The sequence below is a fragment of the Perognathus longimembris genome, chromosome 1, assembly GCF_023159225.1.
Source record: "Perognathus longimembris pacificus isolate PPM17 chromosome 1, ASM2315922v1, whole genome shotgun sequence".
NCBI lineage: Eukaryota > Metazoa > Chordata > Mammalia > Rodentia > Heteromyidae > Perognathus > Perognathus longimembris.
In genome coordinates this window covers 151,069,879-151,141,317 of record NC_063161.1, presented here as the reverse complement: position 1 = coordinate 151,141,317, position 71,439 = coordinate 151,069,879, and the positions used below count along the sequence as shown (strand labels likewise).

Below are 71,439 nucleotides of genomic sequence, written 5' to 3'. Positions count from 1 at the left end.
CAGCCCAAACCGGGTGGATCTGAGCTATTGCCAGAGTGACTACCACATAGCTTAACTCCACTGTAATTCCATCCAAATGAGAAATGACACTGACCGGCTGCGTGATAGTAACTGTTTGGTGACTGTTAGGACTGCCCAGGAGAACAGCCCCTCCCCCCCCTTTCCTTCACCTGCTTGAAACCAGTAATCACCTGACTGTCAATCTCCTGACTGTGAGTCAGCAAAGGACCCCACTCTGAGGTCACTTCCTTGCCCGCTGAGGTCATTTCCTGAACGGCCATGGTCATGCCTTCCTTGGACTGTGAGAGGTTTCCTAAGCTCTGAGATCACTTCCGTATTCACTATGGTCCCGCCTCCCATCTTTCCCTAAATAATCCGCTGAATGTGAGTCCTTTCCTTTTCTCTTCTTCCTTCTCTTCTCTCTCCCCATGCCTCTATCTTGCGTGGGCCAGCAGTTTGCTCTCCTCCCTCCCCCCAATAAACTCTTCTCTGCTTGAACCATGTGGCAGGTTTCCTTTTCGGCAAAACTTACAGTGACCAGAAAGAATCACAATAGGGTTCAAAAGAAGAGTACAGTTGGTACCAGTGGCTCATGCTCATAATCCAACTACTCAGGAGATGAAATCTAAGGGCTGAGTTTCAAAGTCAGTCCAGGCAGGAAAATGAGACTCTGATCTCCAAGTAAACTGTGGTTCAAGTGATAGAGGGTTAGCCTTAAGGGGTAAGAGCAAAGGGACAGTACTGAGGCTTTGAGTACAAGTGCCAATACCTACACAGAGGAAGAAAAAGAAAAAAGGGGGTGCCCAAATTCCTACGAATTTTCTTCCTGTTCCCGGTAGATATAAATATTACACTCCTCCTCTTGATTAGGCTATTTCTCCCTAGAATTTCTTTTACACTGTATTTACAATCTCTAGACTATTATAAGTTATGAAGTTGGTTTGTGAGTTTATCTCTCACTTCTCCTATTTTCTTTTCCTGTCAGTACTAGAACTTAAACTCAGGGCCAAGGCGCTGACTTTTAGCTTTTTCTGCTTAAGGCTGGTGCTCCACTATTGGAGCTAAACCTCTACTTCCTGTTTTCCCCCCAAGATACTTGGAGATTAAGAGTCTGATACACTTTTCTGCCTAGGGTTGTCTTTGAACTGACATCTTCATGATCTTCATATCTCAGCCTCCTGAGTAGTAGCTAGGATTAAAAGTGTAAGCCACCAACATCCAGCTTCACTTCTACAATTCTTGGCTAAGAATAAAATTCCCCTTTACTGCTCCATTGGTGGTTGTTATTGGTCTTGATCTGGTTCTGAAGCAGAATAGATAGGACACAATAATATAAAACAACAATAAAAAAGAAAGCATTTTAATGCAAGCCAAAGTCAAGAGCAAAAATTAGAGATAAGTCATTGGAGCAGTAAAAGTTGTGTCAAGTCATTTAAAAACTGCATTCTTTCTAACACAACTGTTTCTTTTAGGTGTTAAGTGAGTTATACTTTATATATATATATATATATATCAGTAATTGGGTCCCAGATTAGAAGGTTAATTCTTTGCCGAGGAATATTCAAGGTCACAAGTTCCTTTGATTGCAAAGCCACTCTAAGTGTATTGTCTTCATGCTAGAGAGACAGGAAAGCCACCCTAGACAGATCACCTCCAAGTTTGGATGATAACATCTAAACAGGAACTTAGCAAAAGAATTGAAGATCCCCAGGTAACCATACATCTAGCTAAAAGTTCAAAGCAGAACTGTTTAGCTTAGCTACAGTTCTGGACAGAGAAAGAACCTCCTGCGTCTCTAATGCCCTTCCATCCTCTGAATATCAGGAGATACTCTTTCCCCTCTCCTCCTTTCCCCCACTTTCCCTTGCTGACCTAAATAGACCTTAGGTGGTCTTTATGGTGTGAACCTTCTTTGTGAATCTCTTCAAAATTCTTTGGATCATGGAGTTTGAGAGCCTAGAACCTGGAGGGAATTGGAGATTGAGTCAAAGATCATCTTTCTGATACTTCTTGCTCCCTAGATCTATCTCTAGTGACCATACCACAATTCCAAGAGGAAAAGAAGACCCAGTTTGACTTAAAACAAAATTTAAAAAACCTGGAAAGAGATAGAATAAAGAGTCCAGAACAAGTGGAATTTGCTATGACAGTAAGAAAGGGGGGTGGGAATGAACCTAATGGGTGACTCTGCCATAGTGATTAGTTTGGGAATCAGATAAACCTCTGTTCCATTTAGTAGTGCATTGACTCTGGACCATGTTTACCCCCTGGTCTCAGGTTCCTTGCGCCTATGAAATGGAGACAGTAATTATAATATTCTGGCATTGATGCCATGAAGACTAACCTGTGATGTCATAGCCCTTGCTTCGAGCTCCAGCTCTGATTTACAGAAGCAAGTGATCTAGGCTTCACCTCTTCAATACTCAGGATCTTTTGGATGAGATTGGGTACGTGTGCCCAGTGCCCTGCAGACTGAGCCACACCAGAGATGCCAACCTGCTTTTCTAAAGGCTGATGGGAAACTCTCAGTTGTTACTTGGGAAAGGTTGGGGTTGCTGAGGCTGAGATTAGGATTCTTCATGTCTGTCCCAGAATCCTAGGGGCACCAGTGAGGGACATCCGCAAGTCCTTTCACTTTCGGTGTCCTGAAGTGAAATGGGGCACCAGTTTCCACTCCTCCTAGAACCCCAGATCATTCTGAGTGTTGGGGAATATCTTAGCCTGTTGCTCTTACCTTCTCTCCATTCTTGCTCAAAATGACCAGCCTCTTACCATATGGCAAAATTGTTTTTGGCAAAGTCAGGCTTTTGAAAACACAAACCAGGTACAATATCGGTGTGGCATTCAGATAACTTCTATTATGGCTGTGACCTGAAGGGCCTTGAGGGCCTGGCTGACCTTAGCGACTGATTACCAGGAATCAGCTCCAAGGAAGTGTCCAGATATTGGGAGCTGCTGGCTAACCTTGCTGGGCAAATAACCACAGAAGCTGCCAGAACTCAGGTCCAAGGCTCTCACTTGGAAGCCCTATTTCTGGACAGAACAAAGGTTCATTTATGGTACTTCATCCAAAGACCCAAAGACCTAACTCCAAATGGCTTCAACATGTAGGAGGGCTGCTGCCAGAGATGGCCAGTTATGTGATTGGCATCACTCAGGGGCCCAAAGGTTTTCATCTTTCTTCTCTGTCATCTTCACTGTTATAGGAAGGCTACTCTTGCTTCAAACCTCACCTTTTCCCTTCATTCACTCATTCATTCCCTCGTTCCCTCATTCATTCTCTCATGGATAGCTAAAGGCATACAGGAAGAAGATCTGAACATATCAGGAAAGTTATTTACCGAACACCTTGGCTGAGCATGGAGGTAAGGGTTCATTCATCCAGTCATGACCTTCACAGCGATGCCTGGGGTGCCAATCATTGCAGGTGTAACTGAGAACAGTAGGAAGTCCCTGCCCTAAAGGGCAGCCACATAATAGACATCTGAATGGATGGCAGGATGGCAAGTCAGTGATCCTGTTGTTGAGAACAATAAAGCCAGATAGGTAAAGGAATAAAGAATGCAATAGTGTAGATTGGGCATGTCACTGAAATGGGGTGGTGAGATGCTCCAGGCTGGTCTTTGTCCTGGCCCTGAAGAAAGGGAGAAAGTCACGTGACCACGGGAAGGAGACAGAGGATCCCAGGCAAGGGAAATGGCAGGTGGGAAGCCCGGAGTGTGAATGGTGCTTGACTTGTTTGAGGAAGAGGTGTCTGGAATCCAGGAGGCAGGAAAGAGAGGTAGAGGTGAGAAACCAGAAAGCTGGGGGTAGGGATGGTTTTGCTGATGTCTGCAGGAGAGAGTAATTTGGTGAAGAGCAGGGACCCCCATCCTTGCTTGGTTTGGTGACTGAAAAATTCAAAGCATCTGCTTATATAATCAGTGAGAGGGGCTCCCATCTATTTAGTAGCTTATTGTATTTAGAGTTTTATAAGAACACAGATTATGCCATTTTAAAGGTTTACATGTCTCTAAGAGAAAGAGGCAGCTACTTTCATTTTAAAGATTACATACTTGAGAATTACAGGGGTTAAGTGACAGCCCCCTCCCCTCGGGTTGCATAGCTCATAGACTTGCATGGGCAAAACTTGAACCTATGCTGATCCCAGTCTTGTCCTACTAGATTTAAATTTCGAATCCTAAGCCAGGCACCAGTGACTCAAGCCTGTAATCATAGCTACTTAGGGTGCCAGTCTGGAGGGGAAAAGCTAAAAGATGGCTCCCAGGCCCTGATTTCAAACCCCAATGCCAACGTCTACTTCCCAGAACACAGTATTTTAAGTCTTCAGAAGAGTCAGAATATTTACTGTATATATTTGGGCTTTTAAATTTTGTTTATAAACTTAATTATAAAAGATTAGGCATCCCTATGGCCCAACAATTCATATTTGTTAAAGGGTTTATAGCAAAAGGTTCTCTACACTCAAGTAGATGAGTTACTTGTCTGCCTTTTATTTATTTTTTAAGGTTGAAAGAAGAATACTTAAAAAACTAATGGAATGTAACTTTACGAATTTTGGTTACGTAGGTAAAATTTTTATTTCAACTGGTAGAATTCTTTGGCCTCAGAAACCCTGACAGCTTTTAAAAAATGAACCCAAGAGCATAAAAATACTTGGCTTTCTCTTTCTCCTTAAAAAAAACAAAAACAAAAACCCATCACTTTGACAATAAAGAAATGAAAAAAAACCCCACAAAACCACACACACACACACACACACACACACACACACACACAAATGCCAGAGGTGGAATTTACTACCATTAGAAAACACAGGACTTCTGAGTACCTAACTAAGTAAAAAGAGTATTTTATGTCCTGGAAATAATGATTTTGACAGCATTTTCCTGGGGTCAATAAAGGACAGAGATGTTGATGGACAACTCAGTTCTTCACGTCTTATTTAGTGTCAAGGGGAGGACAAGCAATTGATTTGATGTCAGGGCTGTCAGAAAGCCTTTCTTGCTTGCTGCCATGGTCTGAATATGAAAGCTTTCTTGTAGGCTCGCGTGTGGATCACTGTGTCTCCAGTGGGGGTGCTATTTTGGGAGGCTGTTGAACCCTTAGCAGGTGGCGCCTGGCTGAAGGAAGTAGGTGACTGGAAGGGGAGGGATTAGAAGGTTATACCTGGTCTCCAGCCGCCTCTGCCCTCTCAGCCTCCTGTGAGCCCGGAAATGAGCAGTGTTCTCCTCCCCTCACTCCTACCATCATGATGCTCTGCCTCACACCCTCCAGGAACAAATGGAGCCAAGGTCTATGGGCTGAGATCTTCCCTGAACTCAAATAAATTCCTCCTCCTTTAAGTTATTCTCTCAGGTGCTTGCTTTGTTGAGACCCACAGCTAACATGCTTGTCATCTTCTTCCTCCTCCTCCTCCTTCCTCTTCCTCCTTCTTCTTTGCTTAATTTCCTGTTTTCAAAATGCCCTCCCCCTCTTTCCTTCCCTCCTTTCTCTCTTCTCCCTCCCTTTTTCCTTCTCTTTCTTTCCTTCTTTCATGCCTGCACTGGGGGCCATGGGTGCTATCCCTGAGTTCTTTCACTCAAGGCTGGCACTCTACTACTTGAGCCACAGCTCTTTCTAGCTTTTCATTGGTTAATTGGCAATAAGACTCTCAGGGAAATTCCTGTCCAGACTAGCCTACAATCTGGAGCCTCAGATTTCAGCCTCCTGAGGAGCTAGGATGACAGGCGTGAGCCGCTGGTATCCAACGCTCCCTTCTTTCCTTCCCCATGGCAACTTTCCAGCAATGACTTTGATGGCCAGGGTGGGAGTATCTCCTTCAAACACAGAGTTCAATCATATCACCCTCCCTTCTCAGGGAGGCTCCTTTCTAAGGACAGGATGACATGTGTATCCTTGAGATTCTCTGGCAACCTCTCTGCTGTGGCCCCACCACTGTGCCCCTCTAGCAAGTCATGCTGCTTTTCAGTACCTCCCCCTACAAGAACTTGCCTGAGACTTCACCTGTGCTCCTCACTGGCCTGGTGCTCTCCTCAGACCCTGGCCTTTTATTTACTTTGAGCTTCTCCAGTCTAATCCTACCCCACCCAAGTCAATAGGACAGCTTCTCCTCCAGACTGGGGAGTGTCTCCTCCTGCTTGCAGCTGAGGAAGCCTTCAGGAAGGAAGCTAGCTCTGAAAATTCCAAGCCTAAGTTCCCAAAGAAGCGACTTCCCCATCTGGACTTCATTTCCTCATCTGTAAATCAACACCAGGACTCTCGATGTCTGGGGGTCCCAGGGTTGTGTGTTCTTCCGGTTCTCCATGGAAGTTTTAAGATTCCCTCCAACCAATTTCTGCAAGAAAATGGCTTTTTCTTTATGTGTGGTACTGAGGAATCGAACCCAGGGCTTCATGTATGCGAGGCAAGCACTTTGCCAGTAGGCCACATTCCCAGCCCCTAGCTTCAGTGTTCTTGACATGGAGAGTCCAAGGAAGAAAAAGACTTTTTTTTTCTTCAAAGAGTGGAGGACAGGGTGAGGGGACGTGGAGGCTGGCTGGTGACAAATGTACTGTGAGGTAGACATGGACAAGATGGCTAGCAAGCCCATGGGGCCAAGAGAAAGAACCAGAAACAAACCTGCCCTCAAGTAGCTCACCATCTAAATGAGGCTAGTATATAAAAATCTCACTCTGGGGCTGGGAATATGGCCTAGTGGTAAAGTGCTCATCTTGTATATATGAAGCCCTGGGTTCAATTCCCCAGCAACACATATACAGAAAATGGCCAGAAGTGGTGCTGTGGCTCAAGTGGCAGAGTGCTAACCTTAAGCAAAAAGAAGCCAGGGACAGTGCTCAGTCCTTGGGTCCAAGCCCCAGGACTGGACAAAAAAAATCTCACTCTGTGTTTTGCACTTGTTCAAGTGCCGTCTCTCTATCCAGTCAGTTTCATGTTTATGTCACAGCTGTGTGCCAAGGATACATAGTGCCGCCCCCCCCCCCCAAAGGATATGTCCCGGCCATCCCAGAGGACCATGCAGAGATAACCACAAACAGGAGAAGAAGGTTCATAAAGAGGTTTATTAGTGGGGCCATAGTTCCCACGGGAGAGGGAGCTATATGGCATCTGCACCTTATCCAGGTGGCAGCTTCTCTCTCTGGGGGTAAAGGGGAAGTAGGTAGGTAGTGAGGAGTGGCTCATTAGGTATGGGTGGATCTGGGGGCTAGTGGGAGGAGCTGAGGACCTGAGGCTAGGGAAATACTAACCCTTCCCCCCCCCTCCCCCCCGCAGATGGTTAAGTCATTCTAAGGGATGCAGTTGAGTGGCATTTATACAACCACGATGTGGTGTAAGGGTCACCATTATCTGGTTCCAGATCATTGTCCATCCTCTCAAAATGGACACTGTGCCTATTAAGCAGCCTCAGCTGTTGGCAACCATGTATCTGCCTTCTGTCTCCATGAATTTGCCTAACCATTTGCTTAGCAGAATGGTTTCGAAGTTTTCCTAGTTGTGTGCCATTCCTTTCAATGCTGAGTAATATTCCAGTGAAAGCTGGGTCACGTCCTGTTGATCTGTTTCTCAGGTGACAGACATCTGAGTTGATTCCACGTCTGGGCCATTCTGAAGAGTGACACTGTGCACATTCCTTTACTAGTTTTTGTTTGCACATCTGTTTCTGATTCTTTCTGGTGCCAACAACACTTTCTGAATGATCTGATCTTTCCCCCACCTCTGTCTCACCCCGAGTTGCCACACATGTGAGGCTCTTTCTAGGCTTGTTAATCTGATCCTTTGGTCTAATAATCCACCCTGACACCAACGCTGTACAATAGGCTCCGCTTATCCCTAGTTTCATTTCCTGAGGTTTAAATTATCCCTGCTCAACCTCAGGCTGAATATATTACATGGGAAAAGTAAATAAGTCACAAGTTTTGATGGGTGTGTGATCATTGTCTCATTATGTAGCCCAGGCTACCCTGGCATGTGCTGTGTACTCTAAGCTGCTCCTGAACTTGCAATTATGCCTCTGCCTCTCAAGGTGTGAACCACTATGCCCAGCAACCTTATTCATTTGTTTTGGGTATTTCTGGAGGTACAAGCTTGAGGCCTTGTGCTTATTTTTTTTTTTCAAAGACAGGGTCTTAACTTGTGATTATTTTGCCTGTACTTTCTGAGTTCTGAGATTACAGATGTGTACTGGCTTTTAATAACTTTATCACAATATGTTGTCTTAACTGTTCTACTTATTACTAGTTGTTGTTATCTCTTGTTAACTCCTAAATTGAATTCTATCATAGCATGGATCTATATGTATAGGTAAAACCATATACAGAGGGTTATTTTCTTATGATCAGCCTATGCCCCATTTCAGTTGTTAATATTCTAAGGTGAAATGTATTTATTTGTACATCATAACTGTTGAACATCATGATTTAGCCTAGCGTAACTTAAATGCATTCACTACACTTACATTAGCCAACAGGTGAGTAAAATCACGTAACACAAAGTATATTTAAGTTAATTTGAGGCCAGTACCAAGGTTTGAACTCAGAGTCCTGTGCTCTTACTTAAGCTTTTTTTCCCTCAAGGTGAGCACTTACTTGAGCCACACCTCCATCTCTGGCCTTTGGTGGCTGGGTAATTGGAGGTAAGAGTCAGAAGAGATAGAACCAGTTGGCCTTTTCTGTCCAGGTTGGCTTTTAACTTCGATCCTCAGACCTCTGCCCCTTGAGTAGCTAGGATTATAGGAGTGAGCCACCAGTGCTTGACTGACAGTATTTTTATCATATAGTGTTGAATATGGCATGCAATTTGTGGAACATTATACCACAAGTGAACATCAGATTGATTGTATGGATATGTTTCCACACCATTGTGAAGTCAAAAGATTGAACATGGTAAGTTGGAGGCTCTTCATGGTTTCCAGAATCCACTGGAGGTCTTGGAACTTACTCTTCTCCATTAAGGGGGCCCGTGTTTCTGCCTTAGCTGTTACAGCTTTGTGGCACATCTTGGTAAACTGGTTGAGCTAATAATGCCTCTGTGTCCTCTCCCTGCATTGTCAAAACTACGTTGGATAAATCTGGACATTTACTCTTCCTTATGGATGTTTAGCAGCTCATTAAATTCCCCTCACAAACTTTACTGGGATTAGTTTTGAATTTATGGTTGCTTTGAGCAAAAGTTATCTTCTTGGGGCTGGGGATATAGCCTAGTGGCAAGAGTGCCTGCCTCGGATACACGAGGCCCTAGGTTCGATTCCCCAGCACCACATATACAGAAAACGGCCAGAAGCGGCGCTGTGGCTCAAGTGGCAGAGTGCTAGCCTTGAGCGGGAAGAAGCCAGGGACAGTGCTCAGGCCCTGAGTCCAAGGCCCAGGACTGGCCAAAATAAATAAATAAATAAATAAAGTTATCTTCCTGATGTTTGAATTTTCTAGCATAAATTTGAGCCTTTTCTTTTCTCCCATTCCCAAGACTTTTGCTTACCAATTGGCTGGGGCTATTGTTTCCCCAACTCTCCTGGTGGCTGTTCTGGCGGATCCCTCCTCCTAGAGCAATTCCTAATAGCAACTGCCTTTACTGGTACTGTCTACCTTGTTCTTCTGGTCTCTTCAGCTTCCAAAGATGTAGGGCTTCACTATTTATTTGTGGAAGAAATGATGGGCGTAGAAGAAGAAGGTCTTTTTCCTCAGGTATTTGGCCATACCTAAGAAATGGCAAATGAAAGAAGTTGACCTCAGTGTTCCCTTCCTTTCTCTCAGGGAAAAGGGGTATGTGGTTAATACCTAAATGTTTGCCTGGTTTACCGTCCTCTCCTCTCACCTGCCTGGGACGCTTGGGCCTTGTCCTAAAGTGAGTTCATTTTTATTTCACTTCTTTTCTCTCTCTCTCTCTTCTCTATTGTCAAAATGAAGTACTGAGGGGTTACAGTTTCATATGTAAGGCAGTGAGTACATTTCTTATCCAACTTGTTACCTCCTCTCTCATTTGCCCCTTCCCCTCCCCCTCTTTTTTTAACCACTAGTTTGCATAGAAGGGAGATGAGTCTCAGAAGAACAAAATGACTCATTTAAGGCTGTCCACCTAGAATTCCTGTCTCCTAATCCAGTATATAGCCTGGTATATAACCCAGAACATATTCTGGTATTTAAACTGGCATATAATTTGGTATATAACCTGGTATATAATCTTTAAGATTATTTTCTAATGCAGACATTCATTCAGCAGAATTGAGAGTCTGACTTTGAGAACTACATGGGGAAGCAAAAACAAAAAAAAAATCTAACTCACAGTGTTGAGTAACACTACTAAAGTAGGTGTAAGTTGTCTACGGCCATACTACCCTGAATGCGCCTGATCTCGTCTAAAATAGGTGTAAGTCTAAAAATTAAGCATGGAATTCCCATGTCCATGGTCCTTTGAACCAACCACAAAACTAAAGCTAAATCTGCAAGCAAAAGAGACAGAATCAGTCAGGCACTGGAGGCTCACACCTGTAATCCTAGCTACTCTGGAGGCTTAGATGTGAGGATTGTGGTTCAAAGCCAGCACAGTCAGATGGATCTGAGACTCTTATCTCCATCTAGCCAGTAAAAAGCTGGAAGTAGAGGCACAACTCAAATGGTACCAAATCAGCCTTGAATGGAAAAACTAAGGAAGAGTGGGAGGCTCTGAGTTTAAGACCTAGTACACACACACACACACACACACACACACACACACACTTCTAAACAAATTTAAAAATTGAAATCGGTATTAGATTAACTGATTAGACCTGGGTGTGACAGACTAACAGCATAGTGTTTTCTGTGTCATCTTTTGATTTTAATCACTATGGGCCATTGTATTCACTATCATTGTTTTCATTTTCAAAAATGTTTATAATCCAGCTTGATGGGCTGAGCAACTTGAACAATGTACTCTCCAACGCAATAATGGAAGGCAGGAAATAATGCACGTATCCTCGTCATTCACTGTGTATTTACTGTGGTGTTCATTGCCAATGAACTACGGCAAGTGTGTTCAGAGAAGACAATAACGACACAATTTATCATCTAGTAAAGGGCCCATTGTGCTGGCTGTATGGAGCTTCTTGTTTCTGGCCACTAGTGAGGGGCTGGTGATTGGCTTCTCCCACCACTTTACCGCCCATTAGGATACTTGGTTCTCCTAAATTGCATGCAGAGGTCAGCTGGTGTAGGCTCTGTACGCCTTCAAGTACTCACCCAGCCCTCTGTTCCTTCTTCATTAGTAGGAGACAATGAATTTTGCACATCAGACCTACGCTGCCTCTATGATGTCCATCCAATCCCAGTGTATTTTGTTATTTCAAAAGTTAATTTCTTAGTCTATGGAAATGGCATTCAGAGGCCACATGATGCTGGTTCTGAAACTCAGAGCCTAAGCACACTGTCCCTTAGCTTTTTCACTCAAGGTTAGCTCTCTACCATTTGAGCCACAGTTCTGCTTCTGGGTTTTTGCTGGTTGACTGGGAAAAAAAGTATCCTTTTCCAGCTGAACCTCAACTCTCAGACGTCAGCCTCCTGAGCAGCTGGGATGACAGGACCAGCACAGGGCTGGCAAAGCAAGTTTTTGGAAAAATAGATCTGTTAGGTTTTTAAAGTAGGTAGCCGGTAAAGGAGAACGCCACGCGGTATTCAGGCAGGAGAGAAAGTTTATTACCGAACTGCTGGCCTGTGGCCAAGATGGCCAGAGAGAAGGGAGAGAGAGAGAGAGAGAGCAGGACCCCCACCCAGCCCTGCCTTCTGTCTAGGGCAGGGGCAAGGGGTGTGGCCAGGTGGATTAGGATGTGACCTCAGGGTAAGGGGAGGTAACTGCCTCCAGGTCTGCAGGTTACCCAGGTAACTGGGTGGAGACTTAATGAGGTGGGGGCATCTGCATGGAGCCCTCAGGGAGAGGACCTTACAAGATCCATCTGAACCCAAGCAGCAGGAAACTAGTTAAATGCATGTGGAGCCCGAGGGGCCTACAGTTTTACTCTGGGCACAGAAGGGAAACACAACTCATATTGATTCTCTCATAAATAATTCCAGAACAGGACCTCTGGGGTTCTGGGGCATCTTACCTGAGCCACAGTGAGCTCCAAGACCACCAAGTCTGCGAACCAACACCTGCAGGTCCTTTGCTAGGTGCCTGGTGACCAAGACTTGGGGGAACTTCCACCTCAACACCCCAACAAGGGTCATCGAAGGGGTTCTCCGGCAAGGTGCACTTCCTTTCCTGGGAAAGAAGTGGTGGGCTAAGTCGCAGGCTCTCAGGCAAGGCCACGTGTGTTTGGCTGTGCGCCAGGGCTCCAGTACCTGCCTGTAGTACAGGGTGACACCCCCACCACCCTCCCCCCCCCCCGGCCCCCTTCCCCGGGCCACCACCACCACTATGGCCATGTGCAGATCACAGAAAGGCCCCAGTGGCTTTCACCAGGGAGCTGACTTTTTTCTTTTTTTTTTTTTTTTTTTTTGCTGGTTTCAGGATTTTTTCTGCTTGAGTGAAAATGAAACAAACAGCATCCTTGCCCACCGGCCAGCCCCACGGGTACCAAGCTCACGCACCACCCGCCGGGGGGTGGGGGGGGGGCGGCCTCCCAGTTGCCGTCTGTGTCCGGGGCGGGGACAGCCCCGATCGGCGGGGCGGGGAGCTTGCAGTCTGCTGTCCAGCAAGCGCGCTGCTCGCTCGCCCACCGCGGCCCCTCTGCGCGCTGCCTGGAGTAGGCGGCCCGACCCCCGCCCAGCTCTGGCCCGGGTCCCCGCCCTGGCCCTCGCGGGAGGAAGGAGCGCATCCCGCCCGTCCGCCACGCCCGGCCTGGCTCCACCGAGACAGCTCGCCTACTGCCCGGGGTCCCCGGAGCCGCTGGCTGCGCCAGCCCTGGCGTCTGGGTCCTGCGGATCAGGTGGGTCCGGGGGAGGGGGGGAGGTCCTGGCCGAGTCACCCGAGGCCGTGGGGCACGCGCGAGGGGGTTCGGATGCGGGGTGCCGTGTCCCCCGGTTCCGCGAGTGGGTAGCGAGGAGAGCGGAGGCGGGCCACTGCTCCCTCCCTGGCTCTGCCCTGTCTTGTTGGTCCCTGCTTTTGTTCTGGCCATTTCCTTGATGTCCAGCTTAGACTCAGTCTCCATCCCCCACCCTATGCTGATCCAGCCGTCCAGACTGGGGGTCTGCGGCCCGGGTCAGCCCTCACCCTTTTCCCCCCGCTCACAGAGCCTGGCAGGGACGGGGAGGGCGGAGCGCTCGGAGCCAGAGCTGGGAAGCCTGGGGAGGCTGGGGGATCTACCCGGTGTGTGGCTTCTGCCCAGGACAAGATGGGAGGGGAGAGCCTGGGGTGGGGGTTGGGGTGGGGGGAGTTTCAGACACTAGAGCTCTGGTAGGCACCGTGCTGGCTGCGTGGAGAGATGTGACCGACCCGGTCGGTCCCCTTGGCGAACTTGGCGAACCACCTTGTATCTTAGTCCAGAGGGGACGCCTTTCGCTGTGCGCTTGAAAATAGCAGAAACCCAGCCAAACTGAACGATCGCCCAAACTCTTGAAAAACATCCAGGAGGCAATAAAAGGGGTTCAATAGGGCAGGGGTCCGGAGCGGGGCGTCTCAGGATTCCCTGGGCGCCGGGGGAGGGGGTGATCAGAAGGACGTGGGGAGGAGGAATGTCGGCACCGAGGGGTTTGAGTGCCCTCCTCCCCCACGCCTCAAGAAAGGGACCTATACTGGTTTTTGTGTTTTTTGTTGTTGTTGTTTTTGTGGCTTTGCTCTTTTTTTTTTTTTTTGTGCTCCTGCATTCTCCCCTCCACCCCCGCCACCCCCCCCAAGCCTGGTTGTCTCTTTCATTTACCTGGGGATGGGTTTGTTTCCAGAGGCAAGGATGCAGGTGGGAGCACTGGTTTGGCCTCTTCCCAGCAGGGAGGCCACGCAGCCCCCTGGGCTCACAGGTTCCTGGAAGTGAGCAAAGAAGGACGGGGCTGGAGAATCCTTGCCCCCAGGCTCTTAGTAAGCAAACAATGGGAAGGCCTGGGCCTTCAGGGGTTGGGATAACTTCTCTGGTTGGCTACTTGGAGCACTTTCTACTTTCTTCATTTATTTCTGGGAGAGCCTTGCCTCCTGTCCAGATGGGGACCGGACCCAGGCCCAAGGTCTTACCCTTGCCAGTAACAGGTACTCAATCACCGAATAAGGCAGGACTGAAAGCATCCCCAGGGGATGCCATGTCCAGGAGGCCTTGCATCCTGGAGCAAGGGCCCTACTGCCTGAAGCGCTTAGAAGAAGGCAGGGCTCTGGCACTTCTATACTGATTGTAGATCAAGTCACTTCTGCCTTGCTGTTTTGGGAAAGCACAGAGGATATTTTGGACTTTCCTCCTAACTAATCTAATCTAGTCATTTTCCCTGGAGTGTCTGAGATCAAAAAGTGTGCAAAGTGATTAGCTTCAGGTCCTCCAGTGGCTAAACCTGGTCATTGGTCTAGAAATGGCCTTTGCCTGGCCATAGTGGCCCCGAGCAGCCATTTCCAGGTTTTCCTACCAGCCTACCTAGTCAGGTGCTCTACCCCTTGAGCCACACCTCTACTTCTAGCTTTTAGGTGGTTAATTACACATTAAAATCTGCCCAGGCTGTCTTTGGCCTCCGAGTAGTCAGGATTACAGGCGTGAGCCACAGGTGCCAGGCTTTTAGTGCGACTTTTAAGTGTAGGTTGATCTCCCATGGTCCCCCAGCCTAGCAGGCTAAAGAGAGATGTCACTTGTTGTTGAGGAAATGAAGGTTCACAGAGTCTAAGTAAGTCACTCTTGGGCACTCAGCAATTACATTTCTGACTGGCTCTGAGGTTTGTGTTCTTTCCAGTCAGCGTCTCTCCTCAAGGTTAGAAACTGGCTAATGGACAGAGGTCATCAGATGCAGCAAGGCTGAAAGAGATTGGTTGAAGGGAGGACATATTAACTTGAGAGGCTGGGCATTTGTACATGTGCATTAGTAGTATAAACATTATTTTGTTTGAAATGAATGAACTTTCTGCCCTGTGGTTTCTGTTTACTTTGCAGTTCATAGATACTGACAATTTTAAAAAATATTATTTTAGGTATTACTAGGGATTGAGCTCGAGCTTGCTAGGCTAGTACTCTACCTTTCTTGTTTTTATTTTTACATATAGCTGTATACTTTGCCTTGGATTTTGAGCCTCCTATCTTTGCTTCCCATTAGCTGGGATTATAGATGTGAGCCACCATATTGGCCCTTCTGATTTTTAAAGTATAATCTATATAACACTAAAATCCACAATGCTTAAGTGCTTGGCTTAGTAAGATCTGACAATTGTTTATACCTGTGTAACTACTATAAAAGAAATGAGACAGTAGTTGTTTGCATCAGCCAAAGATTTCTTATTTGTTTGTTTGTTTTTTTGTTGCCAGTCCTGGGGCGTGGACTCAGGGCCTGAGCACTGTCCCTGGCTTCTTTTTGCTCAAGGCTAGCACTCTACCACTTGAGCCACAGCGCCACTTCTGGCTTTTTTCTATATATGTGGTGCTGAGGAATAGAACCCAGGGCTTCATGTATATGAGGTAAGTACCTTACCACTAGGCCATATTCTAAGTTTGCTTCCTATCCTCCAAAGCAATTTTATCACCCACTGATTTAAGTTTCCCTCTTGCTGAATTTCATGTACATGAAATCTTACCATATGTATTTTTTCATGTCCTTATTCCTATTGTTATTTTGGGGTGGTCGTTTGAGTTAACTGTCATTATATAGCCCAGGCTGGCTTTGAACTTGCTTCAGCTCTCAAGCACTGGGATTATAGAACATGATGCTTGGAGATTTATCTGTATTGTGTGTGCATATGAATTTCTTCTTATTATTGCTGCTTTGTATTCCATTGCATGGCTATGGCACAGCTTATCTCTTCATTTGATAAGCATTTTGGTTATTACCAGTTCAAGACTATTGTGTGAACAGTCTTATTCTTTTTGACCATTTGCTTTGAATCAGCAGTGAAATTACTGGGTCATTCAGTTATACACCATCATGTAGGCCTACAGCAATATATGAGAATTAGGATTGGTCCATGCTCAGGACAAGAGATGTTGATTATATTTTTACTTTTAGTAATTTTAGTGACTGGTATGTAGTAACTCATTGTGGCTTTGACCTTCTGTTTTTAATGATTTTCTTTTGTTTTATGGGGAAAACAACACAAACAGGAACAGACTATGAAATAAGATGGCGGGGTGCAGGCACAGTGGGCCATGATTTAGGCGGGAAGGAACCAAGTGGTAGTCATTTTTGAACTTTCATACTTGGAAGTTGCCCTGGGAGATTAGATTACTGAAATGCACTGAGAGCAGTTTTGCTGGAGAGGAGGACAAGCATGCTAGATTGCTGATGGGTGAGAAGGGAAACAGTGGAGACAGTGAGCATAGCTGGCTTTTAAGAAGTTGACTCAAGGGCTGGGAATACGGCCTAGTGGTGAGAGCTTGCTTTGCCTACCTGAAGCCCTGGGTTTGATTCCTCAGTACCACATATATAGAAAAAAAGTCAGCAGTCACTCAAGTGGTAGAGTGCTAGCCTTGAGCAAAAAGAAGCCTGGGACAGTACTTAGGCCCTGAGTTCAAGCCCCAGAACTGGCCAAAAAAAAAAAAAAAAAACAAACACCAAAAACCCACAACAGAAAAAGAAGTTTGACTTAAAGCCGGGCACTTGTGCCTCATGTTTGTAATTCTAGCTACTCAGGAGGCTGGGATTAGAGGATTGTGGTTTGAAGCTAGCCCAGGCAGGAAAGTTTGAGAGACTCTAATAAAACACCAAAATCTCAGAAATGGAGCTGTAGCTTAAGTGGTGGAGCTCTCTAGCCTTAAGCAAAAACAAAACAAAAAACAAAAAGCTCAGGGACAACACCCAGGCCTTGACTTCAAGCCCCAAGATTGGCACAAAAAAAAGAAAAGAAAAAACGTTGACCTAGTTTGGGTTCCTGTAACTCATGTTTATAATCCTAACTACTCAGGAGGCTGATCCCTGAGGACTGAGTTTAGATGCCAGCTCAAGGCATCTAAAGAGATGGATTGGATATGAGATTGGGTATGAGGGAATGAAGGTGAAGAGAGTCATCAATAAAACCATTCTCTGTTGATTCTCTATTGCTCTCACCTTATCATGGCATGTGTGGGTCTTCATGATCTATACTTCTCATCTCATGAATGCAGCTTCAGTTAGCTTTTGCTGTAGTTTTACTGCACAGCAAAAATACCTCATGCTTGGTCTTTAAGCTACTTATGCATTGCTGACATAATATATTACCTACAGAGCTAATATTGTGTGGCTCATGATTTTCGGCTCTGCCCTAGGTGAAGCCAGGCGGAAGTTTTGCTCTGTCTTCTCATTCTGGGATGTGTGTGTGTATTGCATGTGTGCTGATATATATTTATATATATGTATACATATATCAGCACACACACATACATATATACTAATTTCAAGGTGAACACTAGAGCATGAAGTGATGGCGTGATGTCTTTGAAATCCTTCATTCCGTACTGACATATTGTCACTTTTACCCACTTTCCATTGCCACTACTAGTCATATGACAAATTTCAGAGTCAACTAGGAAGAGATAACTACTTTGCTTATTTGCAGGAAATAAATACTTGGAAATAAGAATCCAATTGAGCGGATATATGTTTGTTAGTTCAGTAATCCTTCCTTATCTAGGGAAGATACCTGTGATACTTCCAGTGGATTCCTGAAATCTCAGCACTATGTTTTTATTTTATTTTGGTCTCTACTGTTTTTCATTGACTAAGGACAGGTGACATATATGGTGGGCAAGCACTAGGGAGAAAGATGATTCAGGTCCTAGGCTTGGACAAAGTAGCATGGTGTGAGATTTCATCAAACTATTTAGAGTGGCACTCAACTTACGACTTGTGGAAATTTCCATCTAATATTTTCATATTACAGCTGATTGGGGGGTAACAAAGTTCGAAAGGCAAAACCACAGAAAAGGTGACACTACTATGACCCACATGAAACAAGTCTCTACCTCAATCTCTGTCCCTCCTACTCAATCCCCATTGCACGACTTACTCTCTGGGATAATTGTCCAAACATGGCAATGTTCTTTTGGGTGTCTCTATCTTTACAAGTATGTCCCTCTGGGAGTCATCTCCTATTCCCTCCCTCGTCCCCCCTCTATGTCAAGTTAGATTTTGATTACTGACGTTAAAATATATGGGATAATCATCTTAAGAAGAGAGTAAAGATTTATTCCAGTTTGTGTTTTTAGAGGTGTCATTCCATGGCTGGTTGATTGTCTCCACTGATTTGGGGCCTGCCTTTAGGTGGAATGTTACAGCAGAGGTACGCAGTAGAGCAAAGCTGCTCACCACAGGTGCTAAGAAGCATAAAAGAGAAACCCAGTTCCTTAGCCCAAGACCTAGTACCCCTTTTCAGGCTATGCCCCTGGTGACCTAACTTCCTCCTGCTAGGCCCTACCTCTGAAAGGTTGTATCATTTCCCAACAGCACCACAGCTTTGAAACCAAGTCTGTGGCCTAGTATAATCATTTCTATATCTCCAGTAGCACTCCAGATAGTCCTTTTAGTCTCAGCCCCACTCCCCTCCTTGTTGCTGATTCAGGGCCATCCCTTTCTAGGGGGTCCCCAACTACTATCTTCTCCCCACTCTTATCTTCTCCAGTATATTCTGTCATTGCATCTGAAGTCTTCTTGGCAGACAAGTTAGCCTGTGTCAAGGTACCCTGAAATTTCCCCTTGCCCGCCTTACCTTGTTCCTCACAACTTCTGCTTCAGCCTTAGGGATTTGAGGTTTCTGGAACTCTTTGTTGTATGCTGCTCCTTCTGCTTGGGATACTCAGATCCACCTGCAGACTCCTTGTGATCCTTCAAGACTCAGTTTAGGGGCCACCTTCTCAGTGAAGGCAGTCTCTTCATCCTGTTCCTAATGAGTTAGCCATTCCCTCCCTCGCCACCAGCACAATAAGCCTCTTGTAGGTCACAGCCCAGCTACATTTCTGTCACTTTTATCTTCCTTCCTTGGCTGTGTGCTGCTAGATCCAGAGGATAACTGTTCATGTGACCATAGTACTCTGTAGCTGACATACTCTGATTGCCACTTTGGCCTCAGAGGGCCACTGACTAAGTCCTTGATGACTGTTAGGCCTAAGACAGGCATCTCGCTGCTCTGCCTGTGCCCAAAGTTGGCTGCTAGGAGCACTGCTATTGCTCCTGTGCGGGAAGTTGGTTGGGGTCATTTGGAGAGTCCAGAGTAATGTGATTTGGTCCGTGGATTGTAGGTCAAGTGATCATTAATTAACACCATCAAGCAAGAATTATATCTGAAAGTCCTTCCAGTTCTAAAAAGAGGGAGTAAAAATCAAGTTTTTTTCAGTCTCCAGCCAAAAGTTGTCCCCAAATCGGGGTGGTGGCTATAAAGCGCAGTGACGTACAGAGCAGATGGGCTGGGAAGTTTCCTAGACCTAGGTTCCAGAGACCTTTATGTTATATTTTATTACCAAATACAACCTTCTAAGGTAGAGGCAAGAGAGGCGGGGGTGGAAACCCAGCGCCTTATCCTTGTGTTTCAGTGCCCTGGAGAATTGCCACACAAGCCGTCACAAGGGACTTAGGTGGCAGGCATATACTTCTCATGGTTCCTTTCCAAAGCCATGTGTGGTTGGAAGATGTACATGGCAGGCAAAAGCATGGAGCAAAACCTAGCTGAGAGAGAGGAATTATATATAGAGAGTGCATAAGTCAAAGGACAGAAGGAAGAAAAGGCTTCTGGGAAGTGTGGTTAAGAGGGCTGTATAAGAGAAGGGCCACTGGGAGGGGTCTGCTGACTATGGGTTGACAGAAGATCCTGGGGAAAGTAGACAAATACAGAACTGTTAGAACTAGAATTCTCTACATTAGTTGGCATTTTGAGACGTGAGATCAGATCCTTACCTCATCGGAGCCTCAAAAGCCCTATGAGATCTGTAGCGTAGGAATTATTTCCTTATCTTACACATGGGGAAACTGAGGCGAAGAGTGCTAAGGGCTTGGCCAGTGCCAAGTGGGAATAAGGTGGCAGAGCTCCACATCCGCACTCTCAGCAGGGTGGCTTGGATCCCCTGGTGGCTCCAAGAAAGGGAGGTAGTTGCAGAGACCTTCAGTGGGGTCATGGGGTGTGGGAAAGGGCTCCTGCTTGATGCCACTCAGATGGAGACCAACCTGGGAGAGAGCAAGGCTGTCACGGGGAAGAGGCTGGGGAGAGGGGAGGGCTGGTCTTGGGATTAGTTCTGAGTTTTCATTCCATTTCAGACTGAATGCACCCCCCACCTCGGTCCTGAACTGGGGTATCCTTCTGGGTGGGACACTAGAAAGAGATCTGGGCTAGAAATGAGGTGACCATGTAGCACCCAGTCCTGGGGCTGCCAGCTGAGGTGCTGTGGAAGCCTCAATTTCCCTGTTAGTCAAATGGCACAGAACACAAGTGCAGCAAACTGCTTTGAGCAACACCTAACAGCTAAACAGAAAGCAATACAGAAGTCCAAACACACAGGAAATGGATTCTCAAAGTAAAACCTATGTAGAAGAAGCAGTTGTTCTCAAAGGGATCTCGGGTTTGTTGTTTTTCTAGCTCTCTGCTGATAATTTGGGCACCAGGAATTGAGGTTCTAGAAGATGTACCTTCTCTGGAAAATGGAGCTGTGAGTTGATAGTCATGAATATTCACGGAGCCATTCCTAAATGTATTCATCCACCCAGAATCAATGGAGAACCTCTTAGACACTGGGCTACATACCTAGCCATGAATGAGACAGATACAGCACCTGCCTAGGTCAGGGGAAATCTAGCTTGGGAGACGGCAGGTAAATGACTAATGATTGGTGAGAACCATCTAAAAGTTTGGGGGTTGTTTGTGTGTGCTACTGGGCCTTGATGCTGCCTGGAGTGGGGGCAGGGAAGGCTGCCCTGAAGTCCTGACCTTTACACTGAAGACAAAGAAAGAACACAGAGGAAGAAGTCATGGGAACCACCCACCCACTATGGCTGCTTGGTACCAGAGGAACACAAAGGAGGGAACAAACTTGGGGCAAAGGGCAGCTGTGACGCTGGGGTGGGCCATGTCAGAGAAGCAGCTGCTCGCCTTCCTCTCGCCTCCAGGAGACAAGTCCTCCTGTAATTGGGCCAGCTGGCCCCAGCAGGAACTTGTGTGTGGGAAAAGCCAATCAACTTGCAAAATCAGGGCTTGGGTTCCTTTGTGGGGTGGGGGTGGGGTGGCTCTTTGCCATTATGCCAAGGCAGGAAACAGGGTCTGTTTAGGTGGCTTGAAGTGCAGATGTATTTTTGATCCTCTTGCTTCTGCTTTCCCAGTGCTGGGAATATAGGCATGTGCCATCCTGTGATGACAAGAATGAGTATTTCTCAGGGCCAACTGAATGAAGTGCTTAAGAACCTTGTCTGTGGTCTGTATGGAAATCTGCCATGGAGGTAGGTGCCCAGGGTCCACATAGTGAATACACCACCATGTAGCTCAGTTAAAGATCATGGTTTGAAGCAACCAAGGGAGACTCTAGCTCCCAGAGGCAGAAAGAACATGCCTTCAGAGGAGTTTTGATGGTGGCTCACTGCATCTCTGGGAAGGCTGAAAAAAACCAGCCAGCCAGAACCAGCATAAGCTAAGTGGAACTCTGTGATGGTCTTGCCAGGGAGCTAGTTCTGTCATTTGCTACCATAAGGGCTGCTGCGAATAACCCTTGACCAGCACCTGCCTCCCCATAGCTTCCTTAGCACGCAGAGCCGCTAAGTGGCCAGTGCCCCGGTCCCTCTCTATTCCAGGTGTACGTGGATGAACAGGGGAGCACTTGTCTTGTTTTGTTCAGGTGGGGGATGGAGACCTCAGGACACCAACTGGGCAGCCACCAATCTATAAATGGCAATGGACATGGGAACCTTATAGTGCTACTGAGTTCTGTAGGTCTAAAGAGGGTCACAGGGTGGCCCCTGAGAGAGGGAGGAAGTCTTGTGGTGAACTTTCAGAAGTAAAGCCTAGCCTTGAGCAAGTCACCAAACCACTGGGCCTTGGCATGCTCCTGTGGAGTTAGAGGTGACTGTCAAGTACTTGGCACGTGGTGCTGGCAAGTGTTGGTTGCTGCCATTGTTACCGCTAGTGGATTGATTATGTTATCACTCCCCACTTACACCCTCAGAGGAAGGAAACCCAAGATCTGACAACCTAGAGAAACCCCAAGAGCAGACATATGTGCCTATGTGCAGAGAGATTGTCTGCAAGGCTCCTTTTCAGGTTTTGTTTTTTTTCTTTCCCAAGATACTTCAAAATAGGATTTAGCTTGGCAAAAGTAAACCAATACTCAAGGGAGTCCTCATCTTTGCTATATTTTGTTGAAGAGAACCTTTCCTTGGCAGACAGACAGACAGATCTACTTAGGTAGTCCGGTTTTGCAGTCCCAGGGCCTAAGCTTAATAGCCAGAGGAGGAAAAGTCCACAACCACGTGACTGACCCCCCCCACCCCCCGCAAGCCATGTTCACCCACCTCCCTCCTCTCCTATTTCCTTGCGCTAACAGAGGTTTTGGTGGCTAACTCTTCATCAAAGGCCTTGATGGTGTCACCTGCCAATTTCCATAGTGTAAATATCTCCACAGAGGCCCCAGTAGGATTCTGAGGAGCTGGGCAGGCTAGCATCCTTCTATGATATTTTCTACACTGCCTAGATATAACAGACTAACAGTAACCTCAGCAGGACATCATGTAACATGCTCATTAGGAAATAATGAGCTTTTACTAGCTTTGTTTCGAAGTATAGCTCATTGAATCGTAAAATTATTGCATTGAATTTTTAATAATGGCTGGGTTTAACAACTGGGTTTGCCCAACTCCGTGGGCTGAGTCCTCTGCTCTATCCCAAGTCATTTTCCACAAGTCCACCACGTCCTTTGTTTGCTTTATATTTTTTCATTTATTCATTCATTTATGGCTATATCCAGTGCTTAGTCTAATACTTGCCCGCACACAGTAGGTCCTCAACAAGTATGGGTTGGTTGATTGAATGGACAAATGGAGATAGGGCAAGGAACCTTCAAGGGTTCTCACCCTGCCTCTGCTACCAGCTACCTCTTTCCTTGAGGCTTGGTTTCTTTTTCTGTAAATGACAAGGATTTAAACAGAGAGCCCTTTCAGCTATAAAAAGTCTCTAACGATGAAGACATGGCTTCTACGTAGCCGGGGCTACAGAAATCCACAGCTGAGCAGCTTGGATGGAGGCTGGGAGCTCGGACAGGAGCTCTTAGGCTGTCCGGTTTCTTCCTCTGCAGGCCGCTATTTCACATGGAGTGCCAAATGACTTCCCCCTGGTCTCTGTGGTTGGTCCTGCCCCTTCCCTTCAGGGTTGTGCTGGCCCTCTAAAGCTCTCAAAGGCTCCATTTTTCAGCACCCCAGATGTTTTGTGGCCCATTGCCTTTGCCTCTGGGTAAGGTATGTGAGGGTCAAGGACAGCATTTGGCTTGGACACATGGCTCAAGCAAGGTAGACTCACAAGTCCATCTTGAACAGGCAGAACATGGTCCTACTTCTCCCTTGCATCCTGCTTTAAATATCTCTCCCTCCTTCCCTCCTTCCCTCCTTCCCTCCCTCCCTCCCTCATTGCTGATATTGCAGTCAGAACTCACATTCTTCCTTAGCTTTCTCACTCAAGGCTGGCACTCTACCACTTGAGACATACTTCTACTTCCAGCTTTTTTGCAAGTTATTTGGAGATAAGCACTCAGACCTGTCTGCCTGGATTGGTTTTGAACTGAAATCCTTAGATCTTAGTCTCCTGAGCAGCTAGGATTACAAGTGTGAGCCACAGCACCTGGCCTGTTTTGTTTTAACATGTTAACACAGTTCTTCCTTTATTTTTAATACTCTATGCACGGGTGTTTTGGTCAAATACAGCAAAAATGCATGACTCTCCATTTCTGTGCTTCCTTATGGAGGAACCAACAGCCATCTGTCTGCAGGCTTTCCCAGGAAGGACTCCCCTGAGAAATATTACTCATAGCCCTTAGCTTTCATTCTCCCAGCTTCTGTAAAAGCAGACATAGATGATCCTCTACTTACTGCGGGGCTACACCCAGGTAAATCCATTGTAGGTTGAAAGCGTCATATGTGGAAAATGCACTGAATGCTCCTAAGCCATGGAACATCCTGGGGCAGGAGCACAGCCCACCGCAGTGTCCCCTGTGTCCTCTCAGGACTGCAGGGCCGTTGCTGCCCAATGTAACATGGCAGAGGCGCTTACCAGGGATGGTTAGCCCAGAAAAATGATCCAAATTAGAGCTTTAAAGAGTGGTTTTCATGGCACGCACCAAATGGTTTTTGTACCATTAGAAAGTGGAAAATGTTAGCTGGGTGTCAGTGGCTCACGCCTGTGATCTTAGCTACCCAGGGGGCTAAGATCTGAGGGTGTTGGTTTACCAGCTCAAGCAGACAAACCCTGAGACTCTTATCTCCAATTAGCCAGCAGATAGCTAGAAGTGGAGATATGGCTCAAGTGGTAGAGTGCCAGCCTTGAGTGAAAAAAGCTAAGGGACAATGCTCAGGTCCTGAGTTCAAGCCCCAGTACTGGCACACATAAAAGAAAGTTAAAAAAAAAAATCCAATTACTCTAAGTGGAGAGTCAGCAACTTTGCAGGTGAGAATGCAGCACCCAGTAGGGCTCATGGAGATATCTGGGAGCTGAGATGATGAGTCCAGCTTCCTTTGGTCCCATGCAGCTCAGAGCAGAGGTAGGATCAGAGCCATCGCCTTCTGCAGCCTCTGATTGCTCATCTCTCCAGGCCCCCACACAAAATGGGCCAGACACTCCTCCACTACTGAATTGGGGAGCAGCTGATGGCTTTCTCTGGTGCCCAGAAACTGGGGCAGCAGCCAATCCCCTAATCCATGTGCTTTGGGCAGCATCAGGAGATTTCCTGCCTTTCCCCCTCCAGTTTCCTTTTCCTGCTCTGCTTGGCTCAGCCTGGTGTTCAGATTTGCTTTCCCAGAGGGCTGGGGTTGGGAGACGTTCTGCTGGGCCAACAGAACTGTCTGAGTTCTGTTCGCCCCCTTCACAGATGGGCAAACGGGGAAAGGGAAGTATTTGAAGACCAGATTAAGCAAATCATAAAACAGTAATAGCTCATGCTTACTGGACACTTCTTGCTCTCTTGAAGATATTGTGCTGGGCTGGGTTGCTGCGGCTCACACTTGTAATCCTAGCCACTCAGGAGGGTAAGATCCTGAGGACAGAAGTTCGAAGCTATCCTAGGAAGAAAAGTCCTCAGGACTGTAATTCCACTTAACCGGCAAAAAGGCCAGATGGGAGATATGGCTCAAATGGTAGATCCCTAGTTGTCAGTGGAAAAAGCTAAATAAGAGTGTAAGTCCCCTAGGTTCAAGTCCTGGTACTAGTGTGTATATGTGTGCGCGTAAAAGAAAAGACAAGAAAGATACTATGCTGGGTACTTTTATTTTTTATTTTTTGTCAGTTGTGGGGCTTGAACTCAGGGTCTGGGTGCTGTCCCTGAGCTCTTTCACTCAAGGCTAGTGTTCTACCACTTTGAGCCACAGTGCCTCTTCTGGTTTTTGAGTGGTTAATTAGAGATATGAGCCTCCCAGCGACTTTTCTGCCTGGGCTGGCTTTGAATAGTGATCCTCAGATCTCAATCTCCTGCGTAGCTAGGATTACAGTGAGCCACCAGGCTTATGCTGGGAACTTTTTTTTTTTTTTGCCAGTCCTGGGGCTTGAACTCAGGGCCTGAGCACTGTCCTTGACTTCTTTTTTCCTCAAGGCTAGCACTCTACCACATGAGCCACAGAGCACTTCCGGCTTTTTCTGTCTATGTGGTACTGAGGAATGGAACACAGGGCTTCATGCATGCTAAGCAAGCACTCTACCACTAGGTCACATTCCCAGCACCATGTTGGGCCCTTTTAAGGACCCTGCCTTACTAACCAGAAAGCCAGAGGTAGGGATTCTTACCACTCATTTTACAAATGGGGAATCTGAATTCCCAGGACATTAAGAAATGTCCAGGGGGCCATGTAGGGAGAAATCTGGGGGCTGAGATACAGGCAATAAAATGATACCCTTTTACCATAGCACTCTGCAGAAAGATCTCCAAGCCAGCAAGAAGGGGAAAAGCCAGGTCTAGAGAGTGGCAGGAGCTTCCCTGAGCTCCTACAGAGCCAGGCTGGAGCCAGGAGTCCTGAGCCTCCTACCTCCTACAGCACCCAGCATCCATCGCCGTCAGTCACTGTGCAAAACCTGAGCCTGTTCATCTGCCCATTCGGTGCTGCAGGCCACCTCTGAACAGATGGGGTGTGATGACCCAGGAGACCCAGCAGAGGTGAACAATGGCCTTGGGGTTGGAGGACCAGGCTTTAGCTAGAAAATGAAGTAAGAAACTCTTTGTACACTTGGGGGCTGTCCATGCCAGGCATGGAGCGACAAGCTGCACATTCGCTGGCTTCACAGGTCACATTTCCTGTTTGTGTGCTGGGAGGACCCAAATGGAGCTTTGGGTGAAGGGGGAGGGGAGGGTGGAACCTTCCTTACCAGAATCACATTGATGGGCGGTAGAGCCTAGAATATGGCGCCTCAACTTTCCTTTTGTGGTTGGGGAAACTGAAGCCCAGAGAACGTGTGACAGCCTGTCTTAGTTACAGAGCTTACTGGAATCATAAGTGCTATTTCTTTAGCTTTTTTTTTTTTTAAATCGAGATTGTAAAGTCATAGGATGTGGGAAATGGCAGAAAGTTAAACATTCCCAGTTCATCTCTGCATGTTGCACAGAAAAGAAACTGAGGTAGGAAGTAGAGATGGGTGAGGAACAGGTTGGTTTTGCTTACAATCACAGTATTGACTGCTGGCTGTGCCCTGAGAACAACTCATTGCTTCTCATACAATCAACACACAACATGGCCCCTCTCTATTGGGGGCTGACTAAGGAGTTTATGCCTAGTGTAGGTACTGTGGGGTGTATATCAATCAAATAATCAAAATGAATAAGATAACCATTCATGTCCAAAGAATCATGAAGGCCATCTACCCACTCACTTTACAGGTGAGAACACAGGGCTAAGGACTGTGTAATGTACTGCCTAAGACTCATGCCTCTCCCCTTAAAATTTTTTTTTGATGTGTGTGTGTGTGTGTGTGTGTGTGTTTTCTCTCTCTCTTTTTCATCATCTTTTTTTTTTCTTTTGCCAGTCCTGGGCCTTGGACTCAGGGCCTGAGCACTGTCCCTGGCTTCGTTTTGCTCTACCACTTGAACCACAGCGCCACTCCTGGCCATTTTCTGTATATGTGGTGCTGGGGAATTGAACCCAGGGCTTCATGTATTTGAGGCAAGCACTCTTGCCACTGGGCCATATCCCTTGCCGCCCCCCCCCCCGTCTCTCTCTCTCTGTCTCTGCCTCTGTCTCTCTCTCTCTTTCCTTCTGTCTTTGGAAAGAGGCAGGAGATAATTGAGTAACAGCACAACCCTTCTCCCTCATATCAAGCCAACTCCAGAAAACCCTCAAACTGGCTATTTCTTAACTGTGACCTTAAATAAGGTCTTACAATATAATTTTCTTGAACCTTGATAAATTCTTTATCTGGGAATCAGAACCCATGTCCTGCCCTCCTAATTTCAACATGGCCTCTATGAAGGTGGCTGTGTGCTTAATAGTGGAGGTAGAGTAGGGAATCACAGGGCTCCCCTCCTCGAGCTAGATTTGGGGGAGATCTTATCCCCACTCTTGGTTTTAGTGTCATCCTGTAATCTGATACGCAGCATGGACTACAATTTGGGCAACCTCCCCTCTCCCTAATCACCCCATGCAGATGTGTATTTCAAAAGAATAGGGCATTTTACTTCTGTGACCACACTTACCCATTCCTTCTCCCAGACAGCCTACGAACGGCCTTCTTCCCACTGGTTAGACGGGGACATCAGAGCCCTGAAGGACAGAGCCTACGAACACTGTGTAGTGGAGCGAGAGACTTAGGGGGTTTGTTTCAGCTCTCCCAAACCTTCCTGGAGGTGAATTCTGCTGTCTGTCCTTGAGCCAGCCCAGTAGAGAGCAGGCAGCCCAGGAGCCAGGCAAGGTGAACCCCTGTGTCTGTGAACCGAGGGCACGCTGGCAGACAGACCCACTGGCTGTCCTTCAAGTCAATATGCTTTAAATGTTTATTCAACATTTACCTTGAGTGGAAGGTGTTGGAGGAAACTTTGCAATGAATACAAATGGCGAGGCTCTTCTGGCTTCTGAATTCCAGGCAGAAGCAAGAAGGGACAGAAATTCACTGACAAAGTCACTTTTTCAGCTGCAGTGAGTTAATGTCCTGGAAAAAAAAGAAAAGAAAAGAAAACAAACATCACCCTGACCATTCCCCACTCGTCTGTAACTTCTCTTTTTCTCTTTGGTTTGTGGTTGAACTTTTCCAGGCCAGACAGCTTCTGGGATGGCTCATGAGAAGATTTCTTGGGTTCTGTTTTTATTCAAGATTTATTTAAATATAGACGAGAATGACAAGACTTTGGAAAAGAAGATCACTCTGCCTGTCACTTGTTTTGACTAAGCAGCTTGGAGCATACTTTAGTTAGCATCCTTGAACTTGGCTTTTTTCTCTTAAGAACAGAAATATTAGTTGCATTTATGTAGGATCAACAATGGGTTTGGAGTATGTCGGGGGAATGAGCAGATTTATTTAATTAAAGACAATTCTGTCTGGTTATGAAAGTAAGAAATTCTTATTGAAAAATGTTTGCAAATTTAGAGGAGACAGGATGAACTGATCCTTTTTCTATCATCTCCTTGCATGTTATTCACCACTAATAGTAGTATGTGAATCCAGTTTGGGCCAAGATTTTTTAAAGTATAACAAAAATTACATAACACAATTAAAAAGTTATGTTGATACTAGGGCCTAAACTCAGGGCCTCGTCCTCTCTCACTTAGCAATCTTACTCAAGGATGATGTTCTACCACTTCAGCTGCTCTCCCACTTCTGCATTTAAAAAATAATTTTTAATTGTTATTACAAGGGTGATGTAAGAGGGGTTACAGTTACATAAGTCAGGTCATAAGTACATTTCTTTTGGGGCAGTGTCACCCCTTCCCTTGCTGTCTCCCAGTTTCTCCCTTTCATCCCCACCCACAAGTTGTATAATTCATTTTCCATATAGTGTCTAGTGAGTACCACCTCTGAATTTATTCACATTTGTCCCCCCATTTCGGTGTCCTGCTCTTTTCCTCCCAAAGACCGATAAACGAACAAACAAGACAAAAAGAGAATGAACAATCAAGACAGAAACAGCAACAAAGCTTTATTTTTTGTGTATTTTATTATTATTATTATTATTGTTTTTATTATTATCATTTTTTGCCAGTCCTGGGCCTTGGACTCAGGGCCTGAGCACCGTCCCTGGCTTCCTTTTGCTCAAGGCTAGCACTCTGCCACTTGAGCCACAGCGTCACTCCTGGTCATTTTCTGTATATGTGGTGCTGGGGAATTGAACCCAGGGCCTCATGTATAAGAGGCAAGCACTCTTTGCCACTAGGCCATATCCCCAGCCCCTGCAACAAAGCTTTAAAACAAACTCTTGTTTTCATTTCATTTCCTGGAGTTTATTTCAGTAAGTATTATTTTATAGAATCAGATGTGGCACATAGGCACTGCACCTTTGTGTTGCTCTCCTAAGAACATCCTCCTTTGGTCTCACTGGGTATGAATGTCTATTATCCTGTATAATTTCCATGTCCCTCCTTTCTGGCATTTTTTTGCTAGTTAATTGAAGATAAATGTCTCAGATTTGTGTGCCCAGGCTAGCTTTGAACCAGGATCCTCAGATCTCAGCCTCCTGAATTGCTAGGATTATAGACAGCTGCATAACTCAAAATTTACCATCTTACGTTTACAGTTCAGTGGTATTAAGTATACTCATCATATCACCAATATCCATCTCCAGAATGTTCCTGTCATCCCAAAGAGAAACTCTGTCAATACAGCAATAACTTCCTGTTCTTCCCCCTTCTTTTCCCTCCCCGCAGGTCACCTTTCTGTTTTGTGACTGTATGAGGTTGTCCACTCTGGGCACCTCATATAAGTGGAATCACACAAAAGGGGCCCTTTTATGTCTGGTGTATTTCTCTTAATGTAATGACTTCCAGGTTTTGTTTTGTTTTTGCCAGTCCTGGGGTTTGGACTCAGGGCCTGAGCACTGTCCCTGGCTTCTCTTTGCTCAAGGCTAGCACTCTGCCACTTGGACCACAGCGCCACTTCTGGCCATTTTCTGTATATGTGGTGCTGGGGAATCGAACCCAGGGCTTCATGTATGGAAGGTGAGTACTATTGCCACTAGGCCTTATTCCCAGCCCCGACTTCCAGATTTATTCATATTGTAGCATGCATCAGAATTTCCCAAGAATATTTCCCTGCATGTGTATGCCACATTGTGTTTATGCATTTATCTATCCCAAGGATATTTTTGAGTTGGTTTCACCTTTCTGTTGCTATGAGCATGGGTGTACAAATATCTCCTTGAATCTTTGCCTTCATTTCTTTTGGGTATATAAGGAAAACGTTGCATTGCTGAAACACATGGCAATCCTATGTTTATTTTATTTTTTAGTTACTGAAGATTGAACTCAGGGCCTCCAGCTTTATGCTTAAGTTTTGAGGAATTATCATACTTTTTTTTTGGGGGGGGGGCAGTAGGCCTTGGACTCAGGGCCTGAGCACTGTCCCTGGCTTCCTTTTGCTTAAGGCTAGCACTCTGCCAGTTGAGCCACAGCGCCACTTCTGGCCGTTTTCTGTATATGTGGTGCTGGGGAATCGAACCCAGGGCCTCATGTATACGAGGCAAGCTCTCTTGCCACTAGGCAATATCCCCAGCCCCGAATTATCGTACTTGACCAGTATTTTCGATGTATCAGTTCCATATACAATTTAACATTTTCCTTAATAACATTTTTGCCTAATATCTTGCTTAATAATATTCTTGCTTATTTTTTCACTAGACTATTCTTAAAACATATTGTGAATTACTGGGTGCAAGTGGCTCAAGCCTAAAATTCTTGCTACTTAAGAGGCTGAGAACTGAGGATCACTATTCAAAGCCAGACAGAGCAGAAAAGTCTGTAAGACTTCATCTCCAATTGGCTAGCAAAATATCAAAATGAAGGCATGGCTTGAGCAGTAGAACACAAGAAGACTGAGAAAACTGAGTGGAAGTCTGAGGCCCTGAGTTCAAGCCCTAGTACTGGCATAACACACACACACACACACACACACACGCACACACACACAGACATACAAACACACAAACACACAGTACTGTGTATCAAAAAGTACACAATATTCTACTATATTGCTAAACTATATTTTTTAATCTATGTGTTGATTTTGGGGCCAGAGCAAAATATATTAACTTATGGCAATAAAACAAACAGCTTCTGATAATAGCCTCATACTCTGTACATACTTGTTCAAGAAAACCTAACAAATTGAAGTCATTGACTTCAAGGAGTTCTTTCAATTTCTCCTTGACGATTCTTGGGGCTCATCCAATTCAGTGTTTTAAAACTATTTTTTAAGCCAAGAAACCCTTATTGCCAACACGGAAACATGATGCATGGTAGCAGACAAGGTAAACAGGACAATGGTGTAAAGGATGGATGGTATTAGAGTCCTAATCCCTGAGTCTCCTACTTCCTCTCTCCAAGGTCTCTGAGGGATGTCAGGAAGATTTGGGGGAGTCTTGGAAACACAGTTCAAAAAACACCAGGGTTTTGTTTTAAAGAAAGGGTGCATAACTTCAGAGAGACTTGTCTGAGGACAAGTTCATTCATTCATTTATGATTTTGAACCCATAGACCCCACTACTTGCACATTAGATTTGCTTAGACAGTATGTTCAATGCAAACTAGCAGTGTAGTAGTGGTGCATACCCATAGTCCTAGCACTTGGGAGGCTAGGCTGAGGCAGGATGATCAGGTGTTTGAGGTTACTGTTGGCATACTCCTGGGGAAGGAGCCCTAAAAACTGCTCTGGCCTTGGCCTTGGGAGTTGGAGGAGGCATGATAGGTGGTCTCAGTCAATACACTTACGGACCTTGTATATGTAGAACCCCACTGGCATGCTGTGTGTACCCTCAATAGAGTTTCATGTGCTGTAGCTATTGCTATTACAATGATTATTGTGATGATCATTTAAAATTCAGATCCTTGCTCAGAAGGAGTTACAATTGGTTAACTTTCTTTTTTGCTTTTTGGTGGTACCAAGGTTTGAACTCAATGTTTGCTAGGCAGGTGCTCTACTGCTAAGCTGTATCTCCGGTCCCCAGTCTGGAATTGCTTTTAGTTGTCAGAAGGATCAGCGATAACATCTGTGAGGTTCCTAGGACTGGATAATGGAATCTGCTTTGTAGGAATGGGTAGGCTCCACCCCTGATTCCGAGGCTTGAACTCATGGCCTGGGAGCTGTCCCCGAACACTTTTGCTCAAGGCTAGCACTCTACCACTTGTGCTGCAGCTCCACTTCCAGCTTTTTGGTTGTTAATTGGAGATAAGTATCTCATGGACTTTCTTGCCCGGGCTGGCTTTGAACCATTGATCCTCAGATCTCAGCCTATTCAGTAGCTAGGCTTATAGGAGTCAGCCGTCAGCGCACAGCTTCTCTTTTCTTTCTTTTAAGTTATTTGTCATGGGTATTTTGCACCAGTGACACAAATGACTAATCTTTTTTTGTGTGTGTGGACCCAAGGGGACGAAGCGGAAGCAGGAGAAGGAGGGGAAAATTAACTGGTCTTCCAACTTTTGTCCGCCTCATTCTAAAATTTACACAGTAGACCATTTGTCATCCATGCTGTCCCACAAATAGTTTTTTGTTTACGATTTATGACAGGTTTATGTTACTTCTATTTAAATTTCTATATTTCCCATGTGGTTTTTATGTTTAATATTAGGGGAGTAGAGCCAGTTAACATTTAGGGAGTTATCTGTTTTCATCTTGAGGTGGCCAATATGAGGATGTGGAATTTTTATACAAGTTATAAATGTTTGGCAAATGACTAATCTTACTTTCTAGGGAAGGGAAGCCAGAGAAAACACATTGAACTGTTCGAACTCCTTTCCATTTTAGTCCAATGTTATCTTCCCTTGTTTACTTTACATTAGAAAAATGTCCTTACCTCAATTTTTCTTAGTGACAGAGTTTTCACCAAACAGGAGAATAGTTTCATTGGGAAGAAGGTAATTAATATGTAAACCCCCTCCTGCTCTCTTGAGGTGGGCAATGTAGCAATCAGGGTGAGTCATGTTAGGCTTCAGTAACAAACAACCCTGAGATCTTTGAGCCTAAGACAAAGGATTAGTTTATCATTCCAGTTAATACCAGCACTTTGGGTCATGTGGGGGCTGTGCTCCTTGTTCAAGGAGCCAGAATGATAGAGCAGTCACCCTTTGCAGTATACTCCATGGTGCAAAGATTGAGAGCTATAGGCAGTCTTAGACAACTTTGTGCTTAGAACCACTTCCATCTTCTCAATCAGACTAGACATGTGGCCATCCCCAAGCAACCACAAGGGGTCGGGAAATCCCATCACGTGCGAGAGCTGGAACTATCTGGTTGAACAATACTAAAACTTGTGTTCCCTTTTGTGCCTAGCTTGCTGACGTCAACTCCAGACAGCCAAGGTACCTGCTGGGGTCCCAAAGACAAAGCAGCAGCTTGTGAGCTTTCCATTGTGAATGCTGGGAAAACCACACCCAGAGAAGTAAAACCCCAAACCGCTTTTCAGCCCTGAGCGCCAAGCATAGGAACAGAAAGACACCATAGGGCTGTCTGCTGGCATCTCCAGAGGAACAAAAGGCCAAAGCTCAGTGAAGGAGGGAACTAGGAAGGGGACACATAGTCCCTGCTCAGAACTTGAGGAGTCATTCATGGGAGAGGGCAGAGCATTGGGATAGAGTTGGGGTCTCATGAGTGGAGCATCTCTGAGATGGCCTTGCTTTGTTTCTGAGCGGTTTTGTATCCTCCAGGGAGATGATGTTCTTTCTGAACACAACCTTGCCTCCACCCTCTGTCCCTGTGTCACTGAAGGCGATGCTCACCTTTTCATGGTGGCTTTCTGTGCCTTCAACAGTAAGCCCCAAACCATTCAGGAATGGCAATGTGGTTCATTCTGGCCCAGGTTGCCAGGGCTTTCACAGGCATAATGGAGAAGGCTCGGGAAAGAGTTTTAACTTGGACTCTACGTGGCTTACCACCCTCTTACTCGCAGATCTTCAACTTGTGAGATATTTTGACTGCACCTGGCATCTTCTTCTGGCCTTTGTGTTGCTCTGATCCTGGCTCTCTTGCCTCTTTGTTGTGCCCAGTGAGGATTCCCCACCTACTCCCTCTTCCTTCCAATCCTCCTCACACCTGCTCATTCTGTCCCACCTCAGCTTCCCCTTTGCCTACACCCTGTAATTCCCAAATCAGGCTCTGGCTGGCCACATTCACTGCCCATTCTCCAATGACTCCCTCAGACTGGACACATACAGAACAGAACTCCCCAACTCCCCAACCCCTGACCTTCACTTTCTTTTCTCAGTCAGTGGGCAACACCATCTGTTGCCTACTGCAACTAGAAATCAGGGGACCAGCTTAGAGGGGTGCTTTGCAGATTGAAGTAGATGCCCACATCTTCTGGGGACCTGGTTCACATGTAGGTTCTGGGGCCCAGCTGACACACTTTTGTTTGGGGGTGCTTAGGTGGTGCCCAAGGATCTATGTCATTTCAGATGCTGGTTATTTTCTCCTCAGCCCACTGTTCACCCAGTACCAACACTGTTGCCACCCTTTCTCAAAAGAGTCTGTGTGCTTTGAATGCTCCAAGTCCAGGCCCTGAGCTGGACATGTTTCTACAAATTCTGAACAAGTCCTGGGTGCCTTCACATGAGTACAAACTACAGAAGTATCTGTCCACAGACTTATTGCCATTCTGGTAAAGGAAGAAATGTATAAGACACATCAATAAGCTACCAAAAGTTAAAATGTAAAGTTAAAATGTAAATTGGTGACTGTCTCACCAAGAAGGGGACCTTCATGCAAAGCTTGTGAGGAAATTTATTTCACACCATCCAAGGGTCACAGGGTACCACTTCTTTCTTCCTTCTCTCAGACTACTGCTCTCGTTTATCTTCCAGCTCCTTCCATTGATTTCATTCAGTTTTTCACCTGAACCTCAGCCTGTGCCTCCTGGGTAGCTAGCCTTCATGGGGAGATTGTTTTTTTCCTCTCTTCCACTCATTCTTTCACTCTACAGGATGGATGACATTCTATGATCCCCTTCACTTTTGAAGAGAATCAGGATCAGATTCTGAGGGGCTCTTCCCTTCATCATCTGCCTCCTGTGTCCCACTATGCCCTTCCACTTATGGCTGTAGGCCACAACCCCTTCACTTCCTGTTCTCATCTGTCCCCTGAGATCATCAACGCACCCATCCTGTCCCCTTCCCCTTTGTGCAGAAGAGCATCAACCTCTGCCCTTGCTTGGTGCCTAGATTGACCCCACCTGGACCTGTGTGGGAGGCTTCAGCACTGCCTTCTCCCTCTGAGTCTGGTTTTGTATTTGCATTGATTTCCATGGGCACTGGATACCGTAGGAGTCGTTTTCTTTTCCTCTAGTCTCCTTTAGCTAACATCCTCGTTCCAGCCCTTCCCAGACAAACATCTTGAGAGAGGTCCTTCAGCTACTTGATGTCACTTCCTCATCTGATGCTTGTTCCTGGACCTAGGGTTTGGTGCCAGCTGCCCCTAGGAGCCCTTGCCCAGGCTGCTGGGGCCAAGCCTGTCCTGGGGAGGAGCTTCATTTCTCCCTCCTTAGCTGTCTACTCCTTCATCCTTCTTCAGAAAAATCATGGTCAAACAGATGTACTATAAGGATTCATCTACTTTCCTCCTTCTCAGGAACACCTCCTTCTTGCCCTGGGCTTTGAACTCTTGTCATTGTACTTAGGGCTCAGCCTCACAGTTGGTACCCACAGAGGTTGCAGGCTTTCAGACAATGGCTGCTTGGGTAACTGTCACTAGTGACGGTTCCCCCAAAGCATCTGTTCAGGTGCTAAGCCCTGGTGCCTATAAAGGCAGCTATTTGGGATGTCCTCAAGGTCATACTGACTTGTGGTGACTCACCTCTTCAGGAGGGGAGGGAAATTGGAACTCAGACATAGAAGACATGGCCAAGAGTGACAGGTGACAACAGAGGGAGTTTTGACTTTGGATGCCACAAAAAAACCCCCAAAGATTTCCAGCCACCACCAGAAGGCATGAAAAGAAGCATAAAAGAGATGTTTCCTCTGCCAATAACATAAAGGAACCAATCCTTTCCAGTACTGTGATAAATGTGTCAAGTTACCTAGAATAATTTAGGGAATGGATGCATTATGGGTACCTTTGTCTGCCTGACCACCATTCCTCATCTCTATTCTATATATTAGGCCCTGTGTGAACACCACTAACCAGGGACTTTGTGGTAGATCAGGTGCCCACTACTTCCCTTGAAGATCTTGGGGTAGAGGTGGAGGACAAGATGGAAACCTGCAAGCTCCAGGTACAGAGAGATGAGCAACCTCTCAGGGCATGTGGAAATTCAGGGGAGAACTCAGCCAGAAAGTAGGTCTCTGAGTTTTGAAGGCTGCTCGTTTATCAGCCAGGTTTGCACAGTAAGTAAGACCAGGCCCTTTACAACCACCGAATCTGTGCATCCCTGCCAAGCCCCCACCACTCAGAAAACAACAAATCAAAGAGCCACTAGGGACCTAGGTCACCCTGGGAATACTTTGCTTCAACTCTGATGGTGTCTTGGTGCTGAGATGGGAGTTGGGACTCCCACAGGGAAAAGAACCTACCTAAGGCCACATGGCATGTAGAATGGTGTCACCGGCCTTGTCAGTACTTGGTGAGACTCTTTTTCTCTTCTAGTTATATTCTTACTATTGATTTGAACTTTTTCTAAAATTCTCTCCCCCCCCCCCCCCCAACGAGCTACCTTCACAGGCTCTGTAGTGTCTTCCTAGCTATCCTAGGTAGGTGGGAGAACCCAGCAGGACTGCTTGTCCTCAGCCGCCCTCTCGGTGTTCACATCTTGCCCTGCCCCTTGCTGCATTCTAGAGTGGGAGAAAAGTTCCCCATAAACCACACCAGTCTCTGTCTCAAGAAGCTGTGTTTCCTCCCCTCTTAGCTTTGCTATTGAGGCACCTCGAGGAGTTCTTTGTTGTACCTGCAGTCAGAACTGCCTAAGAGGCAGAGCTGGAACTCATATATAGCCAAGCAGCCATGTTCCAGCATCTGTGCTCACTACCAGCCTGCTTAGCAGCCCTCAGCCCACCTGAGAGGCAGATGGGGGGTTGTTAGTATCCCATTACCCAGGGGAGGAAACCAAGCATATTGCGTTATCACTGGCAAGCAGTGGCAGGCATGTCTCTTTTGACGTCCCTACACCTATTCAGGATTAAACAAGTGATGATAATTTGCAAGCTTTGTGTCAGAAGCATTCTTTGCCAAGGACACTTAATCCTCTTTTTTTTTTTTCCAAAGAAGTGAGCAGGGTGGCACTCTTGACCTTCTTGTTTCTCACGGGAGTGACCTGGGATGCGAAGCCAGCATTTGCCACACTAGTGCTACAGTGGACCCCACCCAGATGCAGGGGGACCTTGGACCTCTGTCTATTCAGGATGTGGAAGGTGGGATGCACAGAATGCAGGCTGCCACTAGATAGATCCACAGGTGCCACGGGCTGGCATGATGAGCTTCCTCATTCCAGCCCTGGCAGAGTCCTCACTTTGATCTGCAGCTGAGTTCTGTAGCCCAGGGCTATTTGTTATGGCTCCCTGCCTCTCTATGAAGGAATGACCACAACACCTGCTCCTTTGAGAGCTTCAGAATGAAGTGTGTCTGGGATGGAGGAATCCTCTAGATTCTAGTATTTCTAGAAATTATAGCTTTTGGCCAGGAGCTGGTGGTTCACTCCTGTGATCCTAGCTACTCAGGAGGCTGAGATCTGAGGACTGTGGTTCAAAGCCAGACCTAGCAGGAAAGTCTCTGAGACTCTGATCTCCAGGTAAGCACCAAAAAGCCAGAAGTGGGGCTGTGGCTCAAGTGGTAGAGCACTACTAGCCTTGGGGAAAGGAAAAAAAAAAGCTCAGAGACAGAGTCCAAGCCCTGAGTTCAAGCCCCAGGATTGGTGAGCATGCGTGTGATATGCGTGTGCGCGAGCGCAGATGCACACACACACACATTGCACTTTCTGCCTTGCAGGTTTGCAAGCGCTCTGTCAGATAGCTTAACCATTCTGGAGCCTTATTATTCTGCTCATGTGGAATGTGACCCTTGGAGGGCCCCAGGTAGGTAAGAAAGGCAGCACAGGACCTGCCAGGGAAATGTCCCAACATGTGGCCTGTATAAAGCTCCCATCTGTGAAAGGAGTAAAGGGCCAGCCCTGCCATTTTCTGGGTGACCCTGATGGTCCCCTAAGATAAAGAAAGAGGGGCTGGGGCTGGGAATATGGCCTAGTGGAAAGAGTGCTTGCCTCTTATACATGAAGACCTGGGTTCGATTCCTCAGCACCACATATATAGAGAATGGCCAGAAGTGGCACTGTGGCTCAAGTGGTGGAGTGCTAGCCTTGAGCAAAAAGATGCCAGGGATAGTGCTCAGGCCCCGAGTCCAAGCCCCAGGACTGGCAGAAAGAAAGAAAGAAAGAAAGAAAGAAAGAAAGAAAGAAAGAAAGAAAGAAAGAAAGAAAGAAAGAAAGAGGCTGCTTTGTAAAGTATAAAGTGTGTGTGTGTGTGTGATCAATAGAAGAGATCGTGTTGCACATTAAGAGGCTCTCGTAAGATCTGGGTGTGTGGCTCAGTGCTAAAGAAATTGCTCAGTGTGCAGGACACCCTGGGGTCCATCTCCAGACTCCTCCAATAAAGAGTCCCTGCTTATCAGTCAAGCCGCCCTTCAGATTCCATTCTCTCTCCCTTTCACACTGACCATAGGTCCACATTCCTAGTCTCTGAACACAGCAGATCAAGGGGTTCAGTACATAAGATTGGGATGGGCAACCCAAAAGAAGAAAAAGCTGAGACCATCTGTCATCAGTGGGCTTTTGAAGAAGAGGTAGGAGAGACAGCCCCCCCCCCCCCCCAAAACACAGCTTCTGGCTGGAAAGGTTCTGTATTTTTCCCCCTCATCCTTAATACCTGTATTGGTGATGCATTTTTACACAGTGGACGGGTCCATGTAACCCAAGGGGCAGAGTCCCTTCTATCAACCCCCAGGGAAAACACCTCCTGGATGCCCAACACCACAAATTAATGTTGCTTACTTCTGAACTCTAAGAGAACGTGAAGTTATCCAGTATATTGGGTCCAGTCACTATCACAATGTGTATGTTTTTGAGGATTGGGGGTAGAATTTAGGCAAGCTCTTGGGAAGGACTTCCAGACTCTAAAGATTGTTGTAATCAACTGGCACATGACTTTAGAAAAGGAAACTGCGAAACTTCCTTCTGAGAATGGGGAAGAAACTGGAATCGTGGCGGAGCAGCCCAAGGGCCAGTTACTGATTCCTTCCTGTCCGGCTTTGTCCTCTTGGTCTGGGATTCCTGTACTTATGGCGGTGTCCCCATGGGAAGGCTGAAGCAAGGAGCTTAGCATATTGCGTGCTCCCCTCTTGAGCCAGTCCTCTTGTGCTGTTAGGTGTAGTAGGGCTTCTGAGAATGACTTCATTTGCTGTTTGGAAAAGCTTGGCTTTTTATTTCTAGCTTGAAAATCCCCGGCTCCCAGGTCTCGTCCAGTGGGACAGTTCTATTTTGGGATCAGAGGGCGGGTATGGGAAGGGCTGAGCATTGTTCATGCCAGGAGCAGAGTGGGCCACTGTGACCTTTTAAAGTTTTTACAGGATAGTTTGCTACGGGATCTCATAGCACTCTAAAAATACAGCGTGCCAACAAAACTGAGCAGGTCCAAACCCCCAAGGGTGAAGAGGAGGGGCTTAGATCTAAGGGACCTTTAGGGACTTTTGAGAAGTACTCTCAAGAGTTCCTAACCCATCTTACCTCTGGTGTGGGGTGTTAATCAGCATTGGCTGTTCCTGAGAGCTGTCACTTGAGGTTGTTTGGGTCCCAAATGGCTCCCAGTTTTCCCCAGGAGCAGGTGACCTGGGTGTTGGCCCACCCTCCAGTTTGGTCCTGTTAGTTTCATTTGGTGCAAGAGGCCAGCCATGAACTGGCCCAGAGAGGACCAATTCTGCCTTGGCATATAGCTTTGAGTCAACAGACCTGATAAACAACCCATTTCCCGGGGTTGCAGGAACAGAGCTAGTGGCAGCTCTGTCTATCCACCCACCCCACCCCCCTCTTCCTGAAACAGCTGTTTATTCTTTTGACAGGCGCTGGAATTCAGCACCTTCCCTTCCTCTCAGCTCTGCCTCCTCCTGTGAACAGAGCTCAATAGAACTCTGTTGTTCTGTGTTTCGCTCTGGAGGAAAAGAAGCAAACAATGAGGTATGTGAAACTGTGACATGATTTGCTTGTGCCTGGCCAGGGTCGCTGGCAACAGCACGAGGCTGTCCAGTGCATCCATGCTGGGGGGGGGGGGGTGGCGGGGGAGGACCCCTGCTCTTCTCTAACCCATTTCCAGATCCCGTCAATAGTTTTAGAAGGGGCCAAAGTCCTCCACTCCCTCCACAGTGGATCTGGAAATGGAAGCTGTCAGGATAATGGCTCAGGGACTTTTGCTGTAAGTCCTCCTTTATTTTGCTTCCCTCTAAGGCTCTCAAAGGGCTGCAGACTGGTCCTAGCTCTGGCTGGGAGTTTTCTCTGCAGGGATCAATGAAAAGGCAGGGGAAAGGGGCAGCATGGGGGCTCAAGGGTGGGCATTGTGGGGAGCGTGCAGAGCCTTCTCAACACAGCACAATATATCAGCCATGTTTCTTCCTTTGTGTCTTTTTTTTGGGGTGGGGGGGAAATCCTTGCACAGTGACTTCTGAGTGAGACAACAAGGAAAAGCTACGGCTGGATCTACACTTTAGATTTCCTGAAGGGGATTCAAGAACAGGCACTACAAGATGTAACTCAGAGAACAGGTTGTTCCATGTGTGATGGCTGGAGCAACAATTCGCTGTGTATCTAGTCTGAAACCTGGCTCACATTTTCCTGCGTCTGTGTTTACTCTGACCCTCATAATGAGAAACATAACTAGAAACAGACTTGCCTGCCTGTTTCTTCCAATGGGGAGCATTTCTCTGACCCATACTTTGGAAGAGGTTTTAGGATAACAAGACACTGTCCCTCCCTACCTCCCGTACTGTCCAATGACTGGGCTTGGAGGCCCAGGGTCTGCCAGGGCTGGGCGCACTCAGCCGGCTCAGGCCAGCTACTCTCTTTCACTAAAGCTCAGTATTGGCCAGAAAGTGAAGCTAAGGCTACCACACTGACCACTATGAGGGGTAAACAAAATGAGTAAGGATGCCCCATACCAGCACACAGGAAATGCTTGCAGTTGGCAGAAGAGCTGAGCCAACCAGACTCCCACATGGTCCAAGGAAACCTGGCCTGTGGTGGCTCTGGCTAGCGTGTGGCTAGCTTTGGGTAATCACGAACGGCAAAAAGAGACGATGCATTAGGGAGGTGTGAGTGACGAATCTATGGATAAGCATTGGAGTCATTAAAAGGGGGCAGTGGCTCTGAGTTCCAGTCCCACTGTTTCATGCTGGTTTACCTTGGGCAAGTTACTTAGCCTTTCTGAGCCTCTGTTTCCCTCACTGTAAAATGGGTTTGCTAATGGAGGGACTTCCCAGGATTTCGGAGGTGGAACTGGGACTGTTGGGAAAGGATTTCAGTTAGGTTGGTAGTCAGGAAGGACCCAGGATTGACAGCTTCAAGTTGATGCAGCGGTGGGCCTTTTAAAGGAGAAGGATGCAAGGTTGCAACTTCACTATTAGGTATGGAGTTGAGTATTTAGATTATGAGAAGATATCACAGCCAATATGAAAGCAGACCATTCTCCAGGTATGACACAACCCAGAGAAGCTTAATAATAAACCGATTGATAAGCAACACAAAAATGTGTCAAGTTGTGCAGAGCTGCCCCATGTACCTGCTATATTTTAGCTTCATATTCTATAATTTTCTCTTTGTAGCCATGGTCTAGTATACTTTTCAACAGAGGAAAAAAACATCCAGAGTAATTCTATTTTGCCTCCAACATAGTTAATCACAGTTGTTACTAGTGCTGGCATATCTGCAAAGCTTTGGCTTTTGCTCAGGTAGCTCCAGCCAGATGCCCCAGTGAATTCAGTTCTCTGCTCCTTACTAGGCATAGAATATGGTGTGTAGGGACGCTGGGCCTATGTCCTAGATGAAGGGGGCACTGGTGGCTGTTAGCCTGGACCGTCATGGCACCTGAGCAGGGAGCAGGAATCAAGGAGCAGAGCTATGTTCTGCTCCTTGCCCTTAGGGCCAAGGGGGAAGGTTCTGGGTGATGGACAGGGTCTTGGGGGTAGGTTGTTTCTGGCACCCAGGTAGGCAAAGAAAGTTGAGTCATCTCCTATTTCTGCCTACAGTCCCAGGAAAGTCACCAGAGATCAACTAGGACTTTTCTAAGCAGGTAGCACCCTTCACTGTAGGAAGCATTGGGGGTTTCCCACACCCCTTAGTCAGAATCAGGCCCAGTCTTGCAAAGGGATCCATGTAGTAAGGGACAGGGACCCTGATACAGGAGGCTTAGTAAACCTGTATCATTTGATGACCATATCAAGAAGGCCCGAGGGCCACTGCAGCAAGATGAGCTCTATGTTGCTAAGTGACTTGGCCCTTTTAGAAAAATGAAGTTTCCAACCCTGTGGTTGATTTCTCACCTAGATCCTGGGTCCATTAGGAAAGCCTGCAGGGGACATTTAAGGGCAAAAGACTTGTTTCACAGACAAGGAAACTGAGGCCAGAGAACTTGGTGCCTCCAGTGTTGAAAGCTTGATGATGTGCTGGCCTGGGCTGACTGTAGGTCTCCTGTGAGGCTGGGCCTCGATCCCCTCTTCTGCCTGACAGAGGTGGATCAGAGTTGTTTTTATCTCAACCAACAGGTGGAGACGCGGGCTCCCCTCAGCTGCTCTTTGAGGTGCTTTCACACAGGAAGGAGAGTCTTCTCCTAGCTAAGCTCACAGTTCTGCTTTCAGGACTTGAATCTCTAAACCTAATGAACCTCATAATTACAGCTGCCATTTGTGGAACACTTACTGACTGCTGGGAATAATGTGCTTTTGGTCTATTTCTGTCCTTTCTGGAACTCTGTACCAGCAGGATATTTTATCTCCATCTTGTATATTAGACAGTGGCTCAGAGGGTAAAGTAGCTTGCCCAAAGTATACACCTAAGACGCTAGCCTAATTTACCGTAGCCTAACTTTTACCTGGAATGCTGGATCTAAACCTTCTCATTCATAATCAAGGACATAGGAGACAAGGAATGGAGTCTTGGGGCTGGGGATACAGCTCAGTGATAGGATGCTGGTCTAGCATGTGCAAGATTCCCTTCCCAGCACTGCAAGAACAATAAAATAAATAGATAAAATTTAAAAAGAGTAGAGTCTTGTCCAAAACATCAACACTGGGCTTGTTACCTTTCTGCTTAGTTTTCCTTTGTAATTCTTGTCACTATCTTGGTAAGTCTCCATGGAAGTACCATGGATCTAAGAACTTGGGTCTAAGTACTGCCTGGTGAGCTCAGAAGCCTGGTTCCATGTTGAGAGATGGACCCATGGTGGAGCAAGACTGAAGTCCCACCCCATTCCTCTTACCCATCAATCCACTCCACAAACACATGGGGTGTACCTATTGGGTGCTAGGGAGCCTATGCCAACCTGGACCCATCATACAGGCACAGGGCTGATGCTCATGCAGAGAAGGGTAGCACCTCACGGAAGACAAGGAGAGGTTCTGGGGGCAGAGGAGGAGATAGAGGCAAGGAGGAGGGCTCCTAAGATGGCTGCGAAAGATTGGTTTCCCCTGCCACTGCTTTTACCCTGGGCTGCTCCCTGCCTGCAGAGATAATGGCTTTTCCAGGGCTTCGGAGTGCATAGATATTCAGCTGAGGGGGAGAAAACAGAGTTCACAAGTGTTCCTTCCAGAGAGGAACTCTGTTTGGAAGGGACACGTCCACACCTCCCACTTGGTGTGCATCTGTGTGGTTCTCTGATCGGGTGAGCATTGTTCTGAGTGAGATGGGTGGGTTGGAGGTGGGCAGGGAAGAATTAACTTATGGGCCACACACATAGACAAATCTTCCTGACTTTCCAGGGAAATAACTGAGGAAAAGAGAAAGGGGGAAGAGGGAACGAGGGGAGTGGTGACACTTTGCAGTGTGACCCGCCTGTGGAAATGCCTGCACCATCTGCACCAGGAGCACAAACGCTTTCATCTGGGATCCTGTGCTGGAGCCAGGTTTACATGGCTGACTGTGGGAGTAGCCTGGGGAACGGAGCCAATGGAGCCATAGAGTTGGAAATCACAAGTGTTAAGTCAGAGGCTTCTCAGAGATGTCCTGGAAGGCTCTGCCCCCTGACAGGCTGTACCACTGGGGCTGGTTGAGGTAACCCAGGAGTGGGGCCAGGGGACACCAGAGTTTTACTCCCCTGCTTAAAAACAATGGGGTAGTATAATTCTGTGCTTTGCCCCTTGCGTACATTTATATTTAAACCTATGTTTCTTTCCTGGTAGGTAAGAGTCAGCCATCAACCTCCAGAATTACAGTTTTGAAAAAACACAAATATAGACAGAAACACGTAGGAGAAGGACTTACAGATTACAGTGTCTGCCAAATGCCTCATTTTTTTTTCCCCAGAGAGAAAAATAAAAATGTCTTAAGAGTCATTAGCTGCCTTCTTAGAAATCTTTGGTTCTAGGAAGCATGTTTATGCTTTTAGTGTTGTGGCTCTAGGGCTTTGCTAAGGACAGCTTTCAATGGTAAGACTCACGTTGACCACAGCCAAGGAGTAAGTAGGTTCAAGCCATTTATGACATCCAGAAAGAAATGGGCTATGGGAATTGCCTCTGGTGTTAATTCCTGAAATTAATGTAAAAAAAGGAAAGGAAAAAAGAAAGACAATCACAAACACTTACATATTTGGATAGATGAGGCAGAGCTAGGCTTGATTTGGACTCTCCCTGATGGGAGTTCTCTCTTGGGAGTGTTTTCACCTTTTCTGCATTTAATGAGCCTCCTGACTGAGAGACAATTTGCATGGGACCCCCACCCTCAGGTGGGGCTGACACAGCTGAAACTCCAGCCAGGCTTGCTTTTGCTTCTCTGCACACACTGGGTGTTGTAGTAGTGCCTGGGGCTTGATCAGAGAAAATCAAATTTGGTCCCACTTTTGAGCAGTTCTCATCAGGCTGAGGCTGGGAACAGATGGGTAAGCCTCTAGAGGCTACTCATTTGCATCTATTTGCACCTCATTGCATAATGTATACTTATTCCTGATCTGTCCCTTCTTCCCTTCAAATAATTTTTGAGCATTTGCTAAGCACCAGGCTCTGTGCTGTTCCACTAGATTCTCTCAGTGGCCCATTTTATGAACACCAGTATTAAGAACTAACATTTTGGGGCTGGGAATATGGCCTAGTGGCAAGAATGCTTGCCTCATATACATGAAGCCCTGGGTTCGATTCCCTAGCACCACATATATAGAAAACGGGCAGAAGTGGCGCTGTGGCTCAAGTGGCAGAGTGCTAGCCTCGAGCAAAAAGAAGCCAGGGACAGTGCTCAGGCCCTGAGTCCAAGGCCCAGAACTGGCCCCCCCCCCAAAAAAAAAAAACAACTTTAAACTTTATTTACAAGAACTAACGTTTTTCAAAATGCATTTATTCTATGTCAAAGCATAATGATTTCCAAATAGTGTCCGTAAAATTCTTCAAACTCCTTTTAGGAGTTTATAGACACCTCAAGTTGCCATTAAGTTCAATCTTGGCTCTTTTGTTTCAAAACAGCTCCCTCTCTGAGGAAGGGGAATAGAGTGTCACAACTGAAAAACCCTTTGGCTCCTTCTTTAAAAAAAAATTGTATTGAATAATAAAGGCAATAATGAGAGAGGTATGGAAGATGAGGCAGTAAGATCTGAGACTGGAATCATCTAAGAACTTCTTTGCAAGAAGTTGGAAAACACCCTCCCTGCCCCCAGAAGGGAAAATTTTCAGTGTCAATTTCATTTCATTCACTCACTGAAGGGTAAGGAACCTTTTCTGCGAAGGATAATGTAGATATTGGAACATCATTATTTATCATATAAAATTATCAATTCAGCCAGGTAGAGAAGCTCACACCTATAATCCTATCTACTCAGGAGTCTGAGATCCTAGGGTTGCAGTTTGAAGCCAGCTTGGCCACGAAAATACGGGGAGGTTCTTATCTCCAATTAACCAGCAAATAAGGCTTGAAGTGGGTCTGTGGCTCAAGTGGTAGAATTCTAGTCTTGAGTGGTAAAGCTAAGGGACAATGCTTATAGTCCCTAAGTTCAAGCCCCAGGACTGGGACAAAAGGAAAAAAAAATCAATATAGGCAGATGGGCTGCTAGAAGCTGGCAAGAAGCCTACGCTTCTGTGTCATCATATACCAAATGATTTCGGATGTTCCTCACTCGAGGCCACTGGGGATCCAGAATTGAATCAGGAAGCTCACTCACCACCTGCCACAGAAGACAGATCCCGGGTGGCTGCTGATACCAAAATCAACATGACCACGTGGGAACTCAGGTTTCTTATCCTCCAACTACTTCCTCCTCTAACCTTTCCCATTTTCTCATTTAAATGCTTCAGTTTTCACTCAGCTGATGAGGCAGAATTCTGGCTTTGCTCCTCTTGCTTGTCCCTGATGCCAAAATTACCAGCCGTGTCCTATCAACTCTTTCTCCAAAGTGGATAAATAATTTAAATTTATTTTTCCCAGTAGACAATAACTTAAAAAATTAAATAGATTAATGGAGTACCTTGTATAATGTTTACGTTAAACATATGTTCTCTAGCATTTTTTAAATTTCCTATGATGAAAACTTATAAGATTCTTGCTTTTTGAAATGTACAGTGCAACTTTGTTATCTGTAGTTACCAAACAGTGCAATGATACATCAGAACTCTTTTGTTTGTTTGTTTGCTGCAATAAATATACATATATATATAAATTCAAAGTGAATCAACAGTAATCATCAGAACTTCTTGTTCCTTTCTAATCATAGTCTAGTACCCATCGATCAACTTTCCCCATTCCTCTGCCCCCTCCCTTCATTCCTACTGTCTGGTGACCAATTTTTATGAGATGAACTTTTTTAGATTGCACATGAATCAGATCATGCAAGTACTTATCTTTCTGTGTCTGGCTCCAAAGTATATTTAGATTGAATTTACCTCTATTCATCCCTCAGTCTCCTTTTTAGCACAGGTCACTGTTCTGTGTTCTTTTATTTTATTTTTTGTCAGTTGTGGGACTTACATTCAGGGCCTGGGCACTGTGCCTAAGCTTTTTCACTCAAGGCCCGTAGTGCTCTATCACTTTGAATCACAGTTCCATTTTCTAGTAGTTCATTGGAGATGACAGTCTCACAGACTTTCCTGCCTGTGCTGGCACTGAACCGTGATCCTCAGCTCTCACCTTCCTAAGTAGCTAGAATTACAGGCATGATCCACTGGCACCCAGTTCGTGTTCTTTGATATGATGGTCAGTCAAGTGGCCAAGAGAGGACATAGGGAAGAGGCTCAGGGAAAGAAGCGACGTTTATTATGCTAACAGGACATCAATACAGGATGCAACACCATGCAAGGTCACATGGGGGAAGTCCTCAGGATTATCAGGAGGCAGAAGATGTGCAGCAGTGGGGTGGTGGTGGGCAGGAGAAAATTGGGGTTTCCATGAGAAAGACCAGGCACAGCAAGTGAACAGTTTGGAATTAGCTAGTTGGAATCCTTTTGGCAGGCTCTAAGCTATATGGGTGAACTGTAGGTGTCTGGTGTCCCGTCCTGAAATGATGAAAACCAAATCCTATGGTCTTGCATCATTTTTCTTCCTTTTCACCTTGTGCTCACCCTTAGGGGTTCAACTTTGATTTCCCTTCCACAGCAATCCTTCCTTGACTACAAAATAGAAGTCCTTCCCCACCCAGCTCTGCTTCCCTTTCAATCACGATTTCATGCAGCAATTCAAAACTATCTGTATACTCATGCGCAAATGGTTTGCTTGCTTGTGAATGTGGTAGAGGTAAACTGGGTGGGGCTGGGAAGCAGGCAAGACCTACACCATAACGCACCGGAATCATTTTCTCCTCTGAGCAGAGGACATGTACCCAGTCATCCATGGGCAGCAGACTCAAGGAGTGGCTCCCCAAGGACACATGTCATAAGATGGGGAGATCTGAACCAGGAGTTACCTGGAGTTTTGGGGAACCACTTACAGCTTTCCTGGGTTGGGATCCTTTTTTGGCATCTTTCCCAACACAGTCAGCCTACTGTACTGTTTGCCTAATTTGGGCTGTTTATGCAATTAAAGGTAGAACACACTCCTTCGCTCTAATTCAATACTTACAAATTTATCTCTTGAATGAACATGTATAGAAAACATTTAAAAAACCATCTCTTGCTCTGGATTACATTTATTTAATCTATTTTCCATCTCTCTCTTCTCTCTTTTTTTTTTTTGCCTCCAGGAGAAAATAATGAATGTCAAAGGAAAAGTAATTCTGTTGATGCTGGTTGTCTCAACTGTGATTGTTGTGTTTTGGGAATATATCAACAGGTAATTATGGAACAGGATAAAATTATGTTGATGGAAGTACTGCTTTAATTCCATTTTACTAACATCAGCCAAGTTACCAAATTGAATTAAATCAGGATTAACAGAAACCATAAACAAGGGATTCCATCCTTCCTGTATTCTTGAACCCCAGAATGTCTTTAAAAATCAGTAGATCCTCCAAGAAATTTCTGGCTAATGAGTTCATAATTGCTCTTATGTTCCTATTTTCTTGATTTTTGAAATTTTCTCTTTTTTAGTGGTAGGCTAGATCCAAAGAAAGTCAGGCCAAATCAAGTCCAAAATATGTTAGGTAATTAGTACGATCAGACACGGAAATCATCCTTAAGACAGGAATTCCATGAGAAATCCATCCTGAATTTTGCAACCGCTAAGATATTTGCAGAGTTTTAAAGGAGCAATTCAAATTGTTGGCTTTTGCTGGAAAAGTACACATTGAATTGCTGGTGATTCATTTGTGCCTAGCTGAAACATTGGCTCTCTGTCTGTCTGTCTGTCTGTCTGTCTCTCTCCTTAACTTGTAAAAACAGAATGAGTTGAATGTGAATTATCAAACTGACCTGTGGATTCAACTATATGAGCTGCCTCTGTGCTTTCTGAAAGAAATTCCAGTGCCTTGAAGATTATAACAGTAGAGGATTCTAGCCTAATAATCTCCACAGGTTGCTACTGAAATACAGGATGGTTTTGACTTAAGAGACTGTGGCAAAGCCCAGCTTTCAGCTTCAAGAATTTCACTGAATAACTGAATTGTACAACATTGTCATGGTACCATTAGTGAAATGTTTTAGTGGCTTGAATTTAAGATGGTGGCCTAGATTAACATTTGAATCTCTTTCAGTTCTTAAATTCTAAGATTTGATGAACCAGTTTGACTGTCTTGGCTATAAAAAAAGGAACTACATCTTTGGTTGCATTAATAGCAGGAGAAATCTCAGGAACACAGAACCAATTAGTCTTGAGGTGTGGCACCAGTCTATCCACTTCTAGAATGTTCTCCTTTCATTCTGAATAACTAATTTTGAGGAAAAACTTGACAAGCTAGTATGTGATCAAGTTTAAAAAGTGTAGTCTTGGGCTGGGAATATGGCCTAGTGGTAGAGTGCTTGCCCTCGTATACATGAAGCCCTGGGTTCGATTCCCCAGCACCACATATATAGAAAAGGCCAGAAGTGGTGCTGTGGCTCAAGTGGCAAAGTGCTAGCCTTGAGCAGAAAGAAGCCAGGGACAGTGCTCAGGCCCTGAGTCCAAGCCCCAGGACTGGCAAAAAAAAAAAAAAAAGTGTAGTCTTGAGGAAACTAGTTCAAAGAAGAGGTGACTCAGAGTTGGGATGGGGACCCTAGAACGCCCTTAGACATATAAGAACTGAGGAAACATCCTCGCTGGACCATAGAGCTACACTTCCCAGGCTGGTCTTGGGCTACTATTTACCTCCACTGTGATCTTAGGCAAGTTACTCAATCACTCTGTTCTTCCCTTGTTCTAAAACTGAATGATGAGTGAATGTGGTAACATAAGGCTGTAATTCTGGCACTTAAGAGGTTGAGGCATAGGGATCACAAATTCAAGGCCAGCCTGGACAAGAGAGTGAGTTCCAGGCCAACTCAGGCTACCCGGTGACACCTTTTAAATAAATAAATGAGGATATAATGATAGTATCTGTTTCATAGGGCTCTTGGGGGGGGGTATTAGGAATGTTGTATATAAAGTACTTGGGGCAATGTCTATGACTTCTCATAATCACTGAAAAAAATGTTAACTGCCACCATCATCATTGTTTTAGTCAGTTCAGCATACCATAAAAAGAGATGCTAACTTGTGTGACTTTAACAACAGGAATTTATATGTCACAGTTCTAGAGGCTGAGAAATTCAAGACCAAAGTACTAATTGATTTGGGTCTCAGATGATGGCTCTTTTCCTGGCTTGCAAATAGGCATTTTCTCCCCCTATCCACACATGATGGAGAACAAGCAAGTTTTAGTCTTTCTAATAAGGTCACCAATTCCATCATGGGGTCCCATCCTCATACCCTCATCTAAAACCTAATGACTTTCTATAGGCTCCACCTCCAGTTACCATAACTTGAGTGACAGGTATTCAACATACAAATTTTGGAGGGGTGGGAATAAAGAGTCAGCAGCAGCAACAGCATTTGCTCAGAGGACAACACAGCACAGGATACTTTGGCAAAGGAAGGAATAACTCTAGCAGTCAGAAGTATCCTAGAGAAGTGTCCTTTGGGATTCCTACTTGGAGTTGGAATACTTGTTTAGATAGCCTTCAAGCTTTGAATCTGAACACTTGATTACATAACTTTGGTGATTAGTAGCCACAGTTGTAGCCACAGTTGTAGCTTCACATTCAGAGTGGTCCAAAATAGAGGAGCCAAAGTTTCAAATGCATGTTGGGGTCTGCCTCTCTGGAAGAGGGTTATTTTTCAGTGCTGGGTGTGCTTGCTGTTTATGAATGGTCATCAAGAAGGTCTGCTCTTCCTTAGTAGCAAACTCAAAAAGATTTAAAAATAACTAAGGTACGCACATGTACCAATTAGTAAATTGAAGAATTTTTGTCAAGTAAGCACCTGAGAAGTATGTCATCCAGCATAGCATTCAATTTAAGGTTATTTGAAAAAAAAAATCTTAGCATTTTGGAGCTGGAGAAAACCTAAATGTTATAATAAAAATAACAGTGGTGGTGATGACAGCAGCTACAAATTACTGAGCACCAGGACCCTGGGCCACACAATCAGTTCTGGTCTCCTAATAGATCTGGGTAGGTACTACTCCCAAGTTTCTAGATGAGGAACACTGAGTCTCAAAAATGTTAAATGCTAGCCAGACGCTGGTGGCTCACGCTTGTAATCCTAGCTACTCAGGAGGCTGAGATCTGAGGATTGCGGTTCAAAGCCAGTGGGGCAGGAAAGTCCATGAGACTCTTATACTCCAATTAGCTACCAAAACACTGGAAGTGGCACGGTGGCTGAAGTGGTAGAGTGCTAGCCTTGAGCTGAAGGCTCAGAGACAGTGCCCAGGCCCAGAGTTCAAGCCCCACAACTGACCAAAAAAAAAAGTTAAATGCAAGGCTTAAGGTCACAGTTCAGGAAAACTTAGGCCTCTGGGTCTCCCTCTACATTTTTCATATACTTCCTATTATTAGTATTTCTATTTATTTTATTTATTTACTCTATTAGTTATTTGTTGATCTAGATTGTACTAATGCCCTGGGTGAGGGAGTTCAACCTGGCTGACAGCCCTCCCAGCGCACAGCACAGACAAGGAGGTCCAGAAGGCAGGAGGCCTCCTTCTCTTTCTCCGCTTCCTCCTCCTCCTTTTGTTCTTCTTCTTCTTCTGTCCGCTACACCTCCTGCTTCTGCATCCTACTCTTTATCTCCTTCTCCCTCCTCCTTCCTCTTCTCTCCCCTACTCCTCTCCCTTTTGCCTCCTACTCCTCTGTTCCTTTTCTGTCCCTCCTATTGCAAGATGTGGACTCAGATTTTCAAATACCATTTCTACTCCTCCCTCAGGAAAAATCACTTAATGCCCACGTGCCTCACTTTCCACATCTGTGGACTGAGGTTATAACCAGAAATTGCTTCTTTGATGAGAGGATTTCTTTTTTTTTTTTTTTTGGCCAGTCCTGGGCCTTGGACTCAGGGCCTGAGCACTGTCCCTGGCTTCTTCCCGCTCAAGGCTAGCACTCTGCCACTTGAGCCACAGCGCCCCTTCTGGCCGTTTTCTGTATATGTGGTGCTGGGGAATCGAACCTAGGGCCTCGTGTATCCGAGGCAGGCACTCTTGCCACTAGGCTATATCCCCAGCCGATGAGAGGATTTCTTAAGCTGATAAATGTAAGTTGCCTAGGACAGTGCCTGGCTGAATACTTGCTGTTATGAATAGCATAAATCAGAATTGATAGGCTGATTTAGAAACCAGGGATTTTGGTCTGTGACTCCTGGACTCAGAGGGGAAACAAGGTGGTAACAAAAGATGAGTTTTCTTCCTAGGAGAATCCTAGCAGGGCAAGAAGGTGGGGAGAGGGAATAAAGGCCTTAAGGGGCCTTGGCAAAGTCTGAAACATCTATTATCCCTCCTTGAGTTTCAGAGATGAGTCTTTTCCTTCCCTGGGAGGAGAAATGAGTTAGTGAGGCTTAGAACCTGATCTCAAGTATGATACCAACTATTGTTCTACTCCCCCCCCCCCCCCCATGTCTCTCTGGTCAGTGTCCTCGTGTTCTGCTGTCGAGACCACTGCCTCTTCCTCCTACCTGGTCTCCACACCTACCCCTCAGCTCCCTGCACTCCGTTTTCCAAGGAACTTTTCCCTGGAACACATGGGACCCTGTCTCACCCCTGCTGAAACTCAAGGACAAACCTTCTAGTAGGTCCCAGAAAGCTCTGGTCTTCAGCTACTTCTCTTTAACTTCCTTGCAGATGCCTCTTTTCCCACTCCAGGGTTTTTGCATATTGCTTTTTCTGCCTGGGACATTTCTCTCACTCTTTCTTCATCTTGGTGAACCCGTATTTATTCTTCAGATTTCAGCTAGAACACCAACTCTTCTGGGGATTCTGGAGACATGTTCATGGCTGCTTATGCCTTTTCTCTCTCATATTTCTTGGAATATGAAGTCACATAGCTGGGTGATTATCTGAATAGGCTCTACCTGCCTTACTATATGTCCCATAAGGACGAGGACTACACATCCTGGCCTGCAGTGTATCCCAGCTCTTGATGTGTAAGAGATTCCCATCAAATATTTATAGCATGGCTGAATCGAGGTGATACCCCAAAGGAGTCATCATCCTGGTGCAGCCTTGTAGGTACTTCAAGACAGTCTCCCTGCCTCAGTTGGTCAAGATGCCTTTGGGTACCACCTTACAGGAGGCTCTTAGCTCAATATAGCTTTGGCTCTTCACTTGATACTCTGTTTTCTAGAGAGAGATAAACTCAGTAAGGAAGCCTGGGCCAGGTGTTTCCCCCTCCAGAGCCTCATCCTGTATATTAGGCACCTGTGCATAGGTAGCAGAAGAGGACCTGATGGCCAGAAAACAGTCTTAAACAAACAAACAAAGGTGTGAGATTCTCCAGACACTCCCTTCCTCTGGAGATCCTCAAGTAACCCCAACTAGAAGTTCCCAGACACTTTGATCCTTGGTTATATCTCCAAGGAAGCTGGAAAGCTTGCAGTAGGTAAAACCTAGTCCTCAGCCCAACCAGGGCTCAGTGAGGGTGTTGGTAGAACAGCCTTTCTCAGAATAAAAGTAACATGATGTTTTTATTTCTTGTTTGCTTTTAGCCCAGAAGGCTCTTTCTTGTGGATCTATCACTCAAAGTAAGTGTCCTGAATTCTAGGTATCTGTTGGCTATCTCCCACATCCATTCTTGCACACACACCCCTACTGCTGATTCCTCACAAGCCTATCCATGATGGTACTCAGGCCAAAGTGGGAGAGAACAGCATGCAACTGTGGGGTTGGTGTTAGGGACCAGAACTGTATTCCTCCAGTCCCAGTTTATAGAAGTATGACTTACATTTTTGGCCTTGGTTCTATCAAGGGTTCCTTTATGTGATATCATTTTGGCAACATTGTTGTCTTACTGATAAAAACAATCTGGGAAGATATCATCCATTATTTTTTCCCTGACTATGTTACCTAAAGAACCACACAAAAGTTGCCCTGGGAATACAAATGAGGGAGAAAAGAAAGATCCTGAGTCTCATGACAGACTAGCATGTGTCATTGTTTAAAACAATTTTTTTGAAAGTAAAGAAATCAGAGCTACATAAACTTTTATTTTCCTACCTTTGGCTTGGTTCCCAGGAAGCTTAGCACAAAGTATTGTTCTTAACTGCTTCTATTTGCCTTACTGTCATTTTTGATATAATTTATCTGCTACTATTACATCCTGATTTTTATACTCATATTGCGTGGAGCCGTGGGAACTGGCTTCAACCTACTCAGACAATATTCTGCTGTAAAATGAAAAGGAAGGTAAACTTTATTTGAGCTGACCAAAGTCATAAGAAAATTCATACCTGGGTAGCCAAATCAGTTTCTTTGTTTCTTTTAGTGGTGTTCATCCGTGTGTTGTTTCTCTGATTAGTACAACTGCATCCGTATCAAAAATCATTTAAAATACTTCCTGAGTAAATGAGCTTTAAAACAAGTCTCTTAGCCAGACGCAGTGATACATACCTATAGTGTCAGCTAGCAGATGAAACAGCAGGATTACTTGAGTTTATAAGTACAAAACCAGCCTAAACATCATAGCAAGACCTGGCTTTAAAAGGAAAAAAAGGTGGGGCTGGGAATATGGCCTAGTGGTAAAGTGCTCGCCTCATACACATGAAGCCCTGGGTTCGATTCCTCAGCACCACATAAACAGAAAAAGCCAGAAGTGGCGCTGTGGCTCAAGTGGCAGAGTGCTAGCCTTGAGCAAACATAAGCCAGGGACAGTGCTCAGGCCCTGAGTTCAAGCCCCAGGACTGGCAACAAAAACAAAACCAAACAAAAAGAAAAAAGGTTTCTTGCTGGATAGTGGTGGTTCATGCCTATAATCCTATCTCCATTGAGCCACCAAAAACCTAGAAGCAGAGGTGTGGCTCTAGTGGTAGAGTATCACCCTTGAATGAAAAAGCCAAATGAGAGAATGAGCCTCTAAGTTCAAGTCCCAGTATTGGTGCACGCACGCACGCACTGCACACACACACACACACACACACACACACACACACACACACACACACAGAGTTTCTTAATATCAAGCCTGCTCAGACTTATCTTGCAACCTTATCTGTACCACTGAAGAACATTGTATGGTTGACTTCCCCTTCTTTCTTCTCCTGAATCTCCCCTTCCCCCATATAAAGAAACTTTCACAATGTCACAGTGAGAGAGTGCAGCCACTTCCTTAAGTGGATGGTAGACGTGGCTTCTAATGACAGGTTCCTAAAGGTCTTGCTCAGTAATCCTCAGATTTTCTGAGGCTGTTGCTGGTGACCTTTGGGCCAGTGAAATTTTCTTAGGCTGCCCTTTGTAGCAGCCTGGATTCTCATAGTTTTAAAGAAGAGATAATTCTTAGAAATGTGCTTTTTTTTTCCACTAAGATGTCAGCTTGTTACAATAATTTTCAGTTTATCAAGCTTTTACATTATGCTTCTTATTTAGTCTTCAAAATTATCTTCAGAGTAGGTTATTATTATCATCCTCCTCCTCATCATCAACTAATACCTCTCAGAGGACAAAGTTGAAATCCCAAAAGGAAAATAGCCTGCTGTAGTTACACAACTAGCAAGTAGCAGCTTAGGGGCTTTTTTCTTATTGTTGCTTCACCAATTACTCCCTTTTTCTCTCCTGCTGGGGCACTAGATGAAGAATATTGGGGGTTGCCTTGGGGAGAGGGGAGCTTCTGGTCTGTTCTTTCTATTCATCCAGAGGGTTTGATGTTTTATGAATTGGCAGCTTAAAGTTAGCTTTAAAAAAAATAGTGATCTGTGCTATTAAAAAAAAAAAAAGCTTTGAGCACCCCTCCCCCTTCTAGTTTTGGGAATACCTCATTTTCTAGCAATGTTTATATTCTTTTTCATTTCCTAGAAACCCAGAGGTTGATGACAGCAGCATTCAGAAGGACTGGTGGTTTCTGAGCTGGTTAAACAATGGGTAAGGCAGTGGCAGGGGGTGGCAAGGTGTGTTTGTGTATCCACCCAACACTTGAAGACAATCCAATTCTCTTATGGTCTATGAATTTCACATTCATGACCTTCTCCCTCCCTTATCTTGCTTGCTCACAGAAATCTTTCAAGGAATCTATTTTAAAGGTGGGGCTAGGATGTTAAGATGTTTGTTTTGTCTTTGCTTTTCCCTGTAAAGGGTGGGATAAGGGCTGAAAGTTTAAATTTTCAGGAAAGACAATCATAAGTAGTAATGTCCTTAAGAGGACTATTTTAATACATTTTATTTATTTATTTATTTTTTAATTGGCCAGTCCTGGGGCTTGGACTCAGGGCCTGAGCACTGTCCCTGGCTTCTTCTTGCTCAAGGCTAGCACTCTGCCACTTGAGCCACAGCGCCACTTCTGGCCATTTTCTGTATATGTGGTGCTGGGGAATCGAACCCAGGGCCTCATGTATACGAGGCAAGCACTCTTGCCACTAGGCCATATCCCCAGCCCCTTAAGAGGACTATTTTAAAAACTCCTCTCCAACCCCTGAAATAACCTAGGGGTTTCTGGGTCATTAAACCACTAACTGCTGATGGGTGATTCTAAAGGCGAACACAGAACCTTTTCATCTGAAGTATAAATAATGCATAGAGTCATGAGTTCTCCTGCAACAGCACTGGTGGAACTACCTTCGTGTCTTTTCTCTCTGTGTGTGTGTGTGTGTGTGTGTGTGTGTGTGTGTGTGTGTGTGTGAGTTCTGAGGCTTAAACTCAAGGCCTGAACACCTTCCCTGAGCTTTTTTGCTCAAGGCTAGTGCTCTACCACTCTATCCATAGCTCTGCCTACAACCTTTTGATGGTTAATTGGTGGTAAGTGTCTCAAGGACTTTTCTGTCCCTGCTGGCCTTGAACAGCAATTGTAAGCCCTCCTGACTGGGTGTAAGCCACCAGTGCCTGGCTAGGATATGTTGTGAGACAGTACCCCACTGTCCTACCACCCCGGATCTCCCTCCTCACACACGTGTTTTCTCTTTGTACTTAGAATTCACAGTTATCAAGAAGAGGAAGAGGACATAGAAAGCGGTAGACACAAGGAGCTTCCGCTACAAGACTGGTTTGACCCAAAGTAAGAAGAGAAAGCTTGGTCCCTGTGCAGTGAGTCCATAGCTTGCAGGAGGTTGGGGCACTGCAGGTACCCTGGGTGCCACTGAGCACATTCTGTACTGGGAGAAAGAGTCCTGGCTTGTATTAGACCTTGAGCAATGGCTTTGGCAAGAAACTGAGATCTGATATGTTGAACCTAGTGGATTGAATACTACCATATTTTTTTGGAGTGGGTTAGGTGTACTGGAACTTGAAAGCAGAAACTCCTACTTTTTGTTTTGTTTTGGTTGAGGCTTGAACTCAGGACATGTGTGCTTTCCCTGAGCTTTTTTGCTCAAGCCTAATACATTATCACTATGAGCCACAGTGCCACTTCCAGCTTGTGGGCTCTCTCTCTCGACTTCCCCTCGCTTGGTGGGGGAAGGGGCTTGTCCGCCCCTTCCTGGGTGGCCCTTTATCACTCTCACGTGGGAGCAATGGCCACAGGTAGCCTTGTCTCTCTGGACTTCCCCTCGCTTGGGGGGGAAGGGGCTTGTCTGCCCCTTCCTGGGTGGTCCATGATCGCTCAGGAGGGAGCGATGGCCACGGGTAGGCTCGGTGGCGTGTGGTGGCAGGGTGCCCCAAAGCCGCCAAGAACCACACGGACGCATGGGTCCCTGGAGAAAACCTCTAGGGCTTCTGGTTATTCAAATGAGGAGCCTCCTAGATATACCCCAAAGGCGGGCACAAGAGAAGGGCCTCTGATTGGTCCCAAGGAGCTGTCCCTCAAGTGATGTCAGACTTCCTTCTCTTCGTGTTAAAGACAGGAAGGGGAGGGACAGGCTGAGGTCAGCTGTGGCCCTTAAAGGTGCAGCTGACCCCAACACAGCTTTTTCTGAGAGTTTGTTGGAGATAAGAGTCTTATGGACTTTCCTGCCTGGGCTGGCTTTGAGCTACAACGCTCAGCTCTCAGCCTGCGGAGGATCTAGGATGACAGGCGTGAGCCATTGATTGGCACCCAGCCAAGACAGGCCAATGTTTCTGTGGCAGTTGAGCTTTGCTAGGCAGGGCCAGAGCTGAATTTGTAAGGGCAGAAAGGAGAGATAGACCATGGCCAATTTCTATCACCCTTTCCTTCCCTACAAATGGCTTAGTTTTCAGGGAAGTCTATTTCTTGCCTGTATCAATCACTGTATACAAGAATGAATGGGTAAATCAACATAATCTACCTTATATCAATTTATCCTTTTCTGTAAACCACCTCAGTCCCATTATAGCATTCTGTGCACTATCTCTACCTCAAGATCTCTTAGCTTCCATGGCTCCATATCCTCACTTTTCTCCCCTCCATGCCCTCTTCTCAGAGTCCTTGGTAAAGGCTCCTCTCTTCCCAGCCATCAGACAGTAAAGTTTCAAGGGGCTAAGACCATGCCTTGTCTTCTCTTTTTCCCACACTGGTTTCCATTCTGCTCCCATTCATTCCCATGGCATTAGATACCACCTAGAGCAGATGACTCACGTATTTCCTAGGAACCTGGCTTGTATCTGCCTGCCCGCCCGCCTGCCTGCCATCTCTGTATATTTCACATGAGCCAAAGAGATTTCTTAATTGTACCCCACCCTTGCTTTCATTTCCCATATCGGGAAATAGCTCAAGCTAGAGTCTGGAACACCTTTTCCTTTGTCTACCCACAGTCTAATTAATTAGCATGTTCTGTCAATGCTTGCTCCGAAAACTCTCTCACATTCTTCTTTTCTCTATAGCCACTGTCCTGGTTTGTTCTGCCCTCAGCTCTTTGCTGGCTCATTTAATCTAGCACATTGTATCTTTTTTTTTTTTTTTTTTTTTTTTACAATATGTTCTTAAAAAAATTATAGTCAAGGTGATGGACAAAGGGGTTATAGCTACATACATAAGGTAGTGAGTACATTTCTTACCTCCTCCCTCATTTTTCTACCACCTTCCCTCCTCCCCAATTCCTTCCCCTCCCCGCCCAAGTTGTACAGTTAGTTGACAACCTATTGTCTTGTAAGTATCGCTATTGCATTGGTTGGTCCTAAAGGACATAAAGCACACTGTATCTTAATGAGTGATGGGCTTTGTATATTTCTTAACCTACTGAGTGATACACAGAATTTTCAGTACTTCCTCTAACCATTTGTTGAGTATCACAATGTACCCATGAATAAAGACATAAAACTCAAAAGTTACCAACCGGGCTGGGGATATAGCCTAGTGGCAAGAGTGCCTGCCTCGGATACACAAGGCCCTAGGTTCGATTCCCCAGCACCACATATACAGAAAAAGCGGCCAGAAGCGGCGCTGTGGCTCAAGCGGCAGAGTGCTAGCCTTGAGCGGGAAGAAGCCAGGGACAGTGCTCAGGCCCTGAGTCCAAGGCCCAGGACTGGCAAAAAAAAAAAAAAAAAAAAAAAGTTACCAACCGCCTAAAGGCATGTGTACTTTGGTTACAGAGACTCTCATTTTTCAGGAAGCTTTCGGCCTGTACTGGTCATGCTGAGGTCACCCAGTTGAGTGTTCTGTTTAGAAGGAAAGGCTTTGAACAGCTCTTTCCTGGTACTTGTTCTTCTTTTCAGAGCTCCATCTTAGTGATCTTGGATATCTCAGGCAGTTAACATTGTCAAAGATGAGCATTTTCACATATGTGGGCTGCCCTGGGTAATTTCTGTTTTGACTTTGGATGACTAAGACTCTTAGATGCAGAGGTTCATCCAGGAAGTTGATCTCAGCCTCATTTCCCCTCCCTCTTGTCTCCTCTACACTGCCTGCATTTCTAGATTTCTAGGCTATTGTTTGGCTTCTTAGTTAGGCTTGTTAATATGTTAGAATTGTCAGTGGAATTGAATAATTAACTTCTGGGAGATAGAACTTTGTAATTTATAGTTAAACATTAGGTTTTCTCTTTTTCTTTTCCTTCTTACCTTTCTCCCTTCCCCGCCGCCCACCCCCCCCCCCCCATTGCTACTTTCTCTTCCTGCTTGGAAAAATCCTCATCCAAGTAACGAACATGGACACTGGGTTTCTTGCAGCCTCTTTTGAGGAGGTGTGTGACGGGCCATCATACAGCTGAGGAGAGGATGGCAGATTGGTCTCACACTGGGGTCTCAAGGGGAAGAACTGGCTCTTCATAGGAATTAAATGGCCCAAAGCCCCTTCCTCCCTCATTCTTAGCCTCACTTTGTAAAATGGGGTGATGGCAGCACTTTGTAGGTGAGGCATGGGAACTGAGTAAGGAACTGAAAGTCATGTACTTAGCTTGTGATGCATACTGAATTAAATATACCTGCTCCTCCCTTATTTTCTTTTTTTAGTTTTGTGCTAGTCTTTGGGCTTGAATTCAGAGCCTGGACACTGTCCTTGAGCTGCTTTGCTTAAGGCTACAACTCTACCATTTGAGCCACATCTCCATTTCTGTTTGGGGGGGTAGTTAATTAGAGATATCAGAGTCTCATAAACTTTTCCTGTCTAAGCTGGCCTTGAACTATGATCCTCAGATCTCAGCCTCCCGAGTCACTAGGATTACAGGTGTGAGCCACCGGCTCCCCACTACCTTTTCTTTCTTTTTTCCCTCCCTCTCTCCCTCCCTCCCTCCCTCCCTCCCTCCCTCCCTCCCTCCCTCTCTCCCTCCCTCCCTCCCTTCCTTCCTTCCTTCCTTCCTTCCTTCCTTCCTTCCCTTCCTTCCTTCCTTCCTTCCTTCCTTCCTTCCTTCCTTCCTTCCTTCCTTCCTTCCTTCTTCCTTCCTTCCTTCTTTCCTTCCTTCTTTCTTCCCTTAAATAAATTACCTGCTTGCCAAATGCATGGCTCAAACACAGCAAGTAAGACATAGCTAAAGGACTGGTTTAAAACTACCAAAAGATCCTTGATAGGGTAAAACTAATACTAGAATGAAACAGCTAGCCATATATGAGATTCAATTAAAAAGCATTGGTTAAAGAAGAATGTGCCATGTGTGCTTATTTATTCATATGTTGTGGCTTGAAATCCTGTCATTTCAACTAAGCTGGCTTGTTATAGGAGTAGAAGCACCACTGGGGTAAAGTCTTGATGCTCCCAGCTGGCTAAGCTCAGGTGGCCCTGTGCATGCTATGGGGAAAGAATAAGGCTAAAGGCCTGCTCCTCACACTGCTGCAAATGATGCAATGTTCCTCCTTGTCTCCCTGTTAGCCTCAGCAAGGCTGTATGAGCATAGCCAATTGGGACCAGACTTTGCCCTAATCACTTGCCTACCCTTCTTGGGGTTAAGCCAGGATATTACCCCAGAAAGGCCAGAGGCCAGGCCCAGACTGCATTGTAACTCTCAGTGGTCATGCACTAGTTTCTGCTTCCCAAGAGGGAAGTACAAGTATTTCTTGTAGGGTACAGGGTGAGTTGCCACCAATCCATTCTGCCTCAAGCTCCATCTCTGCTGGGTCTTGATACTGTTCCATCTTTTCTGTATTTCCCCATCACAGTTTCGTGCTCATAAGTGCTTCCCAGGTGGCTTCCTGTGTTTGTGTTGGCCTAGTAGAATCCCTTTCAAGTTCTCTCTTTACAGAAACCATATTCCTTTACTTCCTTCTCACTTCGTGTTCCCAGCAAAGAAACAGCATGGCCTAAGAAGAGGGGTCTTTGCTGGAGCACTGTTCTAGCTTTCTTCTCCTTGGGCCACTGTTGAGTCCTTTTCAATTTTGGCTGCCTCTGTGTGCTTTTCTGTGAAATAAATGCTAACCCCAGAATCTTCTTTAGTATGGAGCCCCTTTGGCCAATAACCAGGTTCTTACCCAGAAAATCTCTCTCTGGCTCAAAGCAAAGTATGCCTTTTCTCTTTCAGCTCTGTTGTCTTTCTCTCATCTCTCTTCACCAAGGATTAGAGTCTTCTGAGGCCCAGATGACATCCACAGAGCTAAATAACAACTTGGAGATACCATGGACAGCTTAGAGACTGGGGGAAAAGGGAAAGATATCCAGAAGGAGGAGGAAAACAAAGAAAGTGGGAGAAGAAAGAACAGCAAATGATGCGTAAGAAGAGTCCCATATGGGCCAGGCACCAGTGGCGCAAGCCTGTGGCTCATGCCTATAATCCTAGCTACTCAGGAGACTAAAATCTGAGGATTGCAGTTTAAAGTCAGCCAGGCAGAAAAATCTACAAGACTCTTATCTCCAGTTAACCACAAAAAGCCAGAGAAGCTGTGGTTCAAGTGGTAGAGTCTTGAGCACAAAAGCTCAGGGATACTGCCTAGGCCCAGAGTTCAAGCCCCCGGACTGGAAAAAGAAATAAAGTTTCATATGACCCTCCAGGATAGCCTCAGGGGCACACGAGCTGATCCCCCCCCTTTTTTTTTTTTCTTTTCTTTTCTTGGAGTTTTTGCCCTGCTTTTTCAGATCTGTCCCCGACTCATGGGGCTGTATGTTTTATCACCAGGAAACGCCCAGAAGTTGTGACAGTGACCCACTGGAATGCACCGGTTGTATGGGAAGGCACTTACAACAGAGATATCCTAGAAAAGTACTATGCCAAACAAGAAATCACCGTGGGGTTGACAGTTTTTGCTGTCGGAAAGTAAGTGTCACTGGTAAAATTGTCCTTGGCTTTTTCTTGTTTCACTGTCAGGAAACCCACAGTGTCATAAAAGCTATCGATGATTCACCTGAATTCTAGATAGTAGAACCTTTAAGTAAGACACTTTTAGTGTCTTTTCTGCTGAGACCTAAATGGCAACTAATAGATGAGCCCACATATCCCTACCTCAGAAGGTGGGTCTCGGATTTTCAGCAAAAACATCTGCAACATATATGGTATCCAGAGACAACAGCATACCTGAAACTACCTACTTTCTGTCTAGCCAGCTAGACAACCCAAACATGCTTGATTCTCCTCCTGTGCTCCCAAGGCTCCCCATTCATGGATTCCTCAGGTTACTTGTGCCTGATCATCCTGGATTTGACCCTGGAGATTTTGGCTGCTCTGAACTTGCTAAGGTTGGACAGGTTTTAGTTCCAGCTTCCATTTCCTTGCTCAGAACATTTGATGTAGAAAACTTGGGAGTCATTCATACTTAAAAGTTTAGCTAGAGTTTTAAAATCTCAGATAGTAACTTAGCACTGGAGGCTCATGTCTGTAATCCTAGCTACACAGAAGCTTGAGATCTAAGGATAGCAGTTCAAAGCCAGCGTGGGAAGGAAAGTCTGTGAGACTCGTATCTCCAATTAACCACCAATCTTCCACTTGAGCTGTGACTCAAGTTGTAGAATGCCAGCCAGCCTTGAGCAAAAATCTAAGAACATTAAGGCCTCGAGTTCAAGCCCCAGTACCTGTACCAAAACAAAACAAAACAACAAAAAAACAGCTATTTTTTTTTCTTGGAGAAGCAAATCCTTTTGTTTTCTTCTAAAATAAAACTGTAAGTGAGGTTTTCCTATTTATATTCTTCTGCCCTCTGGGCCTTTCCACCTACAACTCTTTTGGAAAAGCTACATGGAAAGATCTTCTCTGCCTTACACAATGTTGATCTGAGCTTGAGCTTTGTCATGTAAGGCCTAAAAATGGGCCTGATGAAGACCTGACAAAACTGTAAAGACTATCCTCCCCAACTTAGAGCTCAGCAGCACTGCTGTTGCTGTCAGTACCAAAGCCAGTCAAGTTCAATTGTTGTCAAATGAACTGATTCCAAGGGCCTGATAGTGCCGCTAAGAGAAAAAGGTGACCAGAATTTTGAGTCTTTACTTGGAAGAATCTCTCATTTTGTGATGGGAGCCAATGCTTAATTCACCTAATCAATTGGTATAAAAGGGGACAGACCAACCACTTTGCAGGTAGATTTATTTGATCATGGGGCTTCCAAATAGAACAGAACATTGTTCACTGATGAACAGTAACATCAACCACCCAACTGCAACTCTGCAGAAAACAAAACAAAACCACTTTGTAGACTGCATATACTGGTGAAATTGTGCTCTCAGCTCCAAGGCAAAAGAGGACTGTTTGTAATCAGCAACAGTAAAGTGGATTGGGATCTTTAGGAGGTATTATGCTTAGTTTATTTTCAAATAATGCACTGAGCTGTCTGCAGTGCTCTAATATCTAAATAATGTTAAACCTCACAATACCACATTAACCCCCATTCCAGTATTGTTTCCCAAGCTTCAGAGAACATTAGACTTCTTAAAATTCTAGAGTACAGAATAATGTCCTGGCCATAAGCCATGCCAAAGTCTCTCTTTGTAGTACTTGGATATATTCTATTCATTTAAAGAACCAATGCTGTAAAGCCTGAGGTTTATAGCATTTAACAATAAAAACACATTTTCTTTTTTTCAAACAAAGAAAGGAAATCTGAGAAGTAAGGAAAAAAATGCCAGTTATTACTATTTTCAAAACATCCTGATTGTCAGGTAGTGTGTTCAGTCCATATTCACCAGGCATGAATTTTAGGTTTAGATGAATTGCATTAGCCATCTGACTTCTTCCTCTTCTTATAGCATTCATAGTTTCACAAAGACAGTCTGTATCAATATAAAGCCAGGTGCCAGTGGCTTAAGCCTATTATCCTAGTTACTGAGGAGCCAGTGATCTAAGAATTGAGGTTAAAAGCCAGCCTAGGCAGGAAAGTCCTTGAGACTATTAACCAGCCAAAAAATAAAAAAAGAAAAAAAGAAAAAAGAAAAAAAAAATCCATAAATGGAGGGGTAGCTCAAGTGGTAGAACACTAGCCTTGACTGAAAGGCTAGACAAAAGTGCCTGGGCCTAGAGTTTAAACCCTAGTACTGATTTATGTAAAAGATATTTAATATAGTATCATTTGAATGAATAGTCAAAATGCCACCAGATACCTATTAGAATAATCAAAATGGAAAAAGATACACTAACTGCTAAATATCAAGGATGTAGAGAAATAGGAACCCTTGTTCACTGATGCTAGGAATGCAAAATGGCACAGCCATTTTGGAAGAAAGTTTGACAGTTTCTTATAGAACTTATAGTTCTTATAGAACTCAACCAAGTCTTATCATAATCTAGTGATCACACTCCTTGGCATTTATCCAAATGAGTTGAAAATTTATGTCTACACAAAAACCCGTGTGCAGATATTTTTAGAAGTTTTATTCACAATTGTCAAAACTTGGAAGGAACTGACTTGTCCTCTGACAGGTAAATGGAAAAGAAAAATGTAGAATATTCAGACAATAGGATATTCTTTGGTGCTAAAAATAAATGAGCTATCAAGCTATGAAAAGATGTGCATGTATCTTTCATGCATATGTGTGTGAGTGAAATAAGCCAATCTGAAAAGCTGCAGGCTGTATGTTTATAACTATGACATTATCGAAGAGGCAAAACTACAGAGACAGCATATAGGAATGTTGGGTAGTGAAACTATTCTGAATACCATCATAATGGTGGGTACATGTCATTTTCCATTTTCCCAAACCGCAGAATACACAATACATAACATGAATGCTAATATAAACTCTGAACTTTGGATATAGTGGTGTAATCATGTAACAAACTTATTATACGTTAGGCATATGGACAGGGCAGGAGGCAGTGCATAAATGTAGGCAGAAGGCACATGGGAATTCTCCATACTTTCAGTTTTGTTTTGTTTTTGTTTTTGTTTTTTGCCAGTCCTGGGGCTTGGACTCAGGGCCTGAGCACTGTCCCTGGCTTCCTTTTTGCTCAAGGCTAGCACTCTGCCACTTGAGCCACAGTGCCACTTCTGGCCGTTTTCTGTATATATGGTGCTGGGGAATTGAACCCAGGGCCTCATGTATAGGAGACAAGAGCTCTTGTCACTAGGCCATATTCCCAGCCCAGCGCTTGGCTTTTTTAATTTTTATTTTTAAAGGCTAAAAGAAGTTTAAATAAGGTGAAATCTTTGCTCTAGCATTTGGCCCACATCTGTATAATGGATTCATGTTTGGAGTGACCATAGGAGGGTGGCCGTGCTGTGTGGAACGAGTTTATGTCCAGGCCTCATTCTCTGCATCTAAGAGGAGGAAGAGATAGTGCTAGAGGTTGGACTTAGTCAGAAATAGAGGTGGATGAAACTGGGGGTATGCATCTGAAATGGCCTCAAGGTTCATGTCACCTTTGCATCTGATCTGGCAGTAGAAATGCAGAGGTATAGTTTGGGTTTTTTGTTTGTTTTTTTTTTGGGGGGCCAGTCCTGGGCCTTGGACTCAGGGCCTGAGCACTGTCCCTGGCTTCCTTTTTGCTCAAGGCTAGCACTCTGCCACTTGAGCCACAGCGCCACTTCTGGCCATTTTCTGTATATGTGGTGCTGGGGAATTGAACCCAGGGCCTCATGTATACGAGGCAAGCTCTCTTGCCACTAGGCCATATCCCCAGCCCTAGTTTGGGTTTTTGAAGGAGGTAAAAAATGAGTGCCTTTCTGACTTCATCAAGCCTAAATCAATTTATAAATAAGACAGACAAACAAAAAATCATCATTACAGTTATCTCTTACAGTTAAAGCTGGCATTGGAACTATAAGCCCTGAACATCCTAAATGATTGGACCACAAAATTAGAAGGACTCAGACACCCAGCCATCCACATCAGAAACTACATCCTTCCAGATACAGAAATAGAGTCTGCACCTAAGCTCATTGTAAGGCAGAACAGTTGAAAACACATGCTCTCACAGGCTGGCTGGATTACAAGAGCAAGAGGACAGGGCTGTGCATGCCCAGTTGCTCTTCCAAAACTGGCAGCCAGATAAATCATTCCACTTCCCTAAGAGCTAAGTGACTTGACTGGTGGAGAGTAGGCTGGGGTGTTACACTCACAGATGTCCCTCCACAGAGAAATACCCATCTGGGTTGAGGAGAATCGTTCCCTTTTTAACTATAAAATGTAGACAATCAGATTATAGTAGCATGTGGTCTCCTGTAAGAATCCAAAAATAAAACATACTCCTTTTCTTCTTTGTTTCAGATATATTGAGCATTACTTGGAAGAGTTCATAACATCTGCTAATAGGTACTTCATGGTGGGCCATAAAGTCATCTTTTACATCATGGTGGATGATGTCTCCCGAATGCCTTTGATAGAGCTGGATCCTCTGCGTTCCCTCAAAGTGTTTGAGATTAAGTCTGAGAAGAGGTGGCAGGATATCAGCATGATGCGCATGAAAACCATTGGGGAGCATATTTCAACCCACATCCAGCATGAGGTTGACTTCCTCTTCTGTATGGATGTTGACCAGACTTTTCAAGACAGTTTTGGTGTGGAGACTTTGGGCCAGTTGGTTGCTCAGCTCCAGGCCTGGTGGTACAAGGCAGATCATGATGAATTTACCTATGAGAGGCGGGAGGAGTCTGCCGCATACATTCCTTTTGGACAGGGGGATTTTTATTACCATGCAGCTATTTTTGGAGGAACACCCATTCAAGTTCTCAACCTCACTCAGGAGTGCTTTAAAGGAATTCTCCAGGACAAGAAAAATGACATAGAAGCTGAGTGGCATGATGAGAGCCACCTAAACAAGTATTTCCTTCTCAACAAACCCACTAAAATCTTATCTCCAGAATACTGCTGGGATTATCATATAGGTCTACCAACAGATATTAGAACTGTCAAGATAGCTTGGCAAACAAAAGAGTATAACTTGGTCAGGAATAATGTCTGATTTTACATTGAGCCGATGGATTTTCTGAATTTGAGAGAGTATCATTCTGGCTAATTCCTCAGAAATGTTAATTTAAAAAATACTAACAAAACCATCCACGTGGCAAAACCATACTATTCTGCCTTATAACTATGAGCCTTGTAATAAGTGAGAGTGAATCTAAGGTAATCAGATGTAAATTTCCCAGTGATTTCTTATCTATAATAGATTGGGGGAAATACTATCAGCTGAACCAAAAAGAATTTGCCACAGGTAAAGAAAAAGCCAGAACACTTTACTCATGTCAGGCAAACATAGTGGAGAACAAAGTGGTAAGGAAAGTGTTTGACAGCAAGCTATGGCTGGTAGGGGGTAGGGCGAAGAGCATTAATTTCAGTGTCTTTGTGTTTTGAGGGGTCTACAGCAACATAAACTTGCTCTGTGGCAAGATAAATCTTAGTAACTACACCATCTATGTTGGCAATCCTCAAAGGCTTTAAAAGCTGATTGCTTCAAGTCATGAGTAGACCATACCCTTTGCTCATCCGGATAGATTGGTAGAGATTCCCAATGGAGATTCTGGCTGTGCATGTTGAGAGTCCCAGGGAATCTGAATGGTGCCCAGCTTGGCATGAAAACAAAGCCTCAATTTTGTGCTTTCCAGGAAATAGCAAAAAAAAAAAAAAAAAAAAAAAAAGTGAAAAAATTGGGGCTGACCACCCTTGGGGCTGTGTCACTCAAGTGGCACAAGGAATGTGGGTGACATTCAGCCTCCTTAACCCCATGGCTGACAGAGCAGGGATTTGAATGGAAGGTACTTGTTGTTTTGCCTAAGTCATATACAGTCACTTCGTGAGCCCACAGTAGACTAAAGAGGCCTTCAAGAAGCCGGGCTTCATCAGAAGACAATGTGTCATCAGCTGGTCCTGCTACCTTCTCTAAACCTCAGGGTTCTTCAGCCCGTTGTAACTCAACATGGAGGGCTGGCATCAAGTAGACTGGCGATAAAGCCCTGCCATCAAATGATCTCCATTTCTCCTATTCCATCTGTACTAGTATAGCAACCAGATGTATTTGACAAAACGGTTAATTGATTTTGTGACAAAAGCATAAGGAATAGCAGTGGGAGGCCCAGTTGTCATGACTGAGCAGTTGTACATTCAAGCACCTTCTTCTCTAAGAGAAGCAGTGACATTCTACATAAGATAAGCAAATTAACACCAAGAAAGTTGGCAGGCAACATATACATCTGCATATATATTTATATTTTTCTTATGTTCCAGGTTAGGTCATTTGTTTTCGTTTTCAAGCAATGTATTTGAAGAGCCTTTGCACTGGCTTGATATCTAGAGCAAAAGCTTGAGAAAAATGAAACGTACATTTTCTCTACCATTTCACTGTGCCTATTAACTCTGAATCTTGCCAAATGAATGAGTGAATGAATGAATGAAATCACATTCCCAATCCCTGCGCCCACAAACATCTCCTGAATTAATAGGCTTTGAAAAAGAAAATGGAGATCACATATCAGTTAAAGATCTTGTTTCTCCATTATACAAGTTATGCTGGACCCCATCTAGAGTAGGTTGTGGTTAAGGGTTGAAGTCTGGAACCAAAGAAATTATCTGCTATGGAAGTTTAGAGAAAAAGGCATTTTTGAGGGAATTTCTTGATTTAAAAAAAAATTCTTTAAATCATTAATGGAAAAAATTCAGGGCCTTGTTACTGATAATTCTTAAACTTTTTTTTAATTTCTCCTTTTCAATTGAATAAATTATTTTCTCAATACATTCTGGTCTGGTCGTGGATTATACATTTCCTTCCAAAGATGTTCAGAGCTGTCAGTTGTAGGATATTAGAGGTTCTTAGACTTAGAAATCCTTCTTGCCTTTTGGAAAAATGTATCCTATTACGAAGACAATACCACAAAGATCAGGCTTGAGGTTCACTCCAAAACTTGTAAAACATATGCTTATATTGAGCTTTGCAATATGCACTGAAATAATTATCAGCCAGTGGTAGAACTATCAGGGATCACTTGAAGCCCAGAGTGGGACAACAGGGCAGAGGGAGAAAGCAATGCCATAACCATACCTGGGAGTTGCTAGTCATGACATCTAGAGAACATCCAGCCAAGGGAAAAGGCCAGTTTTTCCAGCAAGCCTAGATAGGTATATTTACAATATAAAAATTGAAGGTAGGCTGAAAATGTGACTGGGTAGTATTGCACTAGCCTAGCAAGTACAAAATCTTGAGTTCAAATCCCAATACTGCCAAAGAACTTACAGATAATGAGGGTGATGTAGTGAGATGGTTTCTAGGCAGATGCTGTACTGCTTGAGCTGCACTCCCAGCCCTTATGCTCTTGTTTTTGAAACAGGGTCTTGCTTTTTGTCCAGACTAGCCTGGACTCCAATCCTCCTACTTAAACTTTCAAATGACAGGCATGTACCACCACACCCAGGTAATAGTTGAGATGGGATCTTGCAAACTTTTTGCTACTTTAGCTACTTCCCTGAGTAGCTAGGATTAAAAGCATGAGCCACCATTGCCTGCCTGGCTTTCATATATATATATATATATATATATATATATATATATATATATATATATATATTTTTTTTTTTTTTTTAAAAATAGGGATAAGTGTGAATACCTTAGTTAAAGACTCAGATCTGAAAATATGTAGAGCTAGGATTCAATAGTGTATGTATGATGGCCACATTGTAGAGGATTAGTCCTATTATACAAATGAGGAAAACCAGGTTCTGAAAAGCAAAACTATCCAGTTGGTAAATGGCTGTGCTGAAGCACAAACCCAGAAGCCCACAGAACAAATGTGCCAAGCCAGCACATATGGTGGGCCACATTTCCTGTCTTGGAAAATGCAACTTGTTAAGAAATTATACACTCAAAAATGCAAAAAATTTACAAGTGCAAATTCTTGTAACGAATTTTTGCATAAAGGAATTAATAGCTTCAAAAGTAGGTAACATACTAGGCCTGTACCATCTCCCACTTCTACTGCATTAAACCTGCCTCAAAGTCATTAAATAAGTTTAAATGCATCATGTGAGAAAGACTCTGTTATTCTAACCTACCAATTCTGTATGCAGAGCTGATAAAAGCACTGTGTAACCATTGAGCTGCTGTACCATGGTAGTCCCTTGGAAGGTATGCCTGGGCATGGGACAGGTGGACAGGTCAGCCATACCTCTTTCCATGCCAGTTTGAATCAAGCACATGCA

At 45.1% G+C, this 71,439-nt stretch overlaps 1 protein-coding gene across 2 annotated transcripts; it reads left to right on the top strand.

The window, feature by feature from the left end:
* The first annotated feature begins 12,733 nt into the window (after positions 1-12,733).
* Ggta1 (glycoprotein alpha-galactosyltransferase 1 (inactive)) lies at positions 12,734-68,862 on the top strand. 2 transcript variants are annotated; one of them, XM_048340935.1, is made up of 8 exons: positions 12,734-12,895; positions 40,441-40,555; positions 48,735-48,823; positions 54,137-54,172; positions 56,436-56,501; positions 57,544-57,627; positions 63,005-63,142; positions 67,519-68,862. In XM_048340935.1, exons 3-8 carry the CDS (start codon positions 48,744-48,746, stop codon positions 68,210-68,212), a joined length of 1,098 nt encoding a protein of 365 aa, XP_048196892.1. In that variant the 5' UTR covers positions 12,734-12,895; positions 40,441-40,555; positions 48,735-48,743; the 3' UTR covers positions 68,213-68,862. The 2 variants fall into 2 exon arrangements, with proteins under 2 accessions (XP_048196892.1, XP_048196884.1); XM_048340927.1 differs by lacking the exons at positions 12,734-12,895; positions 57,544-57,627 and having other exon boundaries at positions 40,444-40,555.
* The last annotated feature ends 2,577 nt before the right edge of the window (positions 68,863-71,439 follow it).

Coding starts and splice junctions, on each gene's coding strand:
- Ggta1 (XM_048340935.1), top strand. CDS start 48,744: ATGAATGTCAAAGGAAAAGTAATTCTGTTGATGCTGGTTGTCTCAACT. Junction 57,628..63,004: donor CAAGACTGGTTTGACCCAAA/GTAAGAAGAGAA, acceptor TTTTATCACCAG/GAAACGCCCAGAAGTTGTGA. Junction 63,143..67,518: donor ACAGTTTTTGCTGTCGGAAA/GTAAGTGTCACT, acceptor TCTTTGTTTCAG/ATATATTGAGCATTACTTGG.